The following is a 60948-nucleotide window of genomic DNA, read 5'->3' as shown; positions in this document are numbered from 1 at the left end:
CAAGGAAAGTTCAGTACTGGCCCAAGGAAGGGACTGACCTCCCAGTACTAAAATTAACATGATTGTAATCAAAGATTAATTTTATCTGCTATTTGCTACCTCGCTAGTACCTTGTTCATGGCTCACAAACTCAGCAGGAAGGCCTGAAATCCCTGAAAAGTTATAATTCCCAGTGGTAAAACCTTTGAGTGATGCTGTCCCCTCCCTCCTCACCCCTGCTCCCCTCTATGCCAAAAAGCCAGATGTGTCCCCCAGCAGCAGCCCCCTCTTGGGACCCACAGAAGGAGAAGGCTCCCTATGGTCCCAAGTTTCCCTTCACACTGCAGCCTGCTCTGTCGTGGTCCTTCTGCCCCATGGGAGGAGAAGACACAGCAGATGTGGTCCCAGCTGGCTTCCAGACTGCTGCTTCAAAATAATCCCTGGGCTCTGAGCTTTGGGCCTCCAGTTTGTTATTTGCAAAGAGCATGGAGAGAATTACCTACACGTGCAGATGCTTTGTTCCACAGGCTCTAACACTCCCTGAGCATCCTCACGGGACGGTGTGACCGGAAAGGCACTCACATAAGACTATCCCATGCCATGTGGGAAGAGCTGTGACAAGCACAGCCCCTGGACAGTGCTGGGGTAGGAAAGTGGAGCACCAGCATCTCCATCCTCACTTCACCCACATGGACAAAACCAGCTCTGCCTGACACAGGCTCTTCTGTGCATGGGGTCTGCCAGAGAAGAGCCAACCATGCCAAGCACTGTCTCTGACCAAACGGCAGCATTTTTGATTCAAACTATTGGTTCTCCATTGGCAGTTACCAGTTAATGCTCTAATGGTGTGTCCCTCAGTGTCACTAACCCTCAATTAGCGTTTGATTTTCTAGCTCTATGACAAAGCAGCGCCTGCGTAAGGTGACTGTGGCCTCATGCTTCCCATTTAAGGCAGGGGAGAGGGCCGGGCACGGCAGCATCTCAGGGGTTCTGGTCGTTGGGGTCACACTTCAGCATGACTTTTACCCCCTCGCCTCTCTTGGTGGTCTCGAAGGCCTCCAGAGCCTTTTCCAGGGGGAAGCGGTGTGTAACCAAGGGCTTGACGTTGATCCGCTTGGATGCCAGCAGAGAGATTGCCACAGGCCACCTGAAGGAAAGGGGAGAGCAGGAGGTGAGAGCAGTCACCAGTTTGGAGCTCCCAGGAAGGAGCCTGGAGAAGATAGAAAAATCCTCAGCCTACACAACCAAGGGGAGTTTTGCCCTCCAAAACAAAGGAGGAGCCACAAGTGTCAAGGGAGGAAGGAAGTGAAAAGGAAGTGGAAATTGCAGGAAACAAGTAGACACCTGAGGTATCAAATGCAAACCAAAACTTCTGCCTGTTGCTCCCCTCTCAGTCAGCCTCCTCACTGGCAGACTGATCACTGCAGAGGCCAGACTCACCATCTTGGTGCAGGGAGAAGAAAGGAAAAGCCTCAGTCAGCTGCCACTGTCCCCTTTGGCAGAGACTTGCTCAATTTGATTGCCTTCCCGCCCCGTCTGAATAGGCCAAATTAGAGTGATGGGGATACAAAGGGATGCAGCAGCTCATCTAATTCCCAAACTGCCTCATTTAAAGGAGCTTGACTACAGCTCATAAATCCTTCCTGGAAAACAACCTTACAGCCTTAGCTTGCTCCACTAGCAAGGAACTACAGGTCTGAACAGAGAAGAAACCAGGCTGCAAACCTCAAGTACAGGAATAAATTGAGGACAGCTGAGCTCCTCCTGCCTCCAGGGCAAGGCCAGCTTCCAGGACACTCAAAGACCTGCCTGTCCACACACCCTGCAGTTCAGCTCTTTGGAGAGAGCACATACAGCCCTCAGAGTGGCTCCAGATGTAACTTCAGGTTACACAAAATGATGAAAACTCGACAAGGTTCTTGTTAATCCCAGCATCAGCTGATGTCCAGCAAGACTGACAATGGGCTTTCCTTCCAGGGCAAGGATGGAGAACAGGGCTGGGCACCAGCATAACGCAGTGGATGTGCAGCTTGGCATAGAATGTGGCACTTGGGATGTTGACTCTGTATCCAGAATGAAGATTCCTTGTGTCCTTTGCTTTAAAATGGACAATACAATAGTCAAAGAGGTGGAGGCCAGCAGGCAGCCAGTTTCTCACAAAGCAGCAGGTATGGTCAGGGCCTAAGCTGCTGCTTAGAGATCTCCCAGCACTAAGGCTTGGAGCAGCTGCAATCTGTGTGCTCCCTGCTGTGCCATGAGCCAGCACACTTGTGGACAAGCCAGTCTCTCCCTAAACACCCCCAGCACCTGGCCCTCCCTTTCTACACGGCTTAAGATTTGAAGGCACAAGTGTGAATTACGACTTCTGTTTTCCATCTTATCTCTGCTTGCTTGCAGCAGAGTAAGGGGTTTTTATTCAGTCTCTTCCTTTCTTTGTAGCAAATGCTGCATGAAATGGGACAGCGGGACAACCCATCCGGGGGGCCTTCTTGTGGTCAAGTTTGCAGTGCAGGGCTCATGCAGGAACCGAGGCATAAAACACAGGACACATCAGACACACTGTGTGTACCACGGTGCTGACATGAGGTTTAACAGCTGTAAGGGAAAATCAGCCTCATCTGTGCCCCCTCTCCCTGTGGGAAGCACGAATTTCCTAAGGACAGACTTGGAGGCACATGAGCCCACCCTGCGGGAGACTCACGTGTTGCAGTAGCGGAATATGCCCCGGATATCCACCTCCCGCACTGCGGCGTTCACAATGGGCACTGTCACCATCTCAGGCCCCAGGCCCACCAGCACCAAGGTCCCACCAGAACGAGTGGCCTGGAGAACAAACACATAAAGACATCACATTTTGCAAAACACCAGGGCCTGTGCAGTGGTCTGTACAAAAACTAAAGGCACATTTTGTGGCTGTAATGGACAGCCCAGGACATGGCAGAGAGAGAAGCCAGGGGAGAAGCAGGAGGCTGTCATGGCCTGTAAGCGTGATCCACAGAATAAACAAAGCTTAACAAGCAACCTTTCAAAAATCTCTGAAGGATTTCAGTATCTAAATCTCATTCTGAGAAATGGCTGCCACTTTTGAGTACAAAAAGCACTTTTGGATTTCAAAGGGAGAGATTTAAACCTAAGAGCCTAATGCTCCATGGGGATTTCTCTCTTTGCAGCTTGTTTGTCTCAATGTGAAACTGCACCACTTTCTCCAGTGTCTCCCATCAGGAAGTTCATGACAGCAAAACATCCTTTCCTCAACTGCTTTCTTCTTCTACTGGAATGAATTTTCTTAATTATTCTCCTGATCTGTACATAACTTCAGCTTATTGGAAGATGGTGGCCTACTTGTACTGCCCCCTGACACTCCTGCGTGGCCACGCTTGGGTTCTGGAGGTCTTACTCTGGTAAGTGGTAAAGCACCTGAGCATCGCACCAGACACTTATCCCCATGCTGACTACCAAGATGTTAACTCTTCAGCTGTCTTTCTTACTTTGTTGTCTGATGAGCACTTTCCCTTCCCCACACCAAACTCACTGACACTGAGCACCACGGGAGCGTAGTAAGAGCCGCTCACTGCAGCGTCCCTGCAGCAAGGCCACCCTGCTCCTGTCCCACCCTGGGGACAGGAGGTACTCACATAAATGCCAGTCTGGATGCAGGCTTGCACTCCTGTACACTCCACAGTTATCTCGGGCATGCAGCCAAGCACACTTTCCACTTTGGAGGCCACCTCCTGCGGGGTCTCGTTCTTCACCTGAACGATGAAATCTGCCCCCACCTCCTTGGCTTTTTGCAGGCGAGGGGCAGATATATCTGGAGAAAAGGCAAAACAAGTCAAGAACTGGAGCATTTCATGAAGCAGAAGGCGAGAAAGAACCTGAGCCTGCAGTCTGCTTCCTACCCCCATCTGGAGTATTTTGGTGACCAGCTGCTAGATCTCTCAGGAGAGAGGACAGCATTGGTTACATGGCAGGACAAGGTGGGAAACTGCCCCTGCTAGTTATCTACTCAAGAATTTATGTGGAACAGCAAGACCAAAGGGCTTCCCACCCTTGGTGCAAGAAGACTGATACCAACGAGCCACTATTAACTGATGGAAGCACATGTCTGAGGTCTGAACATGTGTTCATACGGCAGCACACAACCAGGACAGGAAAGGGTCTGTGCTCCCTCCCTGGAGTTTGATGAGGAGGCAGGGACAGGATCTGCTCACTGCTCTGGGCAGGCAGAGAAGGATGAGTGATGAGGACAACTTAAAGACGCAGGAGATGCCAAAGGCTTTCCAGCTGCAGAAGATGGTAGGAAAAAGGACTGTAAAAATATTATGCACACACTCAGTGAGTTAACCTAGGGAGGAGCCAACGATGAAGCAAAAAACCACCACTGACTTCTGCATTTTCCTTCCCAGGCTCTCAGGATAATTTATTGCTCACACCTTCCAGGATATCTCTCAGAGGACACTAAGCAGAGGGAAGGCTGCTCTAACCTTGCACCCTAATCGCCCAGAAACCACCTGGATACAGATGGCACAGCGCCAAGAAGCCTTTCTGACAGGAGATGCCAGGCTCAGCAGACCATCAATGTGGCTATCTCACTTCTAACTGTACTGGATGAGGGCAGACCCTGAGCTCTCTGAGGGCTTCCTCAATGATGCTTTCAGCTGAACAAACCTCAGAATGCTTTAGCTGTCAGCACTAAGTGTGTCCCTGTTGCTACCGACCTCTCCCACCCTTTTACCCTCCTTGCAGCAGCACTGGACGCTGCTGAGCATCTCAAGCAGTTTCTATCACAGATGAATAAGCAGGCAAGCCCAAAAAAACAAAAGGAGTAGATCTGGCAGTGTGGTGACCTCAGATACCCCACTAACACAGGAATAAAATTGGTGATGATAAACGTCTGCTAGGGCACGGCTGTTCTCTGGTACTCTGTGCAGAAGGATCTTTACAGCATATAAATGTCTTCTGAAGATCCAAAAAAATGTTTTGTACAATAGAGTGAGATGCCCTGGTATGTAGCCAAACTGTCTCTTCTCTTCCATGCTCCCTGGAAGGAAGCCACCCATCGCTCTCCAGGCACCACTGATTATCAGGACATCTCTGGAGATAAGGAGGAAGAGTGGCATTTCCCAGGCAGAAACAACCTCTTCACCTTGCACCAAAGTGGTGGTCTACAGGGGCGTGCGTCTTGGCACTGGAAAAGACATCTGGACCAAAGCTGGAAACTGAGCTGTAACAGCCAAGGTTTTCTACACCCAAGATTGAGGAGTGAGCAATGTCTGCTGCCACAGGTCCTCAGCTTGAAAACTCAGGAAACGATGGCTTTGCCACGGGCGTGCTCCTCTCCAGGACACACAGCACACCCACCCACCACAAACTGGAAAACACCCATCTCACCAGGGCACAGGCTTCAGAGAAGTCAGAGATGGGGATAGGGGAAAAAATATCAAGAGAAGGAGGATGAGGCCTCCGCTCTGATATGATCTGCTCTGACTCAGCCCCAGCGCTGGGAGGAAGCCAGTCCAGAGGCCCAACCCTGCCCACGACACGGTGAGTGGGATGTCACTGATGGACACTTCTGCACCGGCAGCAGGTGGGCTCAGAGTGCTGGGGGCAGGCACACCCACAGGGATCAGCATGCAGGAGGCTGGTGGAAGGGGTTTCAAGAAGGGCTATCAAAGGGTAATAAAATGCAGATGAAGGAGGAAAAGCCAAGGCTGGAAATTAAGGGCAGCATCACCCCAAAAGCTTTGATGTAGGCATTTGTTCCTAGGGCTGCAGGAGGCATCAGTCATGTCTGTCCCTGTCAAGCTCTGAGCACTGGGCCTCAGGCCACGCTTGACCCTCTGCTGCCTGAGCGGCACTCAGACACCTCCCATCAAGCAAGACCATGGGCAAGAGCAGTTCTGAGGCATCTGAAGTGCTAAGAAACCCTTCTGCCTGGCACAGCTGATGTCTCCCAGACCTCAGTTGTAGGGGAAGAAGACCACAGGAGCTCAACGGTGCTCCCAGCAGTGGCCCAAAATCCCCATGAAGTTTGGTGTCAAAGCATCAGCTGGCACCAGACACAGCTGGAACCAGCCAATTAGAGTATCTGCCCAGTCACTAACAGATTTTACACTATCTCTTTGGCAGAAACACAACCAGAAGCAGAGTACTGGAGCAACAGGCCCCACCAACCCATGCATTTCAAAGTGGTCATAAAAGTCACTCTCAGACAGCAACCCCCCCACACCTTTCCTATAGTCAGTTCTGGTTTGCTGACCTGCTCAGAAGGGAAGTCCTCACATGAGAGGCATGCAGGATGCAGCAGCAATACCATCAGACCTGGTCAGGGCTCTGATAACATCTTGGTACACCTGGCCTGAGTGAATCACCACAAAGCACTTACTGAAGCTGAGAGGTGAAGGTTACTGTATTACTTAGAGCTCCAGATACTTCTGAGTCTTGAGAAGGACCAAGCTGTTTGGGATTTAAACCTTCCTGTTGCTGAACTTCACTCAACTCTTGGGAAATGGGTCAATTATATACTTAAAGGGTTGTATCTTGCCTCTAGTCAGAAATTTGTTTTCACTTCCCAGCCACTGAAGCTAATTAAAGTTCTGGCTGCCAGGCTAAGAGTAGCCTGATCTTGTGTCTCTACTCCCAAGGAAGTTATTGAATTACACTGAAGCTTCTAATGATGCTTTATGAGGCAACTTAATAGGCAAATATTCTGGAAGCCCTCATGCCTTCTATGTTGATCTTCTTCCACACAGGAGTGCAGTTACTCATCTTCCCTGACCTTGATTCCCAGGGTTTCTGGAGGTGTCAGCACCCACGACATCAGATTTAGATAGCACAAGGGGAATAGTTTCCCTTAAGTGCCTCACAGGGTGAGGCAAGACAGCCCAACACCACCACATGAATACCCAAGCTGTCACTTCACTTGCTGGGGAAGAAGGCTGCTCTTTGACATGCCTCTGAGGAGAGAAACAGCTTTTCAGAGCAACAGCCATGTCCACAGCAAGGCCAAAGGATGGGAGAAGGTTGTCCATAAATATCAATCACAGCCACTCAGCAGAGGAGTGGAGTAAACCAAGGGAAGAGCAGATGAGGACCCATGAAACAATCCATCTTCTGCACCCAGCTGCAGCCCATTAGAGCTATCAAACATTCTGCTCAGAAGGCAGAACACTGCTCTGCCAGGAATAAAGCACAGCAGGGAGAGGGCAAAGGTTATCAGAAGCAGCTTTATCAGGAGAGCTGCTGTATCTGGGAGGAAAGGCAAACTCTGGCATACAGAAGCCTGGGGAAGGGTAGGGCTGAGCAGTAGTTGTTAGCCACAGTGCCAGCCACTTGCCAAGAGTCTCAGAGAACAGACCCCAACTTTTCAAAATTTGTTGACTCCTGGTGTGCCAAAGACATTCACTGCATAAGCTGCAGGAGCTGAGTTCTCCCCTAGTCAGGAAAAAGCTTTTCTAGATATTCTGATATTTGCATGCAGCTTGTCAAAACAAACACAAACAATCTGAGCCTTAAATGCTGCTCAAAGCTCTTCACAAACACATCATAAAAATTCCAGGCAATGAATTTCAAGCACCTGGTGGCAAAGCACAAGAGAGCCTTTGTGGGCAGCCACCTTGCAGGTGTTGGCTCCTAAAGCTGACTTGAAAATCAGTTCCTTGAGAAGGGCAGTAAAATCCCCAGTGGCAACGAGCCAAACTAAACCCATTCTTCAGCTCATGTCACGTACAAATATTTGATGGGACAAGCACCTCCCATGGGTGTCTCTGCCAAACACCTCTCCAGGTGGGAGATGTCTACAAGTCAGGATCATTACCTAGGCCAGGATGAAGGGGTTAATCCCACATGGCCAAGCTTGCTGAGCCTACAAACCATGTACCAAGAACTTCCTATGGCCACCTGCAGCCCTGTGGCAACATGCTACCCAGACCTGCTTGCCAAAGGTCCCCAGGAGCAGCCTACAGGCAGAGGCACAGCAGCTCCCTGTGTACTAGGAGGAACACAGGCAGGCAGGAGTGGGAGGGGGGTGTCATCTGAATCAGCTGCCTCAGCCCCACCACCCCCTGCCAGCTCACCAAGCCCTTCCCCACCCAAGGACTGGGTCACCCACGAGCTCCTGCACCAGCTCACCTCAGCACAGCATGGTTCCTCATATATGATTCAAGAGGTAGAGCTGCTTTTCATGCTATAGAAACGATCATTCTCAAATTACAACATTTCACAAAATCTGAGCCCTGGACTGATCCCATCCCCCAAGCACAAGCCTGTAGGGTGGGGCCAACAAAGCAAAAGTGCCCTGTACTTGGCAGCAGGAGATTTAGGGAGGAGAAAGGCAACCCCTGCCTTAGGTTTTGTTTCCAGCTACTACTGAAGGGTGCTTCCACAAAGGCAAAAGGGTGGGACCTGAATTTTGTCTCTCAACCCCAAAATGGAAACATGCTAATCGAGAGGTCAAAAATACACCTGCCTGAAGTGTAGGAGGTGCAGTAGCAACCTTCTGAAAGGTCCAGCTTGGGGCTTTGGCTCCCAAAACTCTGTAGCAACTTGTGCTCATTGTCTAGCTGTACCTGTAATTGCTCCTGCCAGCCACTGCCTCGCAGAAGCATCAGAGAGCAGCAGGAGGAGCTGGAAACACCACTTTCAGGCCCTGTTTATTAGGATTCCCTCCAGAGAGGCACACACTAATACTCCATCCATGAACAGACTTTCCATCATGCTTGGACTGCCTCCCCCAGCAGTTACCTTGCAGGAATAATTTGGAACTAGTCAAAGTGTTTTATTTTGGGAAATAGGCCCACTCTTAAAGGTCAAAAGGACTTACCAGTAACTACCACAGCTGCTGCACCCATCATTTTGGCAATGATCACATTAACGAGGCCAATTGGTCCTGGGTAAAGAGGAGAGAGGAAAATACACAGCTGCCAGAAAGCACCAGCCACAGGCTCTGGACATGCCCAGAGCTCAGCATGTTCCCAGGCTTAAGGAGGCTCCAGCTGTGCAGCTCTGGGATCTCAGCATCACCATGACCAGCTGGTAGTGAGGCCAGCTGCTGAGAGAGCAGCTATTGCTACAGCAGGGCTCTGTGAGGAAAAGGCCACCCCACTCCTCCTCCCCCTGGAGCTGGCAGGCTTGGCACATCCAGATCCTGCACTTGGCATTTGGGCTTCTCCAAAGGCAGCACGGGCAGGGACAGCCTCCAGGTCCCCCTCAGCACCCCTGTCACTCTGCCAACACCCCCGCTCACAGCAGAGCCTGAAGCACAGCTTGCATCCTGCCTGTCCCCCTCCAGGCCCTGGCAGGCAGAGACCCCCAGTGCTGAATGTGTTCATCCTACCAGAGCCAGACACAAAGACTTTGCTTCCCAGAGTGACTCCTGCTCTTTTGCAGGCGTGGATTCCCACAGAAAGGGGCTCGATAAGGGCTCCTTCTTCAAAGGTGACATTATCTGGAAGCCTGCAAGAACCAGACACAAGTAATAGTCACCAAAGAGGTTTGTGAGGGTGAGAGAAAAGCCATGGCATTCAAAGACCAAACCTGAGTCTAAGCCACAATGGCAAGAGACACTCTCTTCCTTGGTCTGAGGAGTGCAGGGCTGGAAGATGCTTCCAGAAGCACTGCCTCCTTCCCTCCTCTGAAGCAGCATCAAGTGAACCCAAACTATTTACCAGTGAGGTCTGTCCAAGCACCAAACAAGGGAACCACAACCTTATCTCTCCAGTACTTGGTGAGTCAGCCCCAAAACTCCTCTTACGCTCACTCTCTTTGGAATAAACCCCCACAGCTGCATAAGCTGCCCCAAAGGCTGCCCTATGGTTGGGACCCACCAGTGAGCTCCCAGCCCCCTTGTCTGGGTTGAATGGTTTGGCTTTTTGCTTTTAAAAAATACATTACTGCCAATAGTACTGCTACAACAAGCAGAGGCAGCCAGATCCGGGTCTCCCCTGGATTCAGTCTGAGGTGAATTCCCCTGATGCATCAAGTGTTTCAACCACTGGACTGCTCCCAGCATGCACCCTCCTGGCAGGCAGGGAAAAGGTGTGCAATGGGTGTGCACCTTTTGGACAGAAACAGCACTGTAAGGCAGCAAGCCTAAGGGATGGAAAAAAGCAGAGGGGGCAACGAAAACCTTCTGAACTGCTGACAGAAATAAATCACAACCCTCTGGAAAGCCAGTGTTAGCTGTGACACAGCGGGTGGTGGGAACTCTGGTCTGTGAGGAAGGTCTTTCTGACAGCCCTGGGAAGCTGGAGGTCAGGTCCTGGCCAGGCCAACACAAAGCCAAAGTAAGGGAAATGACAGCTGTGGGAAGACAGCTGTAAGATACCTGCATGTCCCTTCTCTCAGGGAGGCATTAAAGGGCTGACCCCAAGAGTTCAGTTGTCTTACTAGAGTTTAGCATCACATTTGCTAATAATACTGGGTCTGGCAGGGGAGGGCAGCTTTGCAGAGTGATCCCACCTCCATCAAATTACTCAGAACATCCAAGGCAGAGTCTTGCTGCCAGCAGCAGGACAGACGATACCTGCACAAACATGTGAGAGCCCACTGACCTCAGACATCATCTTTTCTTAGCAAATCTGTGATGGCAGAGTGACTTCATGCCAGGGAATCTGCTCTGCATCAGATGGCCATGGCACTGCTGATCTAAAACTGGGAGCAGCAGATGCAGGCCTTGCAGTTCAAAGCTTAAATAAATAAATAAATAAATAAAGCAAAGTTCTGGAAGAAGACAGCTACAAAGCAGATACTTCTTCCCAAGAAAAAAACTGTGATGTTGTAAGACAATGTTATTTAAACAACACACAGGACATCTGTGACAGTGGCTGCAGACAGTGAGAAGTCTGTCCCATCCAGACCAGCATCTCATCCTGACAGCAGCTGCTTGGGATCCACTTTTGAGGAAGCTTCCTGCCTGAGGACTCTCATATGAAGAGCATTCAAATGCCTCTTTCTGCCCAACAGGATCCTGAATGCTTCCTCTGCAGTCACCAAAGATCAATCCCAAGGACATTCTGCTGATGGAGCCACCAGTCCCTTAAAGACCAAGAAAGAACAAGTTCCACAGGCAGAGCAGTCTTAGGGGGCTGCTACCTCAGACTATTTTACCTCCTTGTGTAAATGCACTTCTGTGGGCACAGCATTCCAGAGGTTTATTCAAGTTTCTAGTGAACTCACCAGAGTACTTAAGCACTGACTTGCTTTGAAGCAAAATGAATCAGCCCTGCCACAATTAAAAACACCCTGAAGTTTGCTGAACAGGATATGAAAACAGATGTGGAATGCTGGCAGCTTAGCCAGGCCACCCAGCATCACAACAAAAAAGCAACTTAGCTCTCTGTTCCCCTGCTGCTCAGAGCAGGATGACTTTGTTTCAAATGACAGAAAAAAAGGGTCAGCCACAACTGGGGGGCTTCCTGAAAACGAGCAGCACAGCTATCTCAGCTCAAAGAATCAGACCTTCAGGCACCATCATAAGAAGGCAAGGACATAAAAAGACAGCAGAAAAGCAACAAAGAGCAGGGAGCAAATGGGAAAAGAAAAATCATTAAAGGGTAGAACAGTGGTGACATCCCAAGAAACATGCAAGAAAAGTTTGTTTATATCTGCCACCAAGAGGGATAAAACTACACCTGACTAACAAAATGTTTTGCAACGTGGCTGCCATCCAAGCCTTAGACATGTTATTTTTGGATCAGAAAGCAACAAAATCTGCCGTGTTCCGAGGAGAGAGAGTGCTTACTGCAACACTCAAAAGGGCCAAGAGGTGATCGCTCCAGCTAATCCCTGCCAGGGTGTGAATGCTTCTTTGCAAAGGGAGCACAAACTCACTTGTAGCAGTAGTTGGCATTGTGCTTGTAGTAGTGACACAAGTTGCCATCATCAGGAGGAGTGGCACAGAAGAAGAGGGTTGGAGACAAGTTGTAGCGGCCACTTCTGCAGAACTCATCCACTTCTCTGGGTACTCCAGGTTCGATGGCCACTCGGTCACCTGGCAGGGGGAAAGCAGCCTGAGTTACTCAGGAGGAAGGTGGGCACACAGTTATGAGAAGCACAAAGCAACCACCCAAGATAGCATGAAACCTTGGCCCAGGAGAAGCCTGAGGGACATGTGCTGACACACCACACCTCACATGCCTCCTGCCACTTCCTTCATGGGGGCCTCATGACCAAGAGTTAGTTGAAAAAAGCTGGTCTTTCAGAGGCACACACAGCAGATGGGAGCTGGGTCACCTGCACTGCAGATGAAAAGGCAGCCCTGACCCCAGGCAATCACACAGTGACCAGATTTTTTTCAGAATCCCTAAAAATTGAAAGAGGAAACAATTAGGAAAAAGCAGGTAAGCTCTGCTGGCCACCACACTGCCAAGTGGAAAGGGTGGCTCCTTGAGAAGGAAGCTTATGGTGCAGAAGCACATGCAGGAGTCAGCCAGGACTTAGCTGGGAACAGAGACATCTTGATGCTCTGATGGAGTAACCCAGACTTCTGGAAGGATTCACACTGCAGGACAAAGAGTAATTATTTAATTGCAGTCACAAAAGCAGGATGGATTAAAGACAACAACTGCATGTCTGTAAGTATGCAAGGGACATGGGACAGCCCATTTTATTTGGCAGAGCAAGCCAATCAAAGGCAAATCTCTCGGCAAAGCTCTCCAACAGGCTTGCAGTCAGCCACTGGAGCAAGCAGCATGATGGATGGAAGTAAAGAGCCATCCAGCTCACTGCACTGCCTCTGCTGTGGCCAGAGCGGGATGCCCTGGCACCCTTAACGTCCCTCTGACTCCTGCTAGCTCTTCCCTGTCCTCCCCACCCTGCCAAAGTTGCTGTCATCAGTAAACTTTGCAAAATTCTCTGTTCATCCCATTTCCTAGGACACTCATGAGCACAGTGGACTGTGGAGGTCCAGGTCACGGGGCCTGGTAGAGTTGTTCCAGTGACCTCTCTCCACTGCAGGAGGCCATTTGCTCCTTCAAGAACACAGACAGTGAAGAAACATTAACAGCAGGTTGTTGGCAAGAGCAATGCACATGGTTTCTGAAGCTTTATCTAGCTGCTTCAAAAGGCACCCTGTGCCAGCATACACTCTGCTTGCATTTATTAAAATAAAGTCAGATCAGCTCAGGATGGCCCAGGATAAAACATACCTAAGAAATACCATGAAGTAGAGTGCCCAGGCTGGGTGATTAATAGCAGCACAGTCATGCTCTGTGAAAGAGAAGGTCACACTGTGCAGTTCACAGCTCAGAACATCAGATACACTTATTTAACCAAAAAGCACAGCCCATTCACACAGTCTCAGGAACTGCATAGCAAATAACAAAAAATAAAAAGGCAGTTTTGATTCAATTACCTGGTTTCAGATGAGTCACTCCTGGTCCCACTTTGACCACAGTCCCAGAAGCTTCATGCCCCAGCACCATGGGGCTCTTCACAACAAAATTCCCAATCCGACCGTGCTGCCAGTAGTGAACATCAGACCCACAGATCCCAACAGAATGCATCTGCAGGAGGACCTCTGCCAGGAAAAGAAGGAAGGTTCCTTGGAGAAAAACTTACCTTCTTGGGCACTAGGAGGGCAGCATGTGTACTGTCCCTGTGCCCCACCATGAAGGCCATTCCAGCAGTGAAACATCTGAATTTACTAGCAGGAAATAAAATGTACAAGAACTGCACGTGTACCCATTGGGATGGGTGGCAGATTTGTGAGACACCTGCTGAAAAACGGATCTAGACATGGATTTACAAATCAGGGAAGCTTAAAATAATGCTAAGACCCCAGTCAACAAAAGCCAATACAATCTAAAAGGGGCATGGCTATTACTGGAACAAAAATAAAAGAGTGAGTCCATTTAATTTTTCCTTTTCCCTAAGCTATGACTTCAGCCCTGGAGAGCTGGTGAACCAAATTTCTATCAGCCCATGTGCCTGGGCTGTTAATATTTAGTCGTGCAATAAGATCATCTGGCATGTCCCAAGAGCTGTTTAATGTAAAATACATGTACTGATGAATCAGGGAGCATTAAAAAAACAGATGAAGGGGGGTATATCTGAGACTGCCACAGCTCTTGTCAGGTGGATGCAGCACTATCTTTTTATCAGCCACATTATTATAATTTTTATTAATATTGCATTCTGGAATATTGTTATTTTTTTGCATTGTTTTATACTTTCTGAGAAATATCTCTCTATAAAATAAAGGAGCAACACAAGAGAAGGAGAAAAGAAAGAGATTAGTAAAGAAAGCAGACAGCAGCAGTCATCTCTAGACCTACCATTGGGACCTGGTTCCGGGACTGGACGGTTTTCCTATGGATAAAAAGGAAAAAAGAAATGCATTCAGCTGCTTGTGCATAGCCCTGGGAACACCTTGTGGAAAGTCAGTCCAGGTCAGCTCAGGAGAATCTGTAAGTGGATCAAGTTTTTGGTTCTGCCTGCTCAGCAAGACATTGCTGTGCTGTGAGGAGAGACCTGGATATGCAGCCCCCCTTCCTGCCTCAGATCACCTCATTTTGTTGGCACAGTGGAGTAAAGTGGGCAGACACTACAAGTGAGCACACAGCCAGCTTCTAAATCCACTCCCCAAACTGTTTTGCAGTAATTCCCCCTTCTCTGCACAGGAAAGAGCCACATACTAAACCTTTCAGCCTTGAAGCAACCTCCAGTGTCAGCTGAATCCTTCATCCCACCAGCTGACATAAAGATTCACCTTCCCTAACCAGAAATATTTTTACTCCATAATAACTCGAAGGATACATCAGTGGTAAACATTACTGTAATTGGATTTAAAGCTCCATCCTCTTGTAGTTGGCATGACACCTTTTATGAGAAATGCTAAAACCAGAATTGCACCAGTAGTCACTTCATTCCAAGCCACCCTTCCACCCAAAAGGTCTACAGTACTGAAATGAGCTCCCTCAGCTGTCTCAAAAGACAAAGGAATCATTTTGTTGGGTTTAACAACATCAAGATACTCACTTAGCACCAGCCCCTAGGTTCATGTCTCTAAGGAAAGCTCCATCAAAGTGGTGCTAACAATGAGCTCCTCAGAACCCGTCTGCCTCTCAAAATTTCGTGCAGTTTAGACCCACAGCCCCAAACTGGGCACAAGACCTTTGAGCAGCTCCTCTTCAACAATGTGGTGCATGCACCTTTCAGAGTCCTTTCTTTCTCCTTGCCAGGGCATCTTCAGAAAGCAAGAGAATTGATCTCTGGACTTGAGAGATGAGCTTTATAGAAGTCCTCCAAGTATCAGCTTCACCAGTTAGAAGCTGCTATGTCGTGATGAGACATTTTCTGCTGCCCTGCTGCAGGGAAAGCAGGGTACCCCTCCCTGGTTTTGGGGAGCACTGTCTTGCACCTTAGCTAGTTAAATACATTTGCAATCCCAGCATGTTCCTTAGCTTACACTTGTTACTTCACTGTTGCCTTCGGTGAGGCTTGGCGACCTGGTTCAAGGACAACTCAGCAACCACCCCAGGTTGCTTGGACCATCAGCACACAGACATCAATATGATGGATGGCAAATGGCGTTTATTCTTTGGAAACACCTTGTTTTATAGCCTAGGTTTACATCGTCACTTCCGCCTGCTTGCATCAGGGGTCCATAAATCTATTGGTTGTCCAAGGGTCTAAATCTTTCCGTACAGCGCGGAATCTTCCGGTCGCCAGACCCTAACTCCCACACTTCACCAATCACCCCAAAAAAACATGAGAAGAGAAATTCAGGAAGCGGACACTCAAAGCACTGCTGGATAACTGGTGCTGGAAGGGCTCAAATTCTGTTGACTGGAGTGCAAATCAAAGTACAACTCAACTGACAGAGATTTTCAATGCTCAGAACTCCATCTGCATTTCTTTCTATGTGGGATGTTTGCTTTGTCCCACTAAGGGTGCTGCCAAGAGCTTTAGTTTTTCAAAGAAGTTGACTCAAAGCCCCTTATGCAGAAAATGTCTAATACATGTGCAGCCTGGTAACACAGCAGAGGTAGTGACTGCCTCAGTCATCTCAAAGGAACAGAAGAGTCCATGCTGATCCATAAAGCAAACCAACTTGCAGCTGAAAATGTGTATTTGGCATTCCTCAGCCTAGAGAAAAACATTTTTTTATTTTCTTGTTTTCAGTAGCAGCTGTTCCAAAAAACAGACAGGTTGGTGGGAAGTGAATCCTCCAGCCTGATTCCTAGAAAACAGAGAGTCACCAAACTGGGAGGCACCAAAGTATTTCAGGACACAAGTCCTGCTCTCTGTTCACTGAGAAGTTCAGGGACAGAACTGCTGTGAGCATGTGAAGCAAATGCAGCAAATGTTGTCTATGAAAGAAAACATATAAAGAGTAGAGATGGTACATGCACAAAACCCAAAAAACCTCAAGGACAGCAAACGGGAGCCTGTGGCAACTGCCCAAGGTCAGCAAGACAGTAAACAAAGAAGCAACCAACACATTTTTATGTAGTGCAGGTCGGCTATAGAAGTCATGGTCTCTGCATGGGCAACACATCCACAAGCATTAAGAAGGGTGTGGGAAGTATGGAGAAAATAATCTTGGCTGTCCTTAGGTGTCCTGCAGATACCAAGTTCAGCGTTCACGACTCCCCACGAGGTCAGTGGGGCAATGCATGGAGTGCCATTTGCATTGAGGCAAAGAAATTTTAGGAAAATCACACCCCAAGGAGCTGTGTAAGATCAGGGGAGCACTGACGACCACCTCTGGTGTCTCTAGCCACGAAAACATCTCCAGGAAAACTCATGTATCTGGACATGTCAGATACGTTTGGATATCAGCACTGCAGATGGGATGCAGCCAGCATCCACCCTCACAAGTCTCATATACCTTTCTAAATCACAGGGTTTTGAAAATGTGTTCCTTAAGGGACCACCTGAACTGTCATCCACTGTGACTTACTTGCAGTACAGGTCAGACTGCGTGTGCCTCTAGTGAAATAGCAGCTGGATGAGAAGGGGCTGGCAGCCACAGGGGAATTACCCGTGCAAACACAGCTTACCCTTTGGCATGTGTTGCTTGACCTGTGCAGAAGTAGTAAAAAATCAACTTTTTCCCGTGACAACCATCCCCTAATCCTGCTGCAGGTATCCAAAGTGCAAGGGCCCCGCCGCCAGAACTTTTTGTACAGACTTTGCCTGCTCATGTTTGCTTGTTTGGCACTCGCCAAACTGGCACCGCCGAGCACCGCAGCGATTCCGCACCCATTTCTGAGCCTCCGCCTGACACCGCGAGGGGACGATGCCACCTGAGCCCCGCACACACACCTCACCCTTAGCCCTGCTCTCCGGGCCTCCCGACCCAACAGCACCCGCTGCGGACTTGACCCGCTCCCCATCCCCTCTTTCCCCCGAGCCACTCAAGAGAGGTCCCGGGGGAGCAGCCCCCCGCTTCGGGCTCTCCTCGCCCCACGGCTGAGCCCCCTCGGGCACGGGGCTGCCGCGTACCCTCCCCACGCCCAGCCCGGGGGCCGGTTCAGCTCAGTGCAGCCGGAGGGGGACACCGAGCGGCAGCGACCCCTCACCCCGGTGCCGGGAGCTCGGGCCCGTTGGGGATCCGAACCCCGCGGGGAGCTGCGCGCCGGCGCTGCAGGGCGGCCCGGCCCGGCACATCCGCCCCGGGCCCACGGCGGAGCGCGGCCCCGCTCCCCGGCTCTCTATGCCCGGCTGCCGCCGAGGCGAACCGCACCGAACCGAACCGCACCGAATCGCACCGCGGCATCCGCGGTGCGTCCCGCTCCCCCCGGCCCGTACCAGGCGCAGGTCCCCGGCTCGGTGCACCACCACGGCCAGATTCTGCCCCCGCGCTGCCATGGCTCGGCCGCGCTCGGGTCCCAGCGCCAGCGGCTGTGCCTCCCGCGGCGGGGCCGCCCCTCTGCCCCCCGCCGCCCTCCGCGCCCGGCCCGGCGCCGCCCCCCTGGCACGGAGCGAGAAGGTCCAAGCGCAGGCCCCGGCACCAGGCCCGGGCACAAGCCCCAGGCCTCGGTGTCAGGCCCGGGCTGCAGGCCCAGGCCAGAGCGGCGAGGGGAGCCCGAAGCGTGATCCTCCAAGGCCAGGCTGGGCCTCCCCCAGCGGGAGCTCGGAGTCCGGCAGCCCGCATTAGGGCCCCTCAGCCCTCCGAGACGGGCACGGGGATCCCAGTGTTCAGAGTGCAACATGTGCCGTGCCCGCCCGTGATTCTGTGCTAAATGGTTTGGGTTGGATCATCCCACCACCGGTATGGAGCCAGCATAGGGAGCCAGCACCATGCACTTGGGCTAAAATTCAATAAAATGGGGTGGTGGTGGGGTGGAGAGAGTGGACTTGCACGGAGCCAAGCAGAGGCAGCATCATTGGGATGTGGGTATCTCAGCTGGGAGAATGGCTTATTGGGGAAACCTCGAGATGACGGGGATTCTGGGTTTCAGGGTTTAGAGATATTCTGCCCAAGATCCTTGGCTAGTGGAGCTGGCAAAGATCTCAGGAAGGTTAAGCACTCCAGTGCTCCCTAAGAGCTGAAAGCTTCCCCAGTTTGACTTCCTTGGAAAAACATAAAGTGTGCAGGAGATGTCTCACAAAGTTGCCAGAACCAGCTAAAAATAGCCTGCACTTCTAGTATTATTGCTTCCTCCTGCTCCTGCCAAGGAGTGTGTCTATGAATTCGTCTTCCTCATTGCAAAACTGTTTCATGTCTGGGGCAGATGAGGGTTGGTGCCTTTCTCGCCTCCCTGTAATGCTTATCTGAGTCCCAGTCAGGATGAAATCAGTGGCTGGGGCAGAGGAGGGAGTGGGTGTGCAAGGGAGGCTGCAAGGAAATGCCTCATTCCACGTTTACACAGCAACACGATTCCTGCCACATCCTCAGAGGATGAAGCAGGAATGTTTACATTTCTGCAAAGCATGAAAAAATCATAGAATCACAGACTCATCATGGTTGGAAAGGGCCTTCAAGGTCATAGAGTCCAGCCATCAGTCTTACATTAGCTTAACCTCTAAATCTTCCCCCAAAGTGCCCCATCTACCCATTTTTTGAATGATGCGGTGAGTAGGGATGGTGACTCCACCACCTCCCTGCCCAAGTGGTTTCACGTTTACAGTGAAGACATTTTACCTAATATCTCATCTGAACCTACCCTGGTGCAACCTGGACCCATTTCCTCCTGTCCTGTCTCTAGTCATGAGGGAGAAGAGGCCAATGCCCAGGTCACTACCACCTCCTTTCAGGTAGTTGTAGAGAGCAATAAGGCCCCCCTCAACCTCCTTTTCTCCAGGCTACATTATAAGTGTTTTACAATATAAACCCAATAGAAACTCTGTTGCCACAGTTATGTATTAGGCACCAGAGTAGGAACAGAAGTTTTCCAAATTCCTGGTTCTTTTGAACAGTTCCTGTGTAGCACAGAGAGGTTAGTGTAGATGTATTCAAACAAACCACATGAATCAGTGAAAACTGTATTAACTTCCAAAAAGGCAAGGACTCAAACTTCTACATGCCTCAATGACTTATCTATAGAGAGTGAATATTATCACCTGTAATTTGGCAATAAATTAATTAGCAGTTGATCAATAATTAGATAATAATATGGAGAGAATTACCTAATATTACCTTGAAAATAAAGTTGCTTTAAATGGCAGGAATTACTTCCTATATTTAAAGTTACTTAAAAAAAAATACAAACTTTAATTAAAAAAATTATTTGTCAACATTCACCTGAACCTTATTCCCTGAAAACTATAGAACTTTTCCATGAGTTTTTGAAACAGCTCACTAGCTTTTTTGGGTCTTCCACCTCCGTCACTGAGAAGCTCTGGTTTACTTATCCCCACTTCCAGAAGGTAAATTCCAACCTTTAAATCTTGAACCTTGAAAGGTGAGTAACATCCATCTCTTGCTGTCTTCTCAAGGCACTCATTTGCACCTCTCCTTTTTGGGATATATTTTCTTCTAACCTTGATTTGATTTGCCATGCCAATTGTCTCTTCTGGTTGCCTAGGAAGCTGGCAGTTCCCAAGCAGCCTTATCCTTCCCTTTCTCAAGGGAAATTGGTCACAAGCTTGGTGTTTTCCCTGGAAATTTTCTCTCCATTTGAAACTACCTCCATTTCATGGGACACAGATGCTGCACAATCACTGCTGGCTCCTTGCATGCTGCAGCACACCCCAGGATTTCCTCTGTGTGCATCCCACAGACCAGGCCACTGGCAAGTGTGTTGGGAAAGAAAAATTAAAGGAAAAGAAAAGGGAAAAGAAAAAGAAAAAGAAAAGGAAAAAGAAAAGGAAAAAAGAAAAGGAAAAAGAAAGAGAAAAAGAAAAAGAAAAAGAAAAAGAAAAAGAAAAAGAAAAAGAAAAGAAAAAGAAAAGAAAAAGAAAAAGAAAAAGAAAAAGAAAAAGAAAAAGAAAAAGAAAAAGAAAAAGAAAAAAAGAAAGAGAAAAATAAAAAGAAAAGTGTATCTCAATTGCCACAGGTTTTGTCTTGCTGCAGAAGTGGCTTTTGTGTTGTCTGTGTCTGCTTTGCACACCAGGAGATGTTCTGAAGGGCCAAGCCTCTGGCTGCTGCTCTGCCCAGGCTGTCACTGCCTGGACAGGCCAAGGGAGCAGGTTTAAAATGCTTTGATTCTTCTTCTCAAGCCTCAGAGTTGTCGTGGTTAGAGAGGCCCCGCTCCTACCCTACAGCAGGATGTGGAGGAAGATGGCTCCTTGGCAGCATTCAGACAGACAAGTGGCTTTTTCTTGGGGCAGAAGACCTTGTTCCTTCAGCTCTTCTGCTCTCCCCTCCCATGACTCTCAGCACTGTGTCTCCAGCTTCCTCCCCTTCTCTTTCCCACTTTCCTTATGGGTCGGATGCACTTCACATTTCCCATTAGTTTTTTGCTGGTGTTTGCAGCCTGGCTCCAGCACAGCGACTGAGTCTACCTTAATTTCTTGATCACCAGGACTTAGCCAGCTGCTACAGGTCCTCTGAGATCCTGGCTTAAAAGAAATTTCAAAACTCTTACCATGGCCCATTTCTCTCTGTTTGCCTTCAACACTGCCTGGCAAGCTCTTTTGACTGCCACCCAAAGAGGGTTCTGAGCAAAACTTGCATACAGCTTAGTTGCACATTCGTTTCTTTTTCACTTATGCTGATGGGCATCCAGCTTCTGACCACAGAGAGCATTTGCATTCCTTCAAGCATGCAATAGTGGTGATAGAAAGATCATGTCATAACCATAAATTGACTTTGCAAAACAAGCTTTATTGCTAGGACAGCTTCACTGTGCTTTCCCTCAAAAAAAAAAAAAAAAAAAAAAACAAACAAAAAAACCAAAACAAACAAAAAACACAACCCCATTTTCCTCTCTATTCAATATTCAAAACTGGGACCATTGCTGTGTTGCTAGGTAAGAAGGCAGCTGCTCTGCTTCCATGTTGACATGCTGACAACTCGGTTCACTTACAGCGGTCAACCTTGGCTGTGTTTTCCTTGTTTGTAAATTATGAAACACCCCCTGGACCATCTCAGGTCAGGAAAGCAGTGGCACAACCTCTGGGGGACTCACCTCTGTGCTTTGGAGCAGGTGCTTCCCTGAAACAAAGGGCAGTGGGGGAGTGGGGGTTGGACTTGATGATCTTTCAAGGTCCTTTCCAACTTTCAGTGATTCTGTGAACTTCTTCCAAAGAGTTCAAATGCCTCAACCAGAGTCACCTTCCTGTGACAGCCTTCTCTCATTTCCCAGTCGAAGTGAACGTAAGCGTTCACAGAATCACAGAATGTTAGGGACTTGAAAATAGTCCCCCAAAAGAGTTCCTTTGCTATTTTGTGGTTTTGAGTGCACCATCAGAGAGCTTACCTTCTCCTTGACCTCCATTGGGAAGATAAGAGGAATGTATCGGGTTCTGATATTCCCAAATGCCCAGCCAGCTGGGCAGTGACAGGAGAAGATCCTGGGAAACTTTGTGTCTGATGGTTATCAGTTTTTGCAGTGTCTTTAGGGTCAAGACCTTCAGCCACCTGTGCCCACACGTGCAGTCACTGACTACAACTTTTCCACTGATGCCATGATTTGACCCACCAGGTATTTCCTCAACATGTACTTATTTGCATAGCTTGGATTTATAATGAAAAAATTTCTAAAGTCATCTTTGGCTGCTGACTTCCTTGACCACATTTTGTTGCATCTTTGCAGGCTGAAAGTTCATGCTTGGTATCGTCGCAACAGTTACTAACATATTTTTCCCCAGAAGAATATGTCTCAGGGATCCATTTGAAATGTCTTTGTCCCTTAGAGATGTGTCAGCATTTTAAGATCAGGGAGGCATCTGCATTGCCCCTTGATGAGGGAGGTTTGGTTCCCCACATGACTGGGAATCCCTCTCCAGACCTTTACACCTGTCCCCCAGCTGCACCATGCTTCTGGTAAGCAATTTCTTTCCTTTCCTGGGATGTCCCTACAGCAATTTGAGCTGTCACCTCTTGTCCTTTCACTGGCTGTCTCTGAGAATTGTCTGAATATGCCTTCCTCTAGGTAAATGAAGGCAGCAATTATGTCCCCTCCCGTCTCCTGTGAGACAAGTATGGATCCTTTAGCATCTCCTCATGTGCCACCTACTCCTGTCTCAGCCACCTTAGTCACTCCCTGATGATCTTTGCAGTTGACCAACCTTTCCAACACAACTCTGGAAGCATATACTCAATGTTCTGATTCCATAAAAAAAGGCAAAATGAAGCAGTCAGTGATGTTATTTAAAATCACAGAATGGTTTTGGTTGGAAAGAACCTTAAAAAATCATCCAGCCCCACCCCCCTGGCCACCTCCCACCAGCCCAGGTTGCTCCAAGCCCCCTCCAACCTGGGGCCTTCAACACTGCCAGGGATGGGGCAGCCACATCTCTGGGCAACCTGGGCAGCCAGGGGCTCAGCACCCTCATGGGAAAGATTTTCTTCCTAATATCTCATCCCCATCTCCTTGCTTTCACTTACACCCATTCCCCTCCTCCTACCACTGGTCCCCCTCCACTGCAGCATCCCTTTCTCTGTGCACCACCCTGAAGCCATCTCTCTGCCCAAACCTGACTCTCTTGGTTATGTCTTTGGCTTCTCTCTGGGTTTTTATTTCTGCTTGTCACACACCATTGACTCTAGAGCGGTGTCAGACCCAACCACAGGGCACTCAGGTTCAAGCCCAGAGAAGTGGCTTGGTCCATACTCACCAGTGCAGTCAGTAGCCTTTGTTTTGGGCTTTTGCTGTTTCTTATTTTTCCAAGAGAAAGGACCATGGTTTTTGATGAAGAACAGAGAAGTTACCTGGGTGCTTCTCAGAGCTTTTCCCAGACAGAGAGGGGACTCTGGATTGTGGTGTGATGGACAAAGAGAGGGGAGTGAGGAGCAACAACAGAGATTGGATGGTACGTAAGGAAGCAGCTCCATTCCCCACATAGGACTGGGGCCATGAGGAAGGTCCAGTTCAATCTCCCCTCTTCCAGTTTGAAACTGTTACCCCTTGTCTTATTGCTTCATGTCCTTGGGGGAAGCCTTTAAGATGAGCTGTTAGATTGGTCTCCAGAGCAAGTTTTGGAGAAGGATGTATCATGTGCATGTGCGGGTCAGTTCAGCCATGGAGTCAATCACAGCCCATGGGAATCTTCTACCACTGGGAGAAGAAAGTTACAGCCCACATAAGCTTGGTCTGGGGACTTTACACTCCTTTGCAGAGAAGACAAGAAGCCTGCCCATGAGGAACCAGAAAGGTGAGGCAAGGGATAAGCGAGGGAGTGGGGAGTGAGGGAGTGGGTGATAGCAAAGATGTTTACTGTGTGGGTGTTGGCCTTGAAGGCAAAGAACAGGGCTGCCTGTGACTCTTTTAAGACCCCAAAGAGTTGAGAGGAGAAAGGCAGCCTTGGCTGCTGAACTGGTATATTAGTTTGGTATGTCCTTGTTCCATCAAACGCTGACTTTTTTCTAAGGTTTTTGCATTAGAAGGTGGCAGAGACCACGCAGTACTTTTATGAAAGTGATGTAGAAAAAGCCATCGTTGCCCCTGGGATATCATCCCAGGCTTATAACTGAGAATGGTCATTTAGCAATAGACAAGAGAGGGACTGAACTGGAACTGGTTCCTCTTTTACTGAAGATGTCAGGGTAGGCGATGAGTTTTTAATCTCCAGGGCTTGCTTCCTCCCCTTGATGAAGGTGCTTCTCAAGTCATCAGCAATTTGACCAGCATGCAAGAACCCACAAGCATTTGTTGTTACAAGAGCCACAGCCTTGGGAAAGAAGGAGTTTATTTGGCCCCACATCCTGCTGTTCTCATCAGTAAGAGAGGTTTCCCTGAGTCCCTGAGTCTTTGGAACTGGAATTTTGTGCAGTAATCAGGCAGAAGTAAGGTGGCACCAGGGTCTGTCCATGTTTGTTTAATTCTAGAACAGTCTCTGGTTACTTTATGCAGAAATTTGTCACGAGTTGCTTTTTGCTCTTGACACATATCTGGCTTGGCATTGCCATTATCCTGTTACTGTAGATGACATTTGGTTAATCTTTTTCCCCTGTGGGAGGAGAGCAGAGAAGAACAAAAATGTCACACCTCTGTGTACTCATGATGAGATTAAGTCAGGATACCCTCCCAGGAGACTTCTCTGATAGGGCCTCAAAGTTTCTGGGAAAACCACTGGACAGGGATGGGACTCTTGTGCTGCTCAAAGCCTTTTTTGGTGACATTGGGCAACTTCTCCATGTATCTGGTGCTGCCAGAGAAAGGAAAAACCTGGATGCTGCAGCCCCACAAATCATCACTGCACTCACAAGATGTCTTTTGTCTGGTTTTACACTCCAGGCAGGGGTCCTGCTTTCTGAGTATGTTCTTATGCCAGTGGCACCCTGCCCTGCTAACATCCAATCCCACTGGAGTCAGGAGGCATTCAGGAGCCTGTCCTTGCTCCTGGGGATGGGAACATTCACAGCATGGGCCACTTGCATTCATGTCACATGCTTACGGGGCAGAGTTTTTTTCTTCTCTCAGCATCTCAACCTCTTTTGCCCACCTGGGCTATTATCATAGAATCATAGAATTTCTCAGGCTGGGAAAGACCTTCAAGATCATTGAGTTCAGCCTCATCCTAACCCTATTACCCTATTCCCAACGACCCACCACTAGACGATGTCCACAAGCACCACATCCAGGTGATTTTTAAATGGTCACCCAACCACCTCCCTGGGGAGCCTGTTCCAGTGCTTAACAACCCTTTCTGTAAAGAACTTTCTCCTCATATCCAACCTAAATCTCTCCTGATGCAACTTGAAGCCATTTCCCCTTGTCCTGTAAAAATAAATGCTGTCCAAGGGCCAAGATTCCTCTGGGGCCAGTACTTGCTCTCCTGCTCATACCTGCCTTGGAAATGGGGTCCATCAAAAATAAGAGTTTCACCACATGAAAAGAGGAAATTAGTCAGGCCCTTGTGAAAAGTAACATTCATCTCTATCCCTGGGTGGTTGAACTGATTGTAAACAGGTGAGCTTGTTTAACAAGAAAGAATGTCAACACGTTTTTATTAACTTCCCAAACAAACCTTGAGGGCTAGGGCGACAAATAAGGACCAAGCTTCCTTGTTGCACTTGATGTTTTTACTTTCCTGTGCTTCCTGATCTGTCGAGAGAGCATGGCTTATGATTCATTCCACAACACTTAGTTATTTGAGATGTGTTTAAAGATTTGTGGTTTTCTAATAGTATCTTTTTCTACTGCTGGCATCCAGTGTAGTGGTGGCTGATGCAGGGATGGATTAAATATGGGTACAAACCAATCATCTGCCTCCAGACTGGTGCTGCTAGTGGTAAAAAAGGCCAAGTCCTTCCAGTAAACACAGCCTGGGGAAAGACCCAGCAAAAGAGTGAGACAAAGTGCAAGAGTTCCCTATCATTCAAAGCCTATCTTGGAGTATTGATCCCTGCTGAGAAGTAGCTGCACCTTCCTCATGGCCCCAGTCCTGTGTGGGGAATGTAGCTGCTTCCTTATGCATTTATCCAAGCTCTGTAGGTGCTCCTCACTACTCTCTCTTTCTCCATCACACAACAAATCCTCTGCCTGGGAAACTAGAAGCCTGGTGCAACTGTGGGACAGGTGCAAAGACTTGGAGAGGGATCCCCAGCTAAGGAAGAAATTGCCAAACAAATGAACCCCAGTGCTGCTAGTACCTGGCTGGTTGCCAGGGGAAAAGGGAGGGAACCTCACAGAAACCCCAATCCAGCCAACATCCAGACGAGCCAGGACTAGGCTCCCTTAGGAACTGATTTATATTGAGCACCACTGGCAGGAACACTGTGACTGGTCCCATCCTCTCCTCCCCACAGGCAGAGCTGTTCCCTTCTCACTGCTACAGCCCCAGGCTGGAGCTGCTGGGGGATCCCAGGTGCTCCCAGGCCTGTATAACCAGAGGCAACTTTTATCCTGGTCCTTTCAAACCTGGACACCTCCACACAGGTTGCCTTTACACATGAGGTGTCAGAGTTGGCTCACTCCTGCATTTTCTCAGTTCCCAGAGCAGCGGCTGAGTTGGAAGCTGCTGGTCCTATTTGAGAAGCTGTTTTGTGGCTGAATGCTGAGCCCATCTCTTGCAGAGCTCTGCTCTTCCATGGCCAAGTTCATCGCTTCTGCTTATCCCCACATGCCCCAGCAGGGCAACAAGCGGTTCCTCCCTATTTCTCACAGGCTTCTAGGTGGGCACAGCCATTAAAAACCTGATGGCTGCTAATGTGCTAGCAGTTGCCACGGAGTCCAAGCTGCTGGGTGTCTTTGCTTATCTGCTCACTCCACAAAACCAGCCTGACAGAGCATTTCAGCTCGCACTGCTGACCCATTTTGGCAGGGCCACACCACTTCTTCCCAAGTCCACCCAGGTGTTCTGCTGATGTCAGCTGCGACTGCCCCTGCCAGCAATACAAAGGGACAGAGTTTATTTTTTTGACATTTTTGGTGGTACGGTCATCAGGTTTTTCGAAAGACCAGTTTAAACTGCACTTTCAGTTCCCTTGAACTGGATATTTACAGGTGGCTTCATGCAGCGAGTGCTGCACTAGGTAACCTCAGAGGCAGGGAAAACCAGTACATAAAAAAATATTTTAATGCCATTAGCTTGACTTAGAAATGGAGCAGCGAGAGCGACACCACTGATTTTCTTATTTGCTCGTGCAAACCCATTCTTGTCCAGGATGAATTTCTCTGGGAGATGTTTGAGATCTGCGCAAAAGCCACGATATGTGGGTGATAGAGAAAATGTAGCTTTAGACTTAAACAGGATTTGTGTCTCAGACAGACTGAGCACATGTCTGCAGTCAGCAGTCCTCCAAAGCCTTCATAATCTTGGGGATGGCTCCTTCCACACAGTACTTTTCTCTGTTAGAGCTAAAAACCTACAGGAAGTCTCTGGAGGTATTGCGTGGTTTGAGTTTTCCTGATGTTGCTCCCCCAGAAACCCTTTTGGTACGGATGCCTGCATAGCCATCACCAGCTGAGGGGTGGGAGAAGGTTTCAACAGGACAATTAAACTTGACTTCACAGATGTCTGGTACCACAGGGCTTGGAAGTACAGAGGACAACCCTGTCTTTTTTGTCTGGGACTTTAGCAGAGTTTTTTCTACACAGATGCTTCTTGCCTGAGCCTAGGGGCAATTCTCTAGTTAATAAACTGAGTTTACCAGCTTCTCCAGTGCAAAATCCTGCAGGATTCATGTGCTTAGCACATGTGGAGACTCCATGTCCCAGGTGCAGCCTGGAGCACTGCTGCCAGCCGTGGTAGCTCCTAGGTGAAATCCACATTGACAGGGGCATAACCATGGTTGTGTTTCTTAGCTGAGAAGCAGCTCGTGGGGAGGGGGAGCCATGTGGTTTTGGAGGAGCAAGGCCACAGCAAACCTCAGAATGCAAAAGAGTTGCTGGTTCATAAGAAAATGGTTTCTCAGATCTGTGAGTTGGCCTGGAGCCCTCCTTCCCTGCTGGAATACTCCAGAAGAGTTCAGCTAAGAAGAGGACAGGATCCCAGTCTTGCTGCAGGCAAGGATGACTCAGAGGGAAAGGCACGGTGTGGCTGCATGGGTGGAGGAGGGTGCTCCCCTCCAAGAAGGTATTTTTTGTTACTGCTGTGAGCTGGGCTGAGTTGCCTGTTGTTTTCCTTGAACCAAAGCAGAAGGATTGCTTTGAGACACACAATGAGCAAGGTGGTGGCTGGGAGGCAGCACCAACCCAATAAATATCTGCGATTCTCCATCACCATCCAAGTGCTGAGCCTCCCTCAGGTCTCACTTACTCTGGTCCCTGAAGATTCTCCAAAACCTCCTGCTCTTGCAGGTTGGCACAAGGATGGGCATCTCCAGGGCAAAGCTTTCACTGTGGTGCTCAAGCCACACCCAGGAGGGTTGGTTCTGATCTGCCTGGACAAGCAAGGAGCAATGAGAGCAAGGCAAGGAACAGTGTGAGTCAGAGACCAAGTTGCCTGCAGCAGTCTGAGTGTGCTCATCTGTAGCAGATGAGACCCAGTCTTTCAGTTTTGTTTTTTTTTCACACTGGAAAACATCTAGAGTGGCCACTTCTGTCTAAGTCATGCATGGCCTGGGCCCCGTGCAATGTGCCTGACTCAGCAGCTCAGCTTCTGCTTCCTGCTGGAGATCTTGCTGCACTCACTAAGAGCAATTTGATTTAAACACTAAATGGCACAGAGAAGGACTTCTTTCTAGAAGGAGAAAAAGACATTCATTGTATTTTCTTCTCATTTTCTGCATGCATACCGTTGTGAAGATTAGTTCCAGAACCAAACTGTTTGCTCCCAAAATACACATTTTCCTGCAGGACACTTGGTTGTGTGTCAGCCCAAGCTTTGCTCCTAACTACCTGAGCCATGCAAACATCAGTGATGGCCCAAAGTCTAAATATGCCTTTCCCTGATAGAATTTTTTCAAAATTATTTAAGACAGAAGACCACTTCCCTTCTTCCCCCCAAGAGAGTTAAAGCACATTTTAATAGTGACTATTAAATCCTGGAAGATCCTAGAAAAACAGTAAAAGAGTTGGATGCAGGTGATGGAGAAAAGGGATATGGAAATCTCTCCAAAATCCAGGGAAAGAAGAAGTACAGAGGAAGGTGTATGGAACAGCTCTGTCAAGTGCTGGAGATGAACGTGCACATTTCTCTAAGCCCAGAATCTTCAGGTTGGTTTTGCCTGTGTTTACTCTAAGGCTGTGCTTTAAGCAGCAGTGGGATTTGTGTGAGCAAGCCAGGAGACCTCGAGATACATCTCTGTAAGTAGAAACAAAGGCTGCCAGATGCTTCCTTGACACCAGTTGCATTTCTGAAGAGTGTCTCCCTTCGACCAGGTAAGATCTGGTCCATACACAGCTTGATGGGCTGACATGGAGCTGGGTGCTCCCAGCTGGCACCTCTGTTGTTTCTGGGATGGTTTTGTGGCCCATCTTGTCTAAAGAGGGGCATGAACCCCTGCTCCATTACCTCAGGAAGGAGCTGTCTTCTCCCCTAGTATCTCTCCTTCATCACAGGCTTTGAAGATGGTGCTCCCCACTAGTTCTTGGCAATGCTCTGTCACTTGGGTTTTCTCCTCTGACTGTCCCAAAATGCTGCCTCACATCCCACCTTGCCCGTGCAAGAAGGTTGTACCAGGAGGAAGAAACAGAAATTTAAACAGAAGCAGCAAATGCTTCAAATCTGACATCTGTGATTAAGAGTGCCCAGAAACAAAAGGTCTGCAGTTCTGATTATCTCCACACAGAAAAACAGGAGAAAATCTGTCTTGTTTTTGTTTTTTTTTCTCCCAGCCTCTATGCATGTCCCCAGCATTTGCTTCCGTTTTCTAATCCAGGGTTGTTCTGTGCACCTCAGCTTTACCCTGGTCTGAGACACAAACACACTCCTCCAGAAAATTGCCTTCCTCTTAACCACAACATATTTTCTTTAGACACCCAAGGTTTACTTAAGGGCTTTGGATTTGTGTATATGTTTGTAATATTTTTTTTTTTAAATATAAACAACCGCAAAAGCTGTCAGCTACCAGTTTTCTTTGATACTGTGCTTCTTTTGTTTGTTTTTTTTGTTTTGGTTTTCTTTTTTAAGGGCAGGTGTGATGAGAAGCAAACACAAAGAAGTGCTTGAACCCTGTGAGGTGCTTAAACCCTTTGGAAAACACTGGCTGAATTCCGTGGCTATAATAAACTTAATCCCTTAAACAATAGGTACATTTTGTTCTGAACTAGAAACTTATGACTTTTTTCTCTTTTTTTTAAAGCAAAAGTCTGTTCAGCAGTGTGTATTATCCCCTCTCCCATGGAACATCCCCATAGATTGCAAGAGCCAGAGAAAGCATAAAGGCTGAGGGAACTCTGGAGGTCTTGGTTCCCCGGGTGTGCACCGAAGTTCTGCAGGGATGGGGATACCCTCTGCTTCTCCCTGTCCAGCAGCTCCACCCTCTGTCGAGTGGAATTTTTTCTCCCTCCTATGCTGCTGGGCCATGCCAGCAAACCCTTCCACTCGAGTCCCCATCCCTGGAGGGATTTATAAGCCATGTAGATGTGTTGCTGTGGCTTAGTGGTGGACTTGGCAGTGCTGGGTTAATGGTTGGACTTGATGATCCTAAAGGTCTTTTCAAACCAAAATAATTTTGTGACTCTCTGATTCTGGGTATTTTGGGTAACCATGCTATAGCTAACCTGAAAAGTGAAAAGATCTTCCTGCAATAACTTACTAAATTAATGAAGTTAATTGAGTTCTTTGTCTAAAGCTCCTACACTGGTCCTAATCTCAAGGGCGCAGGACAAACCCCATGTGTGTTTTCTGCACCAGCCTAACCTGCAGCACCCCGTTCAGCTCCGGCTTGGGATCTTGTCCCGGTTCCCCGGGCTCGGATGCCACCTCCTGGTTTCCCCGCTGTACTGTGCCTTATGGCGCTGCCAGGGAGCAGACAGGGGGAACATTCCTCATCATAACGAAGAAATCCGTGTGAAGCCTTACCGACACAGAGCAGGTTTTATTCCTCGAGGATCTGACCCGATCCCACATATTTTTGAATAAGGATGGAGGAGGCGAGTTCCCTACCTGAGACACCGCTCCTCCAGCCACCCGCTCGCTGGTATTACAGGCTCTGGGCCAGCATCCCATCCCAGCAGGTCAGCTCCCAAAGCCCCTCTGGGCTGTGCTCCATCCCTTTGGGCCATGGCATCTCTCACCTTTCCTCAGCTGTTACTGTGCAGGGTGTATTTTGTCCCTATGAACTTCCATGCCCCACACTGTGTGTCACCTGTGCCCTTCTGTGCTGGCTGTTTGCCCTTTGGGGATGCCGTTTCCAAGTCTCTGAGGACTTATTGATGGGTTGGGGAATGTTAACAAGTGGGTGGGGGGTAGCAAAGATGTTTATGGAGCTGCAGGACAGTATGGTGGTGTTGGAGCCCAGACAAGTCAGCAAAACCCAGGAGGGGGAGCACTGTGCAAAGGGGAAACTCAAGAGAAGGAGATAAGACCCAAACCACTCTGGGATTCTGTGGAAATGAAAGTGAGTCAAAACCAGGCTTTTTCGCCATTCCTTCTTCTTCCAGCCCCACAGCCACTTCCTCTGGTCTCTGGCCACTTTCTCTCTCCTCCACCCACTGCCTGAGGAGCACCAAGTAGCAAAGGATCTGGGTGTCAGCAACCTTCTCCCTGGCGATGCCACCAGGCTGTGGCCCACCCAGAACTGCTTCCCACCCTGAAGCTTCACCCCACCCACAGACAGGGGACATTCCCTTGGGTAGGACATAGGGGGGAGCAGCTGGGGGGGCATCGCAGACCCACGCTGGCAGCAGCAGCGAGCACACATGTGCCAGCCAGGGAGGGGGGGGGACAAGACATGATGCTTGGGGACCTTCGGAGCAGACATGACCTACTTCAGCACCAAGGCGAGCTGTGTCAAAGCCTAATAGAGCTGGGTCTAAATTATTCATGGCCTGGCCACGTTAATGCATGTGCTGAAGGTTTTGGGGGGTTTTTTGTTTGTTTGTTTTGTTTTTTTTTTTAAAAAAAGGAAAAAATTATCCTCTATAATTTAAAGCCTCACACATGCCCATCCCCAGAACCGCTGTGCACTGGGGGTTTCTGCTTCAGCGAGCAGAGCTGCCAGATGTGGATGGAGCTGGCAGGGCAGAGCTGGCCCAGCAGGACCTGGGACGCCGGCAGGAACCGGGATTAGGGCAGGAGCTGGGGTGCAGGCAGGAGCTGGGATTAGGGCAGGAGCCAGCTTTGCCTGGGTGTCAGGCAGGGCATTCCGTGGGGAAGGGTCTGGCAGTGCTGCTCTGTTCCAGACAGCCCACAGCGAGTCACTTCCCGGAGCAGCAGTGCTCGGCCCAGCCTGTTCCCAGGCCCGGAGGCCAGCAGGGCTATTTTTAGAACTGCCTCTATTTTTTAATTTTTTTTTTTTTTTCCTGCTCCACACTGCCCTGAAAGCCTCAGGGAGAGAGGAAACCACTGATCCCCTGATCCCAGGGGCGGGAAGCTGCCTGGGAGGGCTAGGAGCACCCCAGCACAGAACCACACTGAGCTGGACCATGGAGACCCCTTGGGCACCCCCCCAGGACCACTCCATTGGGATTTCCCCAAGCTGCCTCCAAGGCCTCCACCAGGCAGCTCCCACCAAAACATCCCACCCTGCTTTCATGCTGCCAGGACAAACCAGCTCCCGTTCCCACAGCTGTTTTAGCAGGTACAGATAAAGCCACAAAAAGCCCTCGGCAGCCCTGGCCAGGGCATCCTGGGCTGGAGGAGGAGCTGGGCGGGCGTGGGGCTGCAGCTGCAAGGGACATTTCCCTTCTATGGACATCTCCTCGCTGCACTGCTGCTGGGGAGGAACGGCGCTGGCACGGAGGAGGGAAAGCACAAATACCCAAAAAAGCCCTTGGTTGCCCTCTCAAAGGTCTCCAGAAGAGCTCAGCAGCTTCAACACACGTCCATACAGGCGAGGTCTTGCCCTTCTCCTGTGGGGAGGGGGAGATGCCCCAACCCCACTCGTGCTCCTCAGCAGCATCCCACAGCCAGACAGAGCTGGGTGGGGAAGGGGACGACCAAGCCTGAAGCATCCCACCCCAGCCCCCCAAAACCCCAAACAAAACACATCAGAGCACAGAAAGAGTCACAGCAGCCTCTGGGTATATATTTTTTTTTTTGGTTGCATTTCATATATTATCCAGTTTCACATTCTCATAGGATCAGCAACTATATAGCAACTTATTCTCAAATCTTTTAATACAAGCGAGACAGCCATGGTCGTATAATACTTAAAGCACTTCAATACCAAGCAATAAGATGCTAAAACAAAAATTGCACAATTTTCTTGTTTACTATGCCTGACTGAATCAATAGTTACAGAAGACAACCCTTCTCTTTCAAGCTTTTAACTAAACATTAACTTATTTTACAGGATTACAATTTCTCTTTAATAATAATAATAATTAATTGCACACAAACACACAAGAAATTCTTTATGATGCATAAATATTTCCTTATTACACATGGTACAAAAATACTCGTACTTTTTTTTTTTTTTCTTTTTTTTTTGTTCGGTATTCCCATAAGGATGGCTGATTATTTGGCAGGACTGGATGCTCTCCAATCAGAAGGATGTGGAAAAAAAAAAACCAAAGGAAAAAACCCAACCAAACAAAAAAAAACCCCAAGTTAGATTTCTTTACAGTTGTTCTATATATAGAAGTCTGAAGGAAAAAAAAAAAATTAATATATTAACCCTGACTTTATAACCAGAGAAGAATGGATGAGAACAGAAACCCAGTGCATTGTACTTGGAAAAAAAAAAAAAGGAAAAAAAAAAAAAAAAGAAACATTTTTCAATTTTTTCTGGTTGTAATGGGAAGGGGGGGGGCAGAGGTGGGAGAAGGGGTGATTCAAGGACAGTTTAGTATTTCTCAAAGCCAAGTCTTCACCGAAGCAAGATGAAAACCTTGATGGATCAATCCGTTGGGCCAAGACCTGTTGCTAACGGTTACACAAACGCTAGAACAAACAAACTTACACTCACACATACACAAGTTAAGTGTTTTAATTCATGCCAGAAAACATGCAAAACCCATTGCCTTTCCTTTCCTTCAGCCGAGCTGCTGGGGCAGGGCGAGCCCGGGGAACCCCAGGACCCAACCTCCCTGGCTGGGTTTCAGCACAGCTGGATGGTGAAGCTCAGGCAGGGAGGAGGATGTCCTGGGGATGGATGGATCCATGGACGGATCCATGGATGGACGGACGGATGGATGGATGGATGGGTGGAAGGAGGTGGCGCACGGCCCAAGGCAGGGGGACCGTGGCGGCTTCATAGTCCAGGGAGGGGGATGCTGGCAGCCCCAGGGCCGGGCGCCTTGTCTGCTGGCTGCAAACCAAACTGAGAGGCGTCTGAACCATCGTCCCTGGCACATCCCTCTGCAGAGAGGCAGGGAGGAGGAACACAAGCCGAGGAGAGACACTGTGGGAGAGGAGTGGAGGTGAGGGGGATGGGCTGGACCCCCAGCCCCTGCCCCACTCTTGGGCTCGGGGGGTCACTCCGCTCCCCCTAGGGTGGGTCTGGCCCCATCACCCATCAACCCTGTCCCTGAGTAGATGCAGGGGGCTGAGCCCAAGCTCCCATCCCTCCTCCCTAAAAGAGCCCGGGGATGAGCGAGACAAGGACCCAGCTCCAAGAGTAATTAATTACTTACTAATGAACTAACAAAACTGACGAGACTTCCATCCTTGCTGGGTGGCTTCGGAGGGAGGATACCAGCGCATCTGGAAAAGAAAGCCACGCCAGAGGTCCATGATCCAGGATTTTCTCAGCCAGAGCCCAAACCTCCAGCTCCTTCAGGCCACCTTTGAGGTACAATAAGCACAGGTGTCTCCAGCAAGTGAAAGTGAAAGGAGACTCCAGGGCAAGCTCCAAATACTATATGAGCAGCATCCCAACCTGGAGCTGCACCATGCTGGCACCACCCGGCATGCCAGCCCCACACTGGCCAGCTCTGGTGGCTCAGGCAAGGACAGGCTGAGGCACACCAGGCACTGGGACCTGGCCAGGTCTTCCCTGAAGGAGCATGGCAAGATCCTACACTTCTAAGAAGAAAGCCACCACCCCACCTCAGGGCTTGCCTCAACATCTCAAGTACTTTCTGCCTATTGGCATAACCAGAAGGCAGTCCTCAAATTCACACCCAGGCCTGGCCCCAGCTCACTACCACACACAGAACAACAGGCTTTCCTGAAGCTAGGAAAGCTCTTCACCACCAAGCTGTGATGTTTACCACTGTGTAAGTGTGTGCAAGGAGGGGCTGTTCACCCCCTGCATGCTCCCACTGCCACCCACACCCCAACTTTACATCTTTCCCCCTCTTCAGTCTCAGAAAGGGCAGAGAAGGCTCACTTTGGGCATGCTACAGCCCCAAGTGGTGGCCACCCTGCCCTAAGACAGCAGAAGAAGGCATCTCAAGATCACACATTTAAACCAGACAACCTCTATGTGACACGCAGAGTGTAAGAACTGATCCATTACAGAAGAGATGCAGGAACTTTCCTAAGCCACAATCCAACAATGAGAAGAGGCTCACTGCAAAGGAGTGAGACCTGGCAGGTCACTGCTTCAGGACATTCACTACTTAGGACTGCTCCTTGCCAAGGAAAGACTGCTGGATGGGGACCCAGTGAGCAGACATGGGAACAGGAACTGAACAGACACTTTCAAGACTGGCAGTAGATGCAGCAGCATCCAGCAGAATGGCATCAGACATCCAGATGCTCGTTTCTGGCCTGCAAGACTGGCACATCAGCCTAGGCTGTGTTAGCAGCTTCATGCCTGAGAGCAGCAGGAGAGGAGTCTGTGCCGCCCGGCTGAGCACGGGCCCAGCCAGAGGAGCAGCTGGTGGAGCTGGGTCTTGCTGCTGCTTGCAAAGAGAGATGAAATACAGCACCCATCCCTGCTCTCCTCCCTCCCCAGCTGGTGGAAGGGGATCACAACCTTCAGGAGGACAGGGATCAAAGAGCAGCAGGTACCTGTGGGGCTCCAGGTACTAGCAGAACAATGGTCTTTGCTTTAAGGTGGGTATAAAAGAGGCAGAAAACCCCTGCAGCCCAGTGAGAACTGTTCCCCTTGCCATACCATCCTGGCAAGGGGATGCCTCTCCCTTTTGCCTGAACAAGCCTGGCTAGATGCTCTCCTCCCAGGCTGCAACACAAGTCTTGCTGCAGAGTTACCCAGCAGTGGAGATGCAGACCTGTGTCCCCATCCCCAGCTGCACGAGATCTCCAGAAGTTGCATACAGGTTTTCAGAAGAGCTTGAGATGAAGACTGTGACACCCAGAGACTCACTGAAAACCCTTGGATCACTCTCCAAGCTAGGCACATCCTCAAAGGGTCGCTTCAGACCCTTTAACCCCAGAAGAAGCATAAGTTTGACAACTGGTGGAGGTGCCAGGCCAGAGCAGTCATTCCTTTATAGAGACACCCAGGAAAATGGCCAAGATCTTGACACCACAGCCTCCTCACAGAAGCTGGAAGGGACAACAAGCACACATCTCCCAGAAAGTACAGCCACCTGTGCACATCTTCCCTCCACCATCACAAGGGCTGCAATGCCATGAACTCAGGTCCCTGAGCTCATGCCTGGGGTTGTTCGGGTCCCTCCTCTTGTGATAGCTCCTACAAGGAGAAACCCTTGAGTTTGCAGAGGCTCTGTCCTAGCAGAAGGCCCTCCTCAGGTTGGCTGCCAGGCTCCTGGTCAGGCACCAGCTCTGTTTGGAGCCAGGAGCACTGGGCTCGTCAGACTTCATCCAGGCACCTTCACGAGGCAAGTGGGTGCCACCAGCTCAACTCCCAGCTGGCCCCATAGCTTGCTCTATGACACAGCAGCCAGGGACATACCAGTCTACCCAGCCTTGGCTGGAGGGAATTGCGGGCACAGGCATTGTCAGGACCACCCTCCTCCCCAGCAGAGGTCCCATCTAGTGCTGTGACCAATGTGTCATCCTGGTGCCACGCACACAATGCCTTTACTCCTCCAGTAGCCTGTGAGAGTCACCCAGTTCAGCTGTACCATTGCTCCCCACCCCGGGGCCACCAAGTTGCTCTGGGCATGGTCAACTCCTTGTACTGACACAGTCCAGGAGGACACACAGCCCAAGGCCACTGCCAGCTCACGGGGCCACTGCAGTGCAAGCACCGGGGTCGCTCACACCCCCAGCCCGGTCACCGGGAGGTGCTTGCTCAGCAGAGCCACAGCTCCTCACAGCCAGCTGTCCTCCTCCCTGGCCAAGGACTCCCCCTCCAGCACCCCTCCCCTCAACAGCTGGAATTAGTTTCCTCCTGACCAGCAGCAAACAGGAAACTCCCCCTGCACATCCTTAACCCCCAGAGCTGCCTCCAGCCCACGCTGGGCACAGCAGCTGCCACCATGTGGGACAGGACAGCCCACCCCTACCCTGCTCCCCAGCCTTCCTTGGTGACTCTATCTCCCCCTCAGGGGGTCTGCACACCCCACCCCAAGCCTGGCCAGAGCCCTTCCAGCACCTCCAGTTTCAACAGAAACCTTGCTTTCCTCCTGAGACATGCCCTGTTCACAGCTCTGGCACTAACAAAACCTCCCTGGCTGATGGGCCACCTCTCCTTGCCTTTCTCCAGGAGGTCTCTGGTGCTCCTGCATCCAAACCCAACCAACCTGACTTGCTGTGGCCCCACTGGTCAGCAGCCCAGCCTTGAAGCAGAGAGGCAGGAGCTCACCAGATGTGATGATCCTGGTTGCAGGCCAAGGCCCTGACATGCTGAGGGAATGACCTGCCAGATCTTTCAGCCCACAGAAAGATGAAGGGCTTGCTGGGATGAGGCAGGAACACCCCCTCACTAGGAGGGGTGATTCTGAAACCAGTGAGCCAGATGGGAGGCAGCAGCAAGCCAAGTGGACGTGCTCTTCAAGACAGTGGCACCTGCCAGGACAGTTTTCCTCTTCACATCTTTTCAAAGTGTTTCCAGGCACCTTGGCTTTGCCAAGAAGTAGAGAGGCTCTGCAAACAAGGCAGAGGACTCCCAAAACCATCTAGAAGAGAAGACCAGCACCACAAGACACTGCCTAGGGATGTCCCAAGAGGATTGCAACCCCGCAGGGCAACCCAGAGCACTTCCCTGGAGGGATCAAATTTTGCTGAGAGCTTTCAGAAGATCCGATATCTCTCCAAACACTACACATCTGTCAAGGGGGGAGCTGAGAAAAAGTGAATGAACACATCCAACACTGGGTGAGGAAAGCGGAGCAAGGGAGGCTTTTACTGGAAGAGACGCAGTTGTTTCTGGAGCTGCATTAGCTCACAGTTGGAAAGGAGTCTGGCCACACCACTGCAAACATCTCCTGCTCGCCCACCCGTAGGGACGAGGCAGACACCACCAGATGACTGCAGCCAGCCTTATGCTGCTGCCTTCAACATCTGTCCCAGAAAACTGCTGGAGAAGAGAAGTTTGTGCCTCTGCCTGCCCAGAGGTGAAAATCCAAGGCCAGGTGAAAATCCAAGAAGTGAAGAGCCTTCCCCTGGCTGCAGCTACATGAAAAACACCAAAAAATGATAAATGGGGCAGATAAACACCCCACCAGAACTTTGCTCTCCTTGTCAAGTCCTCTGCTGACACCCCAAATTACCCTCAGAATTTAAATTTCCTGTCTCGCCAATTGTCCTTATGGATGGAGAGTGAGTCCTTCAGTAGGAAAAAGAGAAAGGGGAAGACTGAATACACAGGTCCATTCTCAAGCCACCTCTGGCTTAGATGACCTGCCTTTCCTCCTTAGTTACTTCCAGGTGTGCTTCTCTCTGCTCTGCAGTCAGCATCTTGTGGAGCTCAGGGTTCTCCCTACAACTGGAATGGACTCAGCCACCTCCCGAGGCACCAGAAAGCTTCCTAGTGCAGGCAGGAACAAAGCCCTCCGTGGTGCTCCTGGGAGCTGGTAGAACCCCAACCAGCATGTCCAAAAGCTGCAGCCAGTTACCAGCTGCTGACACACGGAGTGGCATCTCCAGTTGGGCTGCTGAGATGGGCTCACCCTGGCGAGCCACGAGCACTTCCTGGTCACTGCTTCCTGCAGGCTGCAGGTCACTGAGCAAGCCCTGGGCAGATGGCACTGCTGGCAGGCAAAAGCTGCTCTGCTCCAGCTGAAAACCCAGCTGATGGGAATATGACCCAGGGCAGGCAAGGACAGCCTGCAAAGGTGCACCCAAAAGGCACTGATGTCATCCACTAGTGTTCTCTGGAGACACATTTCCAGCCTCAGCAGCAGGTACTGGACTCAAGTCACCTGTTTCCAGGGTCTTCCAGGGAGCTGGGTTGAGGAGAAAAACATCCAAATTCTGTGCAAGACCCAAGCAGTTCATCCCACCACCAAGAAAACCTTGCTGCAGCTCAATCAAGCAAGCACACCCCTTTCCCCAGGCAGCTGCAGCAAGGGAGAGCTGGAGGACCCAGCAGATCATCTCACACCACAGTGAGGAGCACACAGGAAACAGACACTGCTCCACCCTGCTGCTTAGAAGGGGCACCTCAATAGGGACCCATCCTTTGCCTTGGGACCCCCTGGGCCTTGAGACACTTTGTGCTACAGCTCGTGGAGACATGCCCCTCTCATAGACCTCAGCCAACAAGCACTTCTCCTTTCCCTGGAGAATCAGTGAGCTGTGCTGGTTTCATTTGGGTTGAGCTAGTCAGGGAGGGCCAGTGCTGGCCATAGGTCAGTGAAGTCACTTCTGACATCACCTTGTTCCACCTCAGTTCACTCATCAGGTGTGACAGTGAGAATCACTGTTCAGCAGGTCTCTGGAGGGCCTAAGATCATCTCCTGCCTGCTCCTCTCTGGCTCGAGGGAAACAGGAGTGCTTGCTGAGGGCCACTTGGCCAGCCTGTGCCAGCACCAAGTCACTAAAGTTTGGGACAACATCATAGCCATAAAGGTCTTGAGGAGGGCTTCACATCTGCAGCAAGCCTGGAGATTGCCCAGAAGAAATAATCCTGGCAAGCCCTACATGGCAACCCCTACGAACAGGCAACAAGGTCCTAGGAAGAGAAAATGTGTCATTGTCCCCAGCCTCCCATCCCAGGGAGGGTCTGTCAGAGCTCAGCTGCCAAAATGTGAAGTCCAGGAGATTTTGTAGATGAGGCCATGAAGGCAGTCCAGAGGCCAGTGGTGCACAAGGGCAGGATCCCCACTGACCCAGCAGATCAATGCTTGGTGCTCAGGAAGTCTGGTGGCACCCAGGTGGTCACACACACAGCAAACAGCAGCATCCCAACAGGAGACAGTATTTGAGGGAAAGCACAGCACCGGAGCACCCCCCCAGCAGATCTTTCCACATCCCCAGTTCTCCAGAGTCAGCATCAGATCACAGCCACCGGGATCTGCCTCAAACCCATCTACAGCTGCAGCCATCACTCAGGAGGTCCAAGTTGTTCTGGGTCAGCCCAGGCAGAAAACAAGAGGGAAACTATTTTTGAGCACTGACCTCCCCTTCCATCGATGGGCTCTGCCTCACCTGGGTACTGGGTGGGCTTTTGCACCACCACCATGTAGCCATGATCCAGGACTGCTCCTTTCATCCACCACTCACTTGGAAAGCTTCAGAGGCCCACCTCCACCATCTCCTCAAAGCTTCCAGACAGGGCCTCTGCCAGCAGCAGCAAGGTGGAAGCTCTGAGGGCACCTGGGGCATCCAGCCTCCAAAAAGATGGGCAGCTGTAAGCCTGAGCTCATGACCTCCTTTCTGCCTTGGAACCATCTGCCACAGATGGTCTCACAGGCTCTGGGTACCAACCACATCAGTCCAATTTCCTATAAGCATCCTGTGGTTAACAGCTTTAACAGCTTTACCTATCTTGTTATGGAATCCTGAATCTAAGCCTCTGCTGTCCAGGGCAAGTCTTGCCCTGAGGAATGTTCCACTTGCAGAAGAGCTCCAGGTCCATCAGTAGACCCTGGTTTCTCCTACTCCTCACTCAGAGCTTGGCTTGGAGGCACTCCAAAACAAGTGGTTTCACATCAAACGCAAAGCAGCCCAACTCCATCACACAGGCAAGGGATGAAACTGTCCACAAGGAGAACAAGACAAGCTTTATCATCCTCTCTATACTTATGTCAAGCCCCCCCCATCTTTCTGGGAGACCAGCTCTGCATCCCACAGTCTTCCAAGGGCAAAGGTAGACCTGGGCTCCCATCTTTGATGACTTTTTTCCCCAAGAAAGTCTCTCTCACTACTACATGGAGGAGAAAAATTAAAAGTCTACCAAGAACCACTGCAAGAGGCTGAGCCAGGACTCAGTTCTGTCAGAGCTGACCACAGAAACCAGACTCACTGTCAACCAGTCCTAGGCCAGACCACCTTCCCTCATCCCAAGCTCCCACTTCCCTACACCGTTCCCATCTTCTCCCAGGCAAACGATTCCCTTCATTAGAGCTCACAAAACCCACGTCTTGCCTGTGATTTCAGGCTGCAAGAGAGAATCCAAGCTCCAGGTAGGAACTTGCTCTGTTTCCAGTAACTGGAGAGGAAAGAGGTGAGATTAAACCCCTGAGGAGGGCAGGGTCTGTCCGGTATGCAATTCCAGAACAAAGTGACCGGCAAGTGCTGTTGTCTAACGTGCCCACTAGAATTTAGTCGTGTGCTATTGCTACCACGTCACTCACCTCCCCCACCGGGTGCCAGGAGTGAGGTCAAGGTGTATTTCTGGTTGCCCTCGAGGGGCTGTGGTTGGGGAGAAACCAGGTTTCTTTCAGACCAAGTGGCAGGGTTGTCTCTGCCCCGGCTCAACCGGGCTGCTCCCCTTCCACCAGGGGGACCTGGCTGAGCCTGGCTCAGCTGGGAGGAGTTGATGTAAGATGGTGCCATGCTGTGTGCGCCATGTCATGTGCTGCCAGGTTGGAGATGTGGGTTAGAAAGAAGGCCTGGTATCTCATTCCCCAGGCTCTGGTGGGTGGGTAGCGTGAGGCCCATGCACTGGGTTGCCAAGGAGATACGGGCTACAGAGATGGGCAGAAGCTTGCAAATCCCATGGTGCATCTTGGAGGAGAGATGGTTAACCTTACCAGTCTTTCCAGACGTGGCTGCCATCATGCTTAACACTTCTAGGAATGGAGCTGTAGTACAGCCACTCCACTAGCTGCAATAAGGCATCACTAGGGTGTCCCCATCTCCAGGGACAGCTCTGAGCTTCAGGGCTAGCCTGCGCTGGCATCATGGCTGGAGTTCACTAGGGACATCAAAGGAGGGATTTGAGAGAGGGTGGGAGGGAGGGAAGGCAGGTGGGACAGTCTTAAAGTCAGTGGAGTCCCCACAGGGAGAGGCTCTCAGCAGCACACGGTCACACACAGTCACATCTGCAGCAGCCTGGTGCCTGCTGGAGCATCACGGTGACACAGAGCAGAAGCCACTGGTCACCACTGGCTGCCAGTCTGCCAGCTGAGGCCAGACCAGCCTCGTGACATCTCCTGCCAACCCTCTGGGAAGCTCCAAAGAAGGCTGCATAGGTGCAGCACAGAGGGTGGCCACCTCCTTGCTACCAGACTCGAGCACAGAGATGTGACAGGACAAGCGTTTTCAGGTTTAAATGTTTTAACAAGTTCTCAGCTTAGCTGCTGCCTCCAGATTCATGCCTGCTCCAGGACCGAAGACTATGGAGCTGCTGCAGCTCTGGCCATTCCCACGAGCATCCTCCAGCCAACACCAGACTCAGGAGGAAACACTGCAGCTGTCCTGGAGAACATCCCACCAGCCCCTACCAGCAAGATCAGAGGGATCAGCACACCAAGAACAAGGTTAAAGCTTTTAAGCCCAGCTTGTGAGCAAAAGTCATCTCACTGGCTCCCTCCACCCTGCCTCAGCTCTGCAAGGGAAAGGGCTTCAGCCTGGAGACCAGGCAGCTCTCAGCTGCCAGCCAGAGTAATGTTTAACCCTGTAAAATTTTATTGGTAACATATACTGCGCCAGAATGTCTGCCTGCCAGGTCATCGCCAGCTCAAGCAGGACGCAGTGAGGAGCAGCTCTATCAGCTCTTCTTCAGAAGAGAGTTGGGGCTGGCTATGGCCATGGCCTGGAGGGCCTACAATGGCTCCCTAAATCTTGGGGGCAAGTCAGCACTCCTTGGGCAGGGCGTCCTGCCTACACTGGAGCCTCGGGGTCATTCTTCAGATCAGCTTTGAAAGCTAAGCTGTCTGTCCAGACCAACCAGCCCTGAAGGGTAGGAACTAAGACCCCAAAAGGGAGAAGATCTGGCTGAAGGCCTCCTTGAAACTCTCCACTTTAGATGTGCAGAATTTTTCTCCCCCACTGCACACCTTAAAGTTTTGGTGTCTAACTCTTCCACTCAGGGTCCCCATAGAATCACTGATAGTCATCCTTGAAGGACCTGCAGTAACCATTTCACCTGCCACAACCAACCCAGCTAGACCAGAAAGATTTTTTTTCCTGAAAAAAAAAAATGGGTTTTTCCTTGGTTTCTGGCTTTTTATTTTTAATCCCTTGGCTCCACCACCCTATTACACAAGGGGCAGGGAAGGGAAGCCATCTGCTCTGCTGGGCTGCCTTGGAGCAGAGCACACTCAGATGCTCCTGTAGCTATGGGCACCATCAATAGCTTTTGGAGAACACACACAAGCACAACCCTCCCAGAGTGAAGGACTGCCCTATTTGGAAGAACAGCCTGGGTCTGGAGGCCTTTGGAAGAACAAGCCAGTCTCTTGGTCCTGCCCTGGGCCACACATCCTTCTTGCCCACTCCACAGGAGCTTCAGCCCAACACCAGCTCAGCAGTAGAAGGGCAAAAGCAGCAGAAGCCTGTGAGGGTGTGAGGGCCAGGGCAGAAGTAGGCCAGGAGCTTGCATCCAGGTTGCATTTGGGAAAGAAGCTTGGGATGAAGCTGGGCAGGTAGAGTCGAGACACTTGCAGAAGCAAGAGGATGGCAAAGGGCCCACTGAGCTGACCATTGGGCAGGTGGACAAGGTGAGGGCACACAGCCCTTCTTCCTCTCAGTTGAAGCAGGGTAGAGCAGAGATACACACCCTAAGGGCCTCGAGCCTCACAGCCCCAGTCCCTCATGGCACTACTGGAGAAGCAGACACCAAAGCAGGCAGAGCAGAGGTGGCAGGGTAGGACAGGGCCTCCAGGTTCCCCAGTATGAGTGCTCCAAACCAAGCACCTTAACCTGGACACTGCTTCCCTGCTTTGGCTTTCCCTTTCAAGATTCCAGTAGGGATTCTGGCCTCCCTATGTTAAAACGTTCCAGTACCAGACCAGTTGCAGGCATACCCACACCTCCAGCATGCCCACAGGCCCACACCCAGAGTGACCCTCTCGGGACTGCATCCAGTGGCCACCACCCCACCAGAGCTCCTCACTGTGGCACGGCTCCCATCTCCCATCTCCTATCTCCCATCTCTCATCTCTGCAGGACACTCCCCTCTGCCTTCAAAAGCATCTGAGTCGCTTGGCCCAATGGGGTTCCAGCTGGGCCCCTCAGCACCAAGCCAAGCCTTTGCTGTGACTTCAGGGAGGACGTTTTTCAGTTATTTTCCTTGCTGGCACATAGCATCTCCTCCCAGCGGTCCCACAACCCAGTTCTCCAGCTGAGGGGACCAGCAAAACCAGGAACTGCCTCCTGACCTTCCCTCCCCACTTGCCTGCCCCTGGCAGGAACACAGGCTGGACCTTGGGGTCAGAAATCACCGACTGGCTCTGGCTGCTCTTGGCCACGTGGACCACGTCCCCCACCTCCTGCTCGGGGCTGGGGGCCCCACACGCAGCTTCAGCTGGGAGGAGGCTTTGCCCAGGAGCCAAGGTGCAGGGGGGGCCGGGGTCGAACCGGCCAAGCAGAACCCCACGGGAGTGAGCAGCGGGGCAGGGGGAGAGGAGAGCCCGGTTCCTGGCACAGGGGTGGCTCACCTGAGCGTGGAGAGCAGCGGCGGCCGCGGCGGCTGCCGGGTAGGTGAAGGCGGCGTGGGGGATGGCAGGGGTGAGCTCCGTGGTGTAGAGTGGGTAGGGAGCCCACGCTTCTGGGGACGCTGGGATGAGAGCCGCTCCAGTCAGGTCATCTAGAGAGCAGGAGATGAGGTGACAGCATCTCAGTAGCTGGTCCCAACAGTCTGCCTCAGGGACAAGCTGGGGCTTTCCAACCCCATACCCAAGCTTGGCACTGACATCCCAGTGTGGTGGCACCCCTGTAGCATCTCTACTACCTCCTTCTCCAGCCTCCCAGCTTTGCTGGGAGAAACATGTTCCATCGCTGCTCATTGCCCCATGGGGGCTTTGGGCAGGCTGATGCACAGGGCTGGTACCCTGTGCAGGATGGCAGGACAGAAGATGGGCTCTCAGCACCACATTACCAGGCTGCCCAAGAAGCCTCAGCAGGGCTGCCCAACCCAGCAGGCTAGGCTGAGGGTACACGGCACAGAACTTGTCCTGTCTGCTTTGCACCTATGGATGGTAAAGGGACTCACAGCATCACTTCATCTATCAAAACCAAAACTGCTCTCCCAACACTTCTGGTGTCAGCCAGAAGCCTTACCAGATGCCTGCTGCTCTCCTGCAATGCCAACATGCTGGCCTTCCTGTACCGGGCAGGTTTCAGCCAGAGCATATGTGGGCACTGTTTCCTTCCCACCCTGGGCTGGGCATCTCCCAGGTTGGACTGGCCATGACCTCCAAGTCCCTCCCATCATACTCACAGGGGTCCCGTGCAATGAAGTGTGCGCCCAAGGCAGGGTGGATGTTGGTGGGGTTTGGCGTGGCCATCAGCTTGCTCTTGGCCATCTTTGTGTTGGCTTTAGCAAACTCTAACCGCAAGGTCTGGGGGTTCTCTGGGTCAAAGCGGATGCCCTGTCACAGAAGAAAGCACAGGAATCTCTCAGAGGTGAGGTTTCCAGTCTAAACACAGGTTCTATCTACTCATGGAGCAAAGCCCAACAGGGGAGACAAGGGCATTACACTGGAGTCAGCTAGCACAGGTTTTTTGTCACCTCACTGCACCACTCAAGCTCCCACACCTTTGTATTTCTAGGTTTAGCTGTCCTAGGCCCACAGCTTCTGTCACAAGGGATGTAGGTTTGCTCCTTATGTGCATCCTTATGGGATGGAGATAGTTTTGGGCTGTGCTTCCATGTTGACCATCTTCATGTCTTTTTCTTGAGCTGGAAATGTTGTGAATGTGCTGAAGAGCCTGTACCAGGGTGCTTGGCCCTGACTCATGTTCTCCCATGGAAACAGCACCATGGAAATGTGTGTTGCCTTCCTTTCTGAAGCCAGTACCTTCTGGCTGCAGAGGTCCTGGCAGGCCAGAGACCAGGACAAGGACTTGCTCTGCTCAAAAGCCACACTTTCCATCAGGCTATTTGGTAAAGTGAGGCTGCCACAAGGCCACTAGCACCAAGCCAGACATACAGCCATGTCACAGACCATGTTTGCTATGAGCCTCCTCCACTGCCCACATCCCCTGCTGAGCTCAACCTAGAGCCTCAAAAAGCTGAAGCAAAACATCAGTTGAGCTCCATATGCCTCGTTAAAGCATTAAATGTGTCAGGTGGACATCACCATGTGCCAGTAGATTCCTGGGAACCTCTTTTGTCCCCAACACCTCACTTCTCATCGGTTTGCTAGGGGTTGGCTCCCCAGAGAAGACCTGCCTGCTTCAGGTCCTCCAAGCTAAGTTTAGGTCAAGCAGTCAGGGTAGGATAAGCCCCCATCTCAGCATTCAGTGCAGACAGAAGGAGCAAAAGTTCCTTAAAGAGCAGATCTGGCCACACCTCAACACACATCAGTAATGGACTCCTCTCAGTCCACAATTTTTCCTTGTGGAGAGGGAAGCACTTAAGGGATAAGGAACAGGATTCCCAGCCTGGATCCTGCTATCAGAGGCCAACTGCTGAGCAAGGAGGTGCACGCCAACTCCAAAAAAAGAAGCAGATGTTCTTTCCCCACATCCTCAGATTCCCTGGAGCAGTCTTCCAGTGGCCAGAAACAACAGCTTTCTGCTTCCATTTGCTCAGACTGGTGTCAGGCTTAATCAGCTCTCCAGCTTCCTCCATGGCACACTGCAAGACCATTTAGCTTCCGTACTCGAGGACACAGCTGAGACACCCTGATCCTTCCTACACTATGGCCAAGCCAAGCATCACTCCAGCCCCCAGCTCCAGGTGGAGACAGGGCAGGACACACAGCCCCAGCCCCCCCAGCATGGTGGGTACTCACGTTCAAGGCGTTCTTTGCTGCTTCAGCACCAGCTCGGCTGTCAAAGGTCACAAAACCAACTGGCTATAAGAAATAATGTTGATTTCAGTTTGGAAGCTTCTTCCAGCTCCTCAAGAGTGCCCTGACACCCACTCCACCCCAGACAGTTTACCACAAGCAGAGGAGACCTCCTAAAGATGCAGAGGGCATTCAAAGAGTGCTTGAAGTCATTGTCCCATGATTCCTGCTCCATGCCTGCCCTCACCACACCAAAACACTTCTGTATTCGTACACATGGGGACACTGCACACCCTGGTAGCTCCCAGCACAGGTACTCCTTGCCCACAAGGGGAACCACTTCCTAGATTAGGATGGGTCTGGGGAAGGTTTCTGGCAGCAGAGGGCTTGAGGCTGAAGCTCCAGGTGTCCCCGCAGCCTATATGGTCCTGAGCAGCAATAGAAGATATGGAGCCATTCAGCACGTGCTGAGAGCTTGGGACCAGCAGGATGGTGGATGAGAGCAGAACCCACCAGCATACATGGCGCTGAATACACATACTGAAATGGTGTCTGTTCCCCCTTCCCTCACAGAGTGTCTGGTTTTCTAATAAAAACCAAAAAATACCCAAGCAGTGAAAGAAGGAAATACCTGCTTTGAAGTCAGCTTGATCAATGACCCTTCATAACCCTGGAGAAAGGAAGAAAGCAAGTCAGCATCAGGTTCCCAAAGGAGGTGGGCTACAACACAACAGCTCCAGGAGCTACTGCAGACACAAACGCTTTGCAAGGCAAGGTCTGCAGCAGGTGGTACAGTAACATCTCCCTCTTTTCTCACCAAAAGAGAAGACTGAGATTAGCCTGAGGGCAGAGCAGGTATCCATAATCCCATTTTCTAGCTCTTTATCAAGTTACTAAGATGAGCACCCTGCCCAGCTGTGGCCTAGAGCACCCTGTGCCAGAGGGGTGCAAACAAGGGCACCCCACTCCCACCATGGGCTGATCTTGTGGGGATCACTTAGGGGGTCAGGATTCTGCCTTGAGGAAAGGATGGTCCAGCTGGGCTGCAGGGCTGACCAAGAAGCCTTCACCAGGCTTGGAGATAGCATGTTTTCAAGAGGGTCCAGGAGTCACCCAGCTGAGAGGAAGTCACAGGATACTGTTCTGAATTCACACCAGGTTTCCTCAGCCTTTCACAGAAAGTCTCCCTTCTCTTGTCCTTGCCTTGGCCAGAGACCTTTGCTGAAAGGTTGGCCACAAGACAGCATCTTTCCCACCAAAGACCAAGTCAGAAGACCTCCTTACCTTAAACGGTCGGAAGAGGAGGTAGAGCTCTCTGGGCTTGATATCCACAGGAAGGCCACTGACAAACAGCGTTCGTACCTAGGAGAGAGGTCAGTGAGGTCTCCTGAAAGGAGATGCTTCATCCCAAAGTGGGAGTAGAGAGTCCAGTTCAGAAGCTAGGTGCAATAAGGACACCCAACACCAAAGGTGGCTTTGCGGGCACTAACTCTTCCCTACATTAGAGGAGCATTGTCCAAGATAAAACGTGCCCACAGTCCTTTCCTCCCTGCCACAAAAGGACTTAAAAATTTCAGCCTCTAGCAGAATAGTCTGGGTTGATTAGGGTATGGACACCAGTCCCGTGGTCTGACTGCACCTTGATGAATAAAACTTGAGAAGACTGCTGGAAGAGATCACACACCACCAAAAGCACTAATAAAGAGTTTGACAAGTATCAGAGATCCAGAAGAACGGTACAAAACCCATCTGTTTCTCCAGCTCTTTCTATAGATTATATCCTTTCCTTAGCCTGTCCTGACACTTCACTTCAGCCAGTGATTTAGAGTCCTCAATTTTGAAAAACACCTCTCTGCTACACTCACATCTTCTGACTTCCGCAAAAGCCCCAGAATGTAGCTGTGAGGATGATTTTTAGGTCTGTCCCAGCTCCTTCACCAACACACATCAGCTCTTTGGTTTGCTTCCCAAACCAGTTCTTTTGGTGTTTGTCCTCTTGTGCACAGCTAAAAGCCAGCTCTGCTACACCAAGTCCCTGTAAGCTGTTGGTCTTTCCAAGCTGTACAAGTCATGTACATCAAGTCCAAATGGACATACAAGCAAAAAATAAAGCACCAGGAGAAGACTGCAGTAGACAGTCTGTTGAAATTATAGGTAAGAGTTCACATCAATAGCCAGGAAGAAAAGACAGTGCTGAAGCTTCATGGCCTGGGAGAACCCTGCTCAACAGCCAGACCATCACGGCCACCTTCTCCCTCCACTGGGAGATGTTGGCCAGCAGCCCATTTCCATAGGAAGCAGCATCATGAAGCTGCCAAGACTTCTTGTAAACCAGTACAGAGATGGAAGTTATGCATGACAGAGGTGACCAGACCCTGGTCAGCATTAACAAGGAGCAGGAGACCACAAGCACAGCCCAGCCAGCACTGACAGAAAAGCCAGGAAGACAGAAGGCAATGAAAATGAGATGGAGCTCCATGTTCCTCATTTATCACTGCATGGGGATGTCACCCACTGAGCCAGTCCCAAACAAGCCACAAGAAGATTCTAGGACAGCACCAAGGCCCAAACACTCAAAATGTCACCAAACAGGGCCAGATGCTTTTCAGACTGCAAAACATGAAGCAGGACCAGGAGCTCCAAGCCATATATCATCTCCTGCTTCCATGCTGGAGTGACCCCATTACATTTGTAGGGCAGAAGCACCCTGCTCCCACATTTTAGTTTTTGCTTGGCCATTTCCCCTTCCCCAGCAGCAATGGGTTGTATCTCATTAAATCTCTTCTGCTACCAATGCCAGAAGCACACCCTTGCCCTGCTCCTGGGCTGGAGACAGCAGCCACCTGGAAATACAGGAGTATGCAGCAAAGCCTCTGCACCCTGCAGGTGGGACAGCTGAATTCAGATTCCTCCACTCAGGGAAGTTTCTCCCATTTCTAGGAGAAAACACCTCTTTGTGAGCTCCTGTGCCCAGGACAGTCCTGGCATGACTGAGAGATGCCCTTCACCTCAACTCAGGGGGCAGCTTAAGCCCTCCAGGATGGACAATGATCATGGAAGTCTTGGAGTGACACCATGTAGTGAACAACCCTGTGGGCTGCTATCACCCTCATCAGTGTGCAGAGCCCTTCTCCAGCCCAGCGTATCTCAAGACAGCCACAGGATGTGACCACTAAGCATCCTTCCCATTCCCACCACTGGTCCCACAGTATGGATGGCCCTACCCCAGTGTCTGCTTTGCTCTGTCCAGGGAAGTAGGATACTTCCTGGAGCACTCCAGAAACACTTTCCATGCCCAGGCTCAGTCCTACAGCCTCCCCACCCAGCCCAGCCCTTTATTTGATGATCTGATGCCTTGCCCCAGGGCCACCTCCTGCTCAGGCAGAGCAGGCAGTGGCACTTTCTCTTGTCTTGCTGGCTGCTTCCAAGCCTTTGGAGCTTGCACATCAGCATGACGTAGCATGAGCTACATGGAGGACCTGCAGTACACTCCCAGAAGACAGGCAGCCATCTCTTGCAGGGGAGGACAGAGCAGAGCGTGGTGGCACACATGTGCTGCAGCCATGTGAAAGCACCATCCCTGTTCAATATTTCATCATCTGAGTGTGCTCAGCCCCCAGAATGGATGTTTCTTCCAAGCAGATAGAAATCTGCATCCCTGATGGGTCTCTAAGTGGTCCTGTGATGTGTCGCTCGGTAAGTCCTTGCGACAGGCGTGACAGAATGGAAGAGGCTTGAGGAAGAGGGAAGTCAGCTACTCAGAGCCCTTGCAATAGCCTGAGCAGAGGAACATAAGTGCCTAGGAAGGCTCTTTGTCAGAGGGAGCAAGCTCCTGATGCCAGTCCCATGAGTTGCTGCCAAGGATAGGAACAGGAGATCTTCTCTCAGTATATCACCATCCACTGCATTGGAAAGGGGATCCCAGCCAACCCACAGCACCCCACCAAGGGCTGGCATCCCCCCAAAGAAAGCCCAGGTGGCATCCAAAATGCCACCAGCTAAGATCTTCTAACAAGGCTCCTCAAGGGTCCCAAGACAGAATAAGGAAGGTCTAACTTGTTATTAGGAGAAGCAATGGGACCCAGTGGTTGGTTTTCTGAGATCTCTGCAACTCAGCACATCCATAAGTGACCTAGAAATGGTAAGAGAAAAGTAGAGATCAAGTTCTTCAGGGAACTGAGGAAAGTGAGGCTGGTGAGAGAACTGAGCAATACACTGGTGGGACAGCGTGAGGTAAACCAGAGGGAGATAATTTCTGAAACCAGGTAGAAACATGAGATCAGCAGCAACCAGAAAGCAAGGGAGATCCAGGGTTCTCCTTAAATAGATTTGCCCCACTTCAGCTGCCTGTCCCCCAACACCAGATCCCTATAGATATCCACCCTCCCTACAAAGCACCTGGAAAAGCCACAGGACACCGCACCCTGCCAAAAAAAAAAAAAAAAAAAAAAAAAATCCATCCAAGGCTAGATCAGGAGTTGCCTGGGCCAAATTACACCATTCAGCAGGAGAGTGGAGAAGATACAGCAGAAGCAGGCCTTACACTGACTCAAGAGGAGATACCAGGTCAGAGCAAGCCCATCTCAGCCAGGATGACTGATCTTACCCAGACACACAGGCCCAGAGAGAAGCAGGGCAGAGGGGCAGAGATCATCTCTTGCCCAGGACAGCCCAGCAGGGTCACACTGCCAGAGGCCCTACAGAAAATGCTTTCCTTCCCTCATCCCTGCCCCCTCTGGGGATGTCCCCAGTCCAAACACCCAGCAGAGATGGAGGAGAGCCATGGAAAACAGGATTTGTGCCAGGAGGGATAAGACCATCGAGGCCATCTCGAGGAGAGGGAGGATACCAGCAGAGCTTCCCACACAGGAGGAGGGAGGGCAAGGACAAACCTATTTAGTGCTCAAGTCCCCGGTGGCTCTGAAGCAGTCCTCACAGAGCTGTGTCTCCCAGAAGAGACACACACCCAGAGCAAACACAGGCAGGTATGTAGCACCAAGGTTTTGAGTCAAGGTGCAACACCTGCCTCTTCATGCTAGAGCCCAAACACTACCAGGGGGTCAGCACAGGTCTTACAACAGCCACAGCTCCTGGCCATGTCTGCTTTTGAGTAAGAGCTCTTGAAAGTGAGTCCCACGCAGAGCCTGACACTGACATGCAGCCCAGCAAGGGTCAAGCTATGTCAGAAATGTTATCTGCAAAGGAACAAGGAGCCACCTCCAGTGAGGCTGGGCTGGGAGGTCTCCAGCACTGGACTTTTGTTAAGAGACTGCTCCGAGTCCTCCTGGAAGTCAACAAGGAGACCCTCTTCTGCAAGATCAACCAGCTGCCTGCATGACCCATGGACCTGCTTTGGTATGGCCCCTCCATCCCTTCAAAGCTGGCCAGGTCCTGAGGTGATGGTCTCAGTACCTGGGACATACAAGCCTTTACCTCCAGTGGTCAGGAGACACCTGAGGACAGCTACAGCAGGAACGTGCTCTGGGGCTTCATCCACACCATGCCACTAGTTGTGACAGTCTCCAGGAAGCCGATCCCAGCTATGGGCAAGTAGGTGCCATTTTTGCCCATGACAAGCCACAAGACACACCAGTAAGTCCATCGAGCCTTTTTCCTGCAGCATCAGCAGAAGGGAGCCCTGCACCATCCAGCCAAGGGCAGGGACAAGCTTGGAGGCCACATCCCAGGGGTAAAATCCCTGCTCTGGGCATCTGCCCCAAGGTTCCAGCAGCTCAGGCAACCCAGACCACAGCTCTTCCCAAGGAAAAGCATCCCTTTCGGGCACCTGGGATCAGCATGGGGTGGAAGGAGACAGAGCCGTGGCCACTGCAAGGCAAGCGAGGGCGACTTGACGCCAGGCTGCAGGAATGCAGCGAGGCTGCGGCTGCCTCGCCGGCCCGGACTTATAAGGCACGGCAGAGAAAGGCTGGAAAACAGGGCTGCGGGGAGGGAAAGGCTGCGGATCCCTGCTGCGGGGCTTCAGAATGCAACAGCAGCAGCATCCCACCGCCCCAGATGGCATGTGGGACTGGGGAAGGTGCACCCAGCCCCGGGCAGTTCAGCTCCTCAGCACGTCAAAGTCCCAGGAAATGCCCGAAAGGAGGAAATTGGGGGAGAGAGTGGGCTGGGCTGGGCTAGGGACAGCTCGGCAGGCAAGCGGGGGAGACCCAACACAACGTAGCCTGGTCCTCCCCGGGGTCCTCTCCTGGGACAGGTTCCTTCACCACTCCATGCCTCTGTTTCCCCTCCATCAACAGAGAGGCTGCAAGAGCCGTCTGCTTCCTTGCAGCCCCAGCACTGGCAGAGTTCCGGTGGCCTCAGGCTGCTCAGGATAGTGCTGAGCCCCAGAATAAGTTCAAACCAGGAGCTGCTCCAGGAAGCCCTAAGCAGACTCCCCTCACCACTGAATGATGTTCACCCATCCCCAGAGGGGAAGGAGGGTAGGAATCTCCCCAAGCACTTGAAGCAAAGAGGCCTTCTGGCATTGCCCTCTGAAATCACCCTTTTGCATGAAAGTCACCTAAGGACCAACATGATGGGGGAGGAAGGCAGCTTAACCAAGAGCAAGCCCAAGTTCATAAGTATTTAGTCCCCAAAGCCAGGGTGTTTCAGATGAGACACTGCTGCATTGCTCTTGTCCCACTTTAGGCAGGGGGACACCAGCGGGGCTCTGCTGCCCCTGAAGGGGGGGCAGGAAGGCTTTTGGGTGATGGAGAAACAGGGAGAGGCACCAGCCCCTGCCTGTGGGAGCAGGAAGCACCCAGGAGTTGATAAGGGCACGGGAAGCACCCAAGAATAGTCCATGGCCTTGGCAGAGGAAACACTGCTGTTGTGGCTCTGCCACGGAGACTCCACAAGCCCTGTCCCCTGTATCTCTGCAGGACCTCATGGAAAGCCCCTTTAGTGGGGTTTGGGTCACTACAGGGGTTCAAAACTGTTTAGGAAGGCCAGTCTTGTGACTCCCAAGAGATTACTGTCCAGCAGGGCAGTTCCCCAGCTCAAGGACATGTTGGTCAAGCAACCTCAGGATGCCACCACAGCCTTCCACCTCACCAAGAGGTCTGTGAAGCTAGAGGAGACATGCAGAAGTATCAAAACCAACATGCTGAGGGACACTCACATCCATGGTTGCTCTAATCCCCAGGATCCAGAGACCCATCTGTCCCCATCTGATCTTTGGGGATCTACAGACATCTTTCACCATCAGCTACACCCATGGACCTTACCCATGAGGACAGCTCTCACACCAGGTAAACCTGCTGCAGATCAGCTCCTCCTGCCCACACACAAACATTTGTTCTCCTGGCCAGGGGTATGGAGGTGAGGTGAATCCCTGGCCTGCTTCTGCCATGAGCAGAAGACATTGGTCCGGATGCAGGACCCTTGCAAGGTACTTCCTTACCTTAAGCAAATATCTCTGTCTCTGCTTCCTTACTGGCCATGCCATGGCCCTGTGGAACATACCTGGTCCCTCTATGGTCCAACAGCAAACAAGTCTTCCACTAACCAGGATCACTAAACAGCAGGGAGAGGATATGCTCCCACAAAGCAGACCAGAAATGGGAACCCTAACCAGCATCATGCCCCCATCTCCCTCCAAACCCCAGGGCACCCTTCCCACAAGACCCCAGGCAGATCCCCAGCCTGTACAACATAAAAGACAAGGCAGGGATAAGCCCACCAGCCCAAGGAAGCCTGGAGAGCACATAGCACGAATGGCTATCACACACCCCCCAAGATTTAATGCCACAACCAGAAACAAGTCATGTCCCAGCCAGCTCCCCACTGGCATCCTACTGCAGGCAGGGAAACCCCAGGAGGTGAAGCTTCCTTCCCTCTACCAGTACCTCCCAGAAGAGCTGGGTGTTCTCTCCAAGGCAATAGCTTACTCTGCTCTTCAAGCCACTGCTTAGGGTTCCCCAGGGGAGTCATACCTTCAGACAGCCACTGGCCTCCTGCTCTTGAAAGCAGATGGGAGAGAAAGACATCCCCAGGCCAACAGCTTCTGACATGCAGCCATGTACCAAAACCCAACTCCACAATAATGCAAGAACCCATCACCAAGTCCTTTGCAGCACAGGAAGGACTGCGATGTCCCAAATCAGGAGGTGCAATATCTCCATAGCCTCTTCCAGGCTCTGCAGCAGGGCTGGGGATCCTCTACATGGGTAAGAACATCCTACAGCAGCCACTGCCTGCAGCCAGGTAAGCTTGGTAATCTCAGTGATCAAGAAGACCAACGTGCAAGGCCAGCAAGTGTTCCCATGCAACCCTCCACTGGGCTGGCTGGAGGCTGCATCTCCTATCTGCGTTCTGCCACCCTGCCCTAACACAAGAAAACAATTGGCCAGTTGGGCTTGAGTCTGTTCCTTCCATAAGGCACACTGCAGGTCAACATCTTGTTCCTGTCCACAGGGGCAGGTGCAGGAGATTGATCTTCACTAGACAGAGGGACAGAGCAAACCTCAGAACCATCCCTGCTCCCCTCTCCAAGGAAGAACCAGTAGGCAAGACAGCCACCCCAGTACACCAAGAAGAGCCCAGACCTTGTGTAAGCCCTCTAGCTTCACACTCCCCTCCCACCCAGCAAATCACCTGAAGCATCACAGCATCCCTCTGAGTTGGGGCTGGACTGAGGACAGCAGGTCCTGGGACATGCAGCCTCTCAGCCATGGCACAACCCTGCAGTGCTGTGCTCAAGGTGTCCCTGCCAAGCCTGCCACATCCACTCCTGCCACGCCAAGTGCCGGGTCTCTTTGCATCCTTCTCCTCAGGGTGCCAGTGCCACTGCCCACCTCTGGGTCCCTCCTCACCAGATATGTAGGGCTGGGTCAGGATTGCAGCTCCACTGACAGACTTCTGTATGAGCTGTGATCTTCAAGTAATGCTGACTGTTGCTGCATGAGGTATTTTTCTGCTCCATGGGTGGCCTGTGATATCCAGGCACCCCGGGAAAGAAGCAACTTAAATTCATGCCTAAGAAACTCATATTTCAAAAAGCCAGAAAGGAGAAGGAAGTTCCTTTTGCAAGGTATTTACAGAGGTGCCAGGACATGAGGAGACAGCAGGGAGATTCCCACATTCATCTCCCAGTAAGAGCAACTCATTGATAGACCAAGAGGAGCTCTGGAAACACACCAGTTCCCAGAACCTCTGTGGACATGGTGAATTCAGGGTATTTGCTCAGCCAACAGCAGCACCTAACATAGAGAGGACTTTTATGATGCATGAAGATGGCTCTGAAGAACCATCCTGGCTGAGCTAGACTGAGTAGAAGATTAGTAAGTGGAGAACACAACTGCTACACCCTCAAGTTCTTTGTAGCAGAGCAGCATCACAGAGTCACTTGACTCAAGAAATAATACTAACTTTTTTTAATTTTTTTCCAAGTCAGAGCTAGAATCCATGCATGCAAGAGGTATCTTGGTCCACTCAAGCAGAGATTACAGAAATCAAGAGATGCCTGGCACCAGTCCATCAAGTGCTACACACATCCAGCACGTAACTCAGGCTGCTCACCAGTAGCATTCCCAGATGGTTCTGGCAGCCTCAGCATGGAAAAGCCCAGATAGACCAGGGATGAAGTAATCACTACCAAGGAGGCTGTCTGGGAGCTGAGAGGCTTCTGCCTCCTCTACCAGGACATCTTCTAATATGGGTAACACTGCAGCCTTGCCCTGGACTAACAAGGAAGATGATCCCTATCCATGCAGCTTCTCCCAGTCCTCAACTGGGCCCTGCCCACCCAGCATCACCTCATATTTGATATTCAGCAGCCCACCATGTCCAAACTCTACCATGACAGCAGCAGCCACCACCCATGGAGCTGCAAGCAGGCCCTTGAGACCAGCTACTCAACAGGTCATTGAGAGGGGAAGGGCCAAGGGATCACATGGGATAAACACCAACTTTACCTCCTCCTGCTTTGGGCATCTCAACTACTAGCTCCAAGTTTCTCTGCTCCCCATGGACCCACAACTTCCTAGTGACCTCCTCAGAGACTAAGGATGAGCTCCCTGAGGAGAAGCAACACTTCAGCATCAGGCACCCAAGACAGCAGAGTGAACATATGGGGTCCAGACATTGCAATACAGCCATGAGGACAGCACCGAGTGTCCATGGGAAGCCAGCAAGCTCCTCCAGCTGCTGAGAAAAGCTCTGCTTGCACCAGGGGTGCACAGCACCTGGGCAGCTGCCTGTGTCTCACCACCCCTCAGGAGCACCCAGACAAACGTTGTCACACAGATTGGCGGCTGCCTGGAAAGCTAAACAGAAGATAGCAGCAAGTGGGGAGGGATCGGGTTTGGGGAGGTGTCTGGTGAGGAACAGCAGGGACTGACATCAGGCCCTGTTTGTTTAACATTCCCCTTAACGACCTCGAGAGGAGCGAGAGGCATTCCTGTCCTCCACATGTCACTGGGCAGGAAGGGGCTGTGAGATCCAGGGGCTTACAGATAAGATAAAGGGAAAGGCTGAATTTGGGAGCTTCATCCCACCATATCTGGGGCACCCGGCGCCCTTCTACAAATGCTCGGGGAGGCGGTGAAGGAGGATCGTGGGGGGGTGGAGGGGTGGAGGAGTGTCCACAGCGCTGGGATCTGGCAGCGTTATCCAAGCAGTGTGGGAAGATATTCCAGCACACCCTCCTGCCTATGTTGGGACCAAAGGATTCCACTTCACACGCTTGTCTCCCCATATCGAGAGGAAATCTGGGCAAGAATTTGGGTAGTATGAGGGATTAGCCCCCATTAGACCATGCCAGCACCTGAAACACAAGGTCACTCCTTGTGTTACCACTGGTTTTTTTCTGCGGCAAGGAAGAGCTCCTGGTCAGCCAGGAGGATGCACAGGAAAAAAGCATTCAGAGGGTTCTGCCAGCTCAGAGCAGCCATCACAGAGCCCAACCAGTAGCTCATCACCCACAACATTATTTGTGATGGATCTGGAAAGAGGTCTTTTCAACAGCAACCCCACCAAGGGTGGGGACACCCTTCCAGACCAGTCGCAGATCATTGGCATTATCTGTCACTGCCAAAGTGGTCAGTCCTTTGCTGCACCCCTGCCTGCAAGGTGACAAATGTACCCCGCAATGCTGCAGACCATCGAGTGGGATGGGCTGGACCACTCCTTCCCCCAGCACAAAGCCAGAGGTGGCATGATGGAGAGCAGGAGCTACTTCTTTCAACACCTGCCCCATTCCTCAGAGATGCAACCTTTAACTCATTTTTTTGGTCATGAGGCATCACTCCAGGGAGGACCAGCTCCTCCAAAGAGAAGGATTTCCCAGCTCCCAAAACGCAACAGCTTCCAGCACCCACTTTACCAAACCACCACCCAGCAGCAGGGAATAGGCTGGGCTCTGCCCCAGCACCCAGAGCACCCCAGCTGAGCAAAGCCACCAGGATGCCCCAAGCAGCACCAACCTCGAGGAGCTTTGCAGGCCAGTGAATAATTGGATCAAGGAGCCGCATCGAGTCCTCTGCGCACGCGTGTGCAGCCCATGAAACCCCCCGGGTACTGAGTCTCCCTGCCCCGGGGAAGCAGCACAGTGCCCTAGGTGCTCCATCTCTCTGTCCTCCCACACCAGTGCCACCCAGTGAGGCTGGGATATGTCACACCAGCAGCATCACACCCATGTCCCATCGCATCACCTAAGCCCTAAGGGGGAGAGAAACGCCAGGACTGCCACCCACTGATCCATTCCAGCCCATTACCCGGGTCCCCCCATGCTGGGGTTGAAGACCAGTGGGCGTGATGGCCCCAAAACAGCTGGTGCACGGGGACCGTCCAGCCCTGGTGGGTGGTGGAGCAAAGCCAGGCGCCATGTTGCGGCGGCGCGAGCGCACGGCTCGCTGGAGGAGGGTGAGGGGAGGGGGCTGAGCACCTCCCTGGTCCCGAGGGCCAGGCGTGGAGGACTGCAGCAAAATGCTAACACCAAGGCCGGGCATTTTCCAGCACCCTCTCCAAGATGGAAGGCAGCCGGTGACCCACTGTGCCAACACCTGCTCAAGGGGTGCGATGCCACCAGCCAGCCAGCATCTCTGACAGCTGGAGGGCAAACATGTCGGGCTGCAAGCTGGACTTGGGGAGGTGACTATGGACAAGCCACCCTTGCAAGTCCTTCCAGCATAGAGTCCAGCAGCATCCAGGCTGTGGCTTGCAGTGGCTGTCTAGGGGAAGAGGACTACTGGCAGGGTGGCTCACAGCCCTCCAGCCCCAGAGCACGGGGAGCAGAGCAAGGTCTCCACCACCGTGGTCCAAACATAACCCACATAGACAGAGCTGCCCTGGGATGCAGGATCCTGGTGTCCTCCAGCCACAGGGGCTTGGGGACAGGACTCCGTGCCCGTGGGCTGGAGGAAGCGGTGACCTGCCCGCCCCCTGCCTCGGGGGGTTACAGGGACACTGGGCTGACGAAGGGTCACCCAGCTGGCAGCTGAGGCTCACCCTGCCTGGCCCCCATCCCCAATCCAGCCCCTACCCCCTTCCCTGGATGGCTCGTGGGGCTCCAGCCCGGCTGTCGCTCCCAGCGTCCTGCCCTAAGGGCTACGGCCCCGATGGCCTTCGTATTCCGGTTGTCCTTATCCGGCCTCGACTCCACAGTCCGGGACGGCCCCACCATCCCGTTTCCACTCCCCCAACGACCCGGGGATCCAGCCCCGATGCCGTGTTCCCGGTTCCCCGATCACGGAGCCGCGCTCTGTCTCCTATTCCCCGACGCCCCGGTGCCACACCTCCGGCTCCCCCATCCTCAGTTCCCCGACGCCACCGTGCCCCGTCCCCGCTCCCCCGATGCCCCGATTCTCCACTCCCGGTCTCCCGACGCCCTGGTGCCCCCCCTGTGCCCACCTCCTCCTCGACGTTGCCGCCGCCGTTGGTGTGCTCGGTGTCCTTGTTGAGGTTGCTCATGGTGGGGTGCCGGGGCGGGGGGGAGTGGTGCCGGCTGCTCCGGAGATCCGCCGGGCCGGGTGCCGGTGCGGTGCCGGTGCGCGGGGGCGGTGCGGGGCGGTGCGGGGCGGTGCTACCCTCCCGGCTCACATGCGGCGTCCCGGGACCGCGCCGCGGTGAAGGGCCGGGCCGGAGCGGGGCCGAGCGGAGCGCAACGAGCCGCAGCTGCGGGGCCGACGCGCCCCAGCCCCCGCTGCCGCTGCCGCTCCCGGTGCCGCCGCCGCGCACCGAGCAGCGGGGCCGGGACCCGCCCGCCCCGCCCCGCCCGCCCGGGGCCGCCCCCCGGGCCTCCCTCGCCAATCCCGGACCGGCCCGCCCCCCCTCCCGGGGAGGTGCGGGGCTTTTTTTTTTTGTTCTTGGGCTCGAGTTATTTTAATTATTTTTTCCCTCTCCTTTCCACGAAAAACTTTCTCAACTTTGATGAACTTTCGGCCTTCGACTTTCTTAAAGGGCCCGCCGGTCTCTGCGTCTCTGCGCCGGGCTGCTCCTTCCTGAGCATCCCCGGGGCCGCGGGGGACGCGGCCGAACCCTGGGGGGCTCTCAGCGCCCCGGGACTGCAGCTCCACAGCCTGGAACGGCAACTCCGCATCCCCCTGGTGACAGCCCACAGCCCCAGGAGCGCAGGACACGGGAACAGTAACCCTGGGACAAGACTGGCCCAATGAGCCTGGGACAGCAGTACCACATCCCCGAGGAAAATGGCCCCACATCCCCCCGGACAGTGGCCCCACATCCTTTATTTCAGGGGCTCCAGATCCCCCAAGGACAGTGAACCCACATAGCCCCAGACAGCAGCCCTATGAGCTTGGAGAGT

At 51.6% G+C, this 60948-nt stretch overlaps 2 protein-coding genes across 3 annotated transcripts; both read right to left on the bottom strand.

The window, feature by feature from the left end:
* Positions 1-449: 449 nt before the first annotated feature.
* SORD (sorbitol dehydrogenase) lies at positions 450-17858 on the bottom strand. Its single transcript, XM_030457226.1, has 9 exons — positions 17734-17858; positions 14253-14286; positions 13331-13495; positions 11809-11968; positions 9314-9432; positions 8801-8866; positions 3615-3790; positions 2681-2802; positions 450-1126 (listed from the first exon to the last, which is right to left on the bottom strand). The coding sequence occupies exons 1-9, from the start codon at positions 17791-17793 to the stop codon at positions 961-963; spliced, it is 1068 nt and encodes a 355-aa protein (XP_030313086.1). The 5' UTR covers positions 17794-17858; the 3' UTR covers positions 450-960.
* A 16003-nt stretch (positions 17859-33861) lies between these two features.
* RBPMS2 (RNA binding protein, mRNA processing factor 2) lies at positions 33862-60272 on the bottom strand. 2 transcript variants are annotated; one of them, XM_030457246.1, is made up of 8 exons: positions 60036-60272; positions 48471-48548; positions 47818-47856; positions 47190-47252; positions 45671-45821; positions 44889-45037; positions 34659-34728; positions 33862-34383 (listed from the first exon to the last, which is right to left on the bottom strand). In XM_030457246.1, the coding sequence occupies exons 1-7, from the start codon at positions 60093-60095 to the stop codon at positions 34666-34668; spliced, it is 603 nt and encodes a 200-aa protein (XP_030313106.1). In that variant the 5' UTR covers positions 60096-60272; the 3' UTR covers positions 33862-34383; positions 34659-34665. The 2 variants fall into 2 exon arrangements, with proteins under 2 accessions (XP_030313106.1, XP_030313105.1); XM_030457245.1 differs by having other exon boundaries at positions 33862-34426; positions 60036-60271.
* Between the last annotated feature and the right edge of the window lie 676 nt (positions 60273-60948).

This window comes from Calypte anna, chromosome 10, assembly GCF_003957555.1.
Source record: "Calypte anna isolate BGI_N300 chromosome 10, bCalAnn1_v1.p, whole genome shotgun sequence".
Taxonomy (NCBI): domain Eukaryota; kingdom Metazoa; phylum Chordata; class Aves; order Apodiformes; family Trochilidae; genus Calypte; species Calypte anna.
The sequence above is the reverse complement of the archived record's forward strand: the minus strand, read 5'-3'. Positions and strand labels throughout refer to the sequence as shown.

What these genes read in the sequence shown, in the direction of transcription:
- RBPMS2 (XM_030457246.1), bottom strand. Translation starts at nt 60,095, where the DNA reads ATGAGCAACCTCAACAAGGACACCGAGCACACCAACGGCGGCGGCAAC. An exon ending in GCGGCAACGTCGAGGAGGAG is followed by an intron (nt 48,549 to 60,035) that starts GTGGGCACAGGG and finishes CCTCTCTCCTAG; the next exon opens with GTACGAACGCTGTTTGTCAG. An exon ending in TCAAGCTGACTTCAAAGCAG is followed by an intron (nt 47,253 to 47,817) that starts GTATTTCCTTCT and finishes TATTTCTTATAG; the next exon opens with CCAGTTGGTTTTGTGACCTT.
- SORD (XM_030457226.1), bottom strand. Translation starts at nt 17,793, where the DNA reads ATGGCAGCGCGGGGGCAGAATCTGGCCGTGGTGGTGCACCGAGCCGGG. An exon ending in GAGCCGGGGACCTGCGCCTG is followed by an intron (nt 14,287 to 17,733) that starts GTACGGGCCGGG and finishes TTTTATCCATAG; the next exon opens with GAAAACCGTCCAGTCCCGGA. An exon ending in ATATTCCGCTACTGCAACAC is followed by an intron (nt 1,127 to 2,680) that starts GTGAGTCTCCCG and finishes CCTTTCCTTCAG; the next exon opens with GTGGCCTGTGGCAATCTCTC.